Here is a 72,089-nt window from a genome sequence, read left to right as displayed (position 1 = left end):
AAACTTCATAAATCTCAAGGCTTTTAAGATAAAAAAAAAAAAACGCCCCTCCCCCCACTAAAGCGGCCCCTGGATGCTCATCTGACCGTAATTAAATACCAATAACCCCTGAGTTTCCGAGGGCTTTGCCCCCCCCCCCCTGGACCACACCTAGAGCCCGAAGGCGGGCACCTGGATGCTCATCTGACCGTAATTTAATGCCCTAAACCCTGAGCTTCCGGGGCAATGCCCCTGGGCCCCACGCCAATTACCTGATCGTTAATACTGCACTTTAAAAAACGTTTCGCGGGGCCTGCATGTAACATGTAAGAGTGGAGGTGATGCAGCTTTCCTTCTGCCAACCCCCCCCCCCCCAAAAAAAAAAAAAAAAAAAAAAAAAAGTTTTCGCTCATTACGTCACTGCCCCTGGTAGGTGAGCCCCCTGGAATTCCCCCCCCCCCCCCCATCTGAAACTGCTCCCGGTGCGCCTGGTTCAGACTCGCCCCCTTGGCTCAGCTCCAAAACGAATAAAATACATTTGTGAATCGTGATCGACGAGCTGCAGTAAGTTGCAGAATTACCCTGCGCGCTTACGACTAGCTTTTCATTTCAGTAATTACTGAAATCAACGCACGGCGTCGCGAGAGTTAACATGATTTTATATTGAGCTAGCTATCGCACTTGCTATCGTATATGCCCGGATCACGCTGTCCCAAAGTTCACGCCAGATCGATGGACACAAGAATATGTCATTTTGGATTTCGCACGAAGATGGCCCCGACATTGGTCAATAGCCAATCAACAGCGGAAGGAAGTACGATGCGTACAGAAGGTCACACGATGGCGCCCGAACCACACACGAATGCAGCACGAAGATGTGAATTTGTATTGAGGAGTTTACCCGCAGGTCACACGAAGGCCATACGATGGCTACACGACGTCGTATTGAGAGTACGATGCGTTCCAACTAGGTCATGAAGGCGTCACGTGACCTCCCGATGGTATAAGACATTCGACCAACGGTGGGAAATTCAATTGCTGATCGGCGATTAATGATGCTCAGAGCAGATGTAGGAGCGATTTCTAAAGTGGGGGACGGGACCAACAAAAAAAGGGCTCCTACAAAGGGAAATCTCAAAGCTAAAATATACAATTCGTTAGACTTTGGTATATACCCTTGTGGTTACATTAACTGGGATGCTTTCAATATATATTTCTGTATATACATCATGAAACAAATTGTTTAAGCATCATACTTTGCTGTTGGGTGTGATGGTCTGAATATTCATATGCAAGCGAGGACAATTTGTGAGGTCGCAGTGCCCAAAATTACATGATGGGGTTATACTCACATTCTCAAAACGGAAAACTAAAAAGTAACATAATTATATCATCTATGAATGCGAGCGAGTGTATCGAGCGAGCTTTGGGAGAAATTTCTCTTAGTCACTTTAAATTAGGGGCAAGTTTTAGAGAGAGAAAAAATGGGGACACTTATCGAAAAAGATAAAAACACCTATTTCTTATACCTGAAAAGAGGCACTCACCAGGGATTAAAAATGGCACTTATGAAAATGGTAAATGTGCATTTGTCGACGGAATCGGGGCACCCATCATATTTTCATAGAGGCATTCATAATAGTTGAAAATGGACATTCATGAAATGGGGATACATGTAGGTCCCTTATTAGAAAGGAAAAGGGGCAAGTATCGCTCCTGAAAAGAGGCAATAGCAGATATGAAAAGGGGTGCTTATGAGAATGAAAAGGAACACTTTTAATACGTGAAAAGGGGGCATTTATGAGAAGGGAAGGAGCTCTTTTGTGTTCATGGGGACACTTATCATAAGGGAAAGGGGCACTTATTAGATTGGAAAAGGGGCACACGTGAAAATAAAAGGTGCGCTTATCCGAGTTATTATGGGTAGATATTAAAAGGGGAAGAGGAACTTCCTACAAAGGAAAAGAGGCACTTGTCAAATTAAAAGGGACACTTCTCAAATTTGATTAGGGTAATTATCAGAGGTGAAGGGGGCACGTGTCAAAATTAAAGGGGCCCTTATCATTGGGAGAAAAGTAATAGGGGCACTTTTGAAGGTAAATGGGCCCTTCCCTATGTAAAAAAAGGCACTTCTTACGAAGTTATAGGCACACTATTTATATGTAAGAGGGGGCACTTTTGGGGTACTTGAAAAAGCCTCTGGCTATGAGGCTGGCTTTTTGTATGTCCACGTTTACCATGACACATGGAAAACGCTTGAGCTACTTAACTTCGGCTGTATTCGCCGACACCGTAGTCCCATCTGGATCTGGTCGTACTATAGTACGTTGGCTACACGATGGCTTTGCGAGGCCTCACGTAGCAATCAGGCAGCTTGTTGTTTCCTTTGCATTATCTTCGTAAGCCGATAAGGAAGGTGGCCACTCTGATCATATTATAATTCTATGTAACTCTAATGCAAGTATGTAATTGTAGTTGAATATGCTAACCCAGCACTCAGTTACCTCATACTTACGAAATTGAATGTATCTAGATTCTAGACACATATCCTAATGTAGCAAATGGAAAGTGAAAAAGGGATGATAATGAAACAACTACTCACAGTCTCGCACATTAACGGCCCCCGCATATGATCTTACTAATACTCATTATGACGAAATACTCACAGGGAGAGAAATTGTGATAGCAGCAATTCAGGCCTTTACAAAACTGTAAATTCTGTTGTCTGTTAGCATACTAAAACCTTCTAGATACCATAGTGCGAAATAGTTTTAGAGTACAATTTCATTGTATATTAAATAGAGCATCACCTTGTTCACCGAGAGCATCGTCTAGAGCCTCTTGGCCTGATATGAAGAAGCACATCTCCCTCGCCTGTTCCATGTTGGAGACACTACCGGTTGATTTTAACAGCTCAAATGCCACCAAGAGATGTTGTTGAATCAACTGGAAATTTATGTGATACACTTTAGGTCAGAGTAACGTACCGAAAGAGCATTTTCGATATCATATGTGTGTGCTGAATCAGAACCATCAAGGACGAGACACTTAAATCGGATCAAAAAAGGAAGTCACGTTCTTGAAGTGACACACGCGCACAACCACACATACTCAGGATTTTTTTCGAGGGGGGGGGGGGGGTTAAAATTTGAAAGTCCCGCCAAAAAAATGGTCCCAAAAATTTCGCAACGACTCAGCCAGCCGCTAAATAAGCGGGAGGGGGGGGGGGGGGTGGGGGGTTAGAGCACACTTTATTTTGTTTTTGTCCCAAAAATTGAAAATTAAGGTCAGCTTTTGGGAGTCACCCATTACCACAATTGTTTTATTTTTTTTAATTTTATTATTATTACTTTTTAATTTGAACAAAACTCAAAAGGGGAGGGGTTTCCTCCAAAACACACACATAACATAAATTAAAGGGGGGTTCAAGCCTTAACCCCCCCCCCCCTGCGTACGTGCTTGTACATACTCATTACTTGTTATGTATGTATGTGCAAAAAAAAAATGTTTTGAGTTTCATATTAACTTTATGTTTCTCTTTTTTGTCTTTTATCGAATCATTAAATTGATATCAAGAACTTTTTCAGTAATTCATTAATTCAAATATCAATTTACTGGTGCCAGTAACTTTCTTTTTCAATCGCTTCCATTAATTTTGTCTTTAATTATCGTTGTAATTATTAATATCGTTTTGTTTTTAATTATTATCGTTTTGTTTTTAATTATTATTATCAATATTGTTATTATTATTATTATCATTATCATCATAATTTTTCTCACTATTGTGGATAGTTTTATTTTGTAATGATTAACATTAAAGTAGACTTGTATTGTATATTTTGCAGTGTCAAATTGACAAATTCAAACTGATTGTAAAATTCTCCAGTACCCCAATGTGGTGACATGAGAATAAATTGTAATTGTCATTGTCATTGTATGTTCTCACTCATGTATGTATCCACTTACCCTTCCTAACACAAAAACACACACGCTTACACCCTCACGCACATCTTAACTGAGCCGTCTTTGTAACTTGTGAAAAAACAGATGCTACAAATAGATATTCATATCTTCACAGGATTATCTTAATTCCTTCTGAAAGTCGCCCAATCATTAGACGGTACTGCAACAATGTTATATACACAGTTTAATTAATGATAGTTTATTGTCTCACGTAATGCTACACAATAATCAAAGGGGATGTCCCATGGTAATAAATTGATTTTAAAAGCAGAAAAATTATAGAAATACAGCGGTGAAAGTTTAGGATATTCCGATTAACATCAGCTGTTTGCGAAATTTTGAAGTTGCAATCAAATACAAATTCTCAACTCTATTGGTCACAAAGTTACCAATTTCGGTTGCATTGATTACAACTTAAAAATTCATGACTTATTTATAATCATCTTTTGCCCAGACTTTCACTAATCCGTTTCTCTAATTGTTATGCTGTTATCAAAATCAACTATATCAGGATGGACTTCCCTTTTATTCTTATGTTATCATAATAATGCATTCCTAGTTGGTTACGAACCCTCTTATTCTGTTGTGGTTTCTGGTTTGCTGAACGGTCCCACTTCGTGAAACCTATGATGATGTCAGGATTTGGCAGACGCTCTTTAACTCTCAGGAAGTGCTCTTTGTCCTGTTTTAGAGTGGATACGAATAAAAACCAAACCGATTATCAGAAAATTGTCTCGGGCTCTCCAAAGATTTAAACAAATTAGGATTCTTAATGGATTTTAGGTAAAGGTTAGGTAAAGTTAATGTTGTATACCCAGTATAGTTCTGGTCTAAGGGTTAAAGTTGATTGTGGCTGGAGCATTTGTCGTAGAACCCATTGAAGAGGAGTTTTGACCGGAGAGCTATTTAAATTCAATCATACCTCTGTTGTTATGCCTGATTCTGAGTTGACAATCAGAACATGTACATCGGCATCGCCACAGAAGTACTTCACACGATCACCAAGATCTCGACAAGAGCCAACTCCAGGACTGTAAAGAATAAAATTGTAAAAATCGAAAGTTTTAAGACTTCTAACAGGATGAATTTGTACAATAATGCACTTATAAATTGGACATTAATGATCGCTCAAGAAGTGGTATAATGTTTGCGAATTAAAAGAAGGGTGGTGAGGAGGGGGTAACCTATCCTTTCTACTAAAAATATCAGTGGCGTAAACTTTACACCAAACAGGTGAACTTTACTGACTGTTTACACCATTATTAAAAAAGCTAGACGTCTCCTTCCGCAGCTGTGATCTGTGATCTATTAACTCAAACTCGTTTCTAAAGCGTCAAAATAACGTGCCCTCTAATAAGGCCATAACACCTTATAATATCGGACATTTCCTCATAAAGTCAATCATTTAAAAATCGAGATTTTGTATGAACACGTTGAACCTTCCTTTCCAAAAGTTGCATTCCATACGTACTTCTCATCCTTATATTCCATTTTACTATTTATTTTACATACATCACTACCGGTTTTTGTTCTTCAGCGATATATATGACAATATATATAACCCTACATGTTGTATTAACAGGACATCTATATAAAACCCTAAATGGTACATTAACCGGGCAGCATAAAAACTGGTATATTACCCTAACCCTAACCCTAAATTCAGAACCATATAACTAAACAAAATAATGACTAATGATTAAACCTATTGTTTCCTCTGCCTGCAAACGTACATAGAGGGGAGTAATTCTATTGTTCAATCTTTAACAGGACACGCAAATGTCCTGCTAATGACTTGACTCATTTCGTCACTACATATGTCCGGCTCTGTTAAAGGTATATAATATAAATATGTAGACGTACTGTATAAACTTATACATTTACATGTATGTAATATAGAGGCAAAGGGCTTAGTCAAATGAATTGTTGTAGGCTTTCATATGATCTCTGTTTAGTAACGTTTATTGTTCGCTCAAATTATTATGATAAAGTAAAAACAGAAATTCTAGTTGTCGATGGTCAACCATGCATGGCAAGATTTGTAACCTGATCACACTCCAGCAAAGAAAAAACCCAACAAAATACATACCAGTCCACAATTTGGAGATATTGGGAAAGCAACGGACATCTGTGATCATAACTTGCAAGAAAGACCTCAATATTAAAGGAGACATCGAGTGATGTATCCGACGCACTGGCATCCGACAGATTGTGAAGAATCTAAAAAATAATATCCAACAAGAAAGAAAACAAAAATCTGCCATATGCCTTTTTCTTATTCGTACAATGGAAAAACCCTGTCAACGTATGTTCGCGCTAATATGTAATTGGCTTCATAAATACTCAGGAGCGACGTCAACTTTCCGATCTAAATAATAACGTATAACTAATTGCTATTGTTTTGCTATTATTGTCGACAGGTGGTCCATTAGCAACTATATCCAACACGTCTAATGGCAATAGGGAAATTACATATTTATGGCGACAATTTAGCAATAAAACTACTTTACTGCTCTTTGTTAGATCAAGAAAGATTGCTGCAACATGTGGTAATATTTGAGGCGTTTGCATTCCTGTTGACAAAGATCATACAATAACGACTCACCGCTTTTTTAGTGCAATCTTTATCAATTCATTCTGGTTGTAAGCAAGATATGTTTGAAAAGATACACCGTAGTTTAAACTGTTTAAATTTGTTGTAATTTTCATTCTGTAAGATTGAAAGGCAGATAAACGTATTATTATAAAAGTAACAATGTAACTTACTTCTACGTCAAGAGGTATTGTGACATTTTTCTTTTGGGGAGCCACCCTTGCCTTGACATTGCTTGACCATTGACCACCCAAACTCCTGATTATAAAGTGCGACCCCAACTCGGAATCCAAATGCGAGCTGCGGCGACCATGTACCGGGCTGTCGTCTGTTTGCTCGATGGTGAGAAAACAGCTAGTGATTTGCCCCATGCCACACGCTAGTAAATCTTTCCCCAAGATGGCGTTGATGACCGTACTTTTCCCGCTGCTAGTTCTGTAAAATCCATTTCAAAATTAAATAGATCCACGTACTACTGTACATGTAAGTGAATACAACTTCAGTATCTTTGCACTCGTTAAAAAAAGTAAGGCTTTTGCCTTTTGGTTATATTGAACCAATTGATTTTGAGATAATTTATCATCGCCCATTCCGTAACAAATATGAGGGAATTCTATCGCGCCTCGGGGACGTTATTCCTTATCTGAACCGCATTATTAGTTGCTGCTATAATATTGCCTCAGGTAATTAGGCCAACACGCATATTGTTATGATTCGAGATAAGCATGTTAATTATAGGCAAAAGGTTTTTGTTTTCATTTTAAACATTTTAAATTTACTTTTTGTCAACAAATATGTAACATTTTAACATTTGACAATTTTAACAAAATTTATAACATTTAATTAATGTGGGTACTATTTTATTTACGACTTTGGGGGAGGGATAGTACTTTTTGCAAAAAACAATTGTTTACTTTTTATCATGTGACACACTTATAACCAATCAATGAACAAGCATATATGAATGACGAATACAGTGTATAATACATACACCTCATATCGAGGCATTTGGAAAGAAGAAATTGGACATTCATGCAATGGACCTCAATTCCCTATTGGCGTAAGTATGTGTGAGCTTCCATGTGTACCTGTTTTCCGTATAAGTACTAGGTTTCATGTACGTATTAACGATAAAAAATGACAATGTCTTACGGTCCAAAGAAGGTGACTTTCATCTTCTTCCTGGTCAAAGTGGTCTTTAGAGATTCGATTTTACCTTGGTTCGTTTGAAGACTCTCTTTTACAGATCTACCTAGTTCGCTTGGCAAACCTGTGCGGGGAATAGACAAATAGGACATACCCCTTTTTTCTCTGATGACGCAGTAGGAAAGAGCAAAGTGATAATCAAATGTGCATTATCATAGACAATGATCACATCACATCGTGTAAAAAGAATTACGAAACACACTTTACACCCAGTCACACTGTTTTTTATGGCTATTATTCATTAAGAACCTTACAAATCTAGACCAATCTGTATTTCCCACTTTCCTCTCAGGTGAGGCAAATAAGTACCCAGTAGGAAGAAAGTTTATTTATTTCATAAAAATCATAGGAGCTAAAGAGCAATCCAAATCTTGTAATAAGTTGATTTGTATGAAAGCAGAAAAAATAAAAGAAACAGAATGGAAAAGTTTGAAATGAATCGGACCGATAGTTAAGAAGTTATAAATGTTTGAAATAAAAGATAACTAAGTCTGTACGAATCTCAAATGGGTTGTTTAATCAGTGGATTATGACGTAAGACGAGGATAACTCTCCCATTTGCCGTGTACAAAAAATATCAGTTTATTTCTCGTAAGTTCCTTCTCCGCTGGAGCATTACTCAAAATATATTATAGATAGCATATTAGCATACAGCATATTAATATAGGTCTTCTAAAAGGAATAGATCCTGCTGAGCCATGAAGTTTATTTTTAGGACAACTACCCCCTAGGGCAACCACCCTCTAGGACGACTACCCCCGGACAACTACCCCCAGACTACTACCCCTAGTTACTCTTTCTCCCTTCTTGATGGGTTACTCCCAGACAACTACCCCCTAGAATAGTTTACGCGGTGTAGTTATCTTAGAGGATGGTTGTCGTAGGGGCTAGTTGTCTGAGGGTAGTGATCCGGGGGTTAGTTGTCCGGGGGTAGTTGTCCTAGGGGGTACTCGTCCTGGAGGGCGGTTGCCCAACGGGGTAGTTATCCTAGGGGGGGGGATGTTCTAGGGGGTTGACTGTGGGTGGATATCCGGGGTGGATGTCCAGGGGGTAGGTGACCAGGGGGTAGTTGTTCCTGGGGGTAGTCGTTCTAGAGGGTGATTGCCCTAGGGTAGTTGTCCTAGGGGGTAGTTGACTAGGTTGGTTATCCGAGGGTGGATGTCCAAGAACATGCATATTGAATAGGGCTTAGATAGAGTTGTATGGTTCCTGTTTAACACGCAGGACTACAGCAAAACAGAGCCTATTACATCGATATTAACTTACCAACTCTCTTCAGCGAAGGCATTACACCGCTCAAAATATTTCTGATGAGTAGGGCCATTTGGTCAAAAATCAGTCCCAGAATTTCCTTCTCCCGCATGAAAGCATTGGCATGGGTATTGCTTGCCATCTTCAAGTGAACCGGTGAACCGGTGAACGCTTCACGATAGTACAGTAATCGATTTGTCTTTGGTTTCCTTAAATCTGTACAATTAAAGAATGATAACATAGATACGACATAATGTAACTAAGTAACCAACGAGAAACAGAGTACTTTACTGGGTGTTTAGAATTTGTATCTTGTATTAAACATGTTGGCGGAATGGTTCCCGTAAGTCCAGTGGTTGTTCACTGGCAATAAAATACATATTAGGAAGTAATGACATTGTGATGGATGGTCTTACTTTGTGAAAATCTAGTTGTTTGAAGAAAAAAAATGAAGAAAAAGAAAGTTCAAGTTCACTTTTATTCAATCCATTTATACAAATTACATGAACACAACAACAGTGAGGAAACAGCTTATAAATGACAAGAACCTCATCAGTTCTGCCACTGGAAAAAAGGGGTTGTTACAACATAATTTATGAAGGAAAAATAAAATATATTAATACAGAGAAGCCCAGGCAATTCAAAATCCGAGAATACAAAAGTGGTGGGGAAAAACCTGATCATAATGTATTCAGTATTTGTTTTTAAAGACAAAAAGACTTGTGAAGACATTTATGGTAAGGCTGCATTTGATATGTAACTTTAAGTAATTACAACTTAAAAGCCCTTTGTATATGGGTAACTGCAAGTGGGAGGAACTATGTGTGTTATAATAAGAAAACTGGGCATTAAATATATATATCTATATAGCAAACCATCCCTAAGCGGTACCCGTTGATCCCCATAGTCCATTTTTCACCACTTGTCAGTGACCAAGCATGGAGGTCTAATCCCTCCTGATCAAACTAGTGCAGATAGGGTTTGATACAGCATTTGTCAGAGGAATGGAATGGAAGGAATTAAATAATTTCATGTATCTGACTTAAGTCAGGAACAGGCCTTCTAAACTATACTTGTCATGTATTGTTTTACTTAATATAAAAGATAAACTACCAATATTACCGAGAATGGAATCGATGCTGGCAATACAATTTATTATTACCTATACAAGGAATTTTAGCTGCTAAATAAAAATCGTATTTTGCACGCTGCTCCGAATATGAAACCGGAGCGGTGAATATTCGCCATATTGCCCTCTTTCGGGTTTGCCCCGTAGACCACTGTTCTAAATCAGAGGCCAATATTGAGCCATATTCCACTCTGTCTTGTCAGTGCACTTTACGCGCAGTATTGTGTAGGCGTTAAAGTGTACGCGCGGTAACAATCATTGTTACATCACAATTACACAAAGTAACAATCATTGTTACGTCACAATTACATACCTGCCTGAATAACCTGAAATCAGATGGACCGGCAAACAGACTGGAATAAAAATGAAGATTGATACCAAAGTTGTATAGGCCCCTATCAATAATTTGCTTAAAAATGCCTTGTTTAGGTAATAATAATTATATTGACAGGGCTTCTTTCAGGGTACATCAGAAATATTGACCGCGCTAAGACCATATTGCCCTCGTCTTCGACTTGGGGCAATATGATCTTAGCTTGGTCAATATATCTGATATACCCCTCAAGCCCAGTCAATATAATATAAATATTGCATTGATTTAAATATCTAATTCGATATTTAGATCGTTGGTAAAGACGAATCTTGTAAATCTACAACATATTAAAAGTTGTAGGAAATTTTCAAATGATCCACTTACTATGTAGGATAACAAATAACTCGTTAAATTACCGATACATCAATTTCATCGAAATTGGGATTACTTGGCAAGAAGAAGGCAGATTTATAATTCTCTTACGATATGCACCAAGGAAAAGCAAAAGTTCACAAAGAAAATGATCAAATTTATGAGCGATGTCAGTATGATTCGATAATAAACGATCATTTACAATAACTTTCCCAATATTCCTTTGAATCGGTATTTCACGATGGTGTTGATTAATTTCAATGTTTGACTCATATATGATTGTGCTCTTAGAAATTTTAAGATTTCTTTTACTTTATTATAACATATTTATTTCTTATTGATTCATAGGAGCGTTCGTTGCGAAAATAATTAAAAACTTCTTATAAACTTTTTTATAAAGAAACGGTATTTCCTTTTGCAAGTAAATATCAAACCACAGTTTATCTTATATAGGGTTATTTTTTATTCCTTGACACTAGGAAAACGTTTATCATGCGATTAATTAAATTTATCAAACAAGCAATAATACATTTCATTTACAGATTGGGTTAAACAATCAACGTGACACTATAGGCCGCAGAAAAATCTATAAATAATATAAATTTCGATTTATTTCCCCGACGTAGCCAAAACCGGTATTGCTGCAGGGTCTCCGGCGGTTTCTGCAATCATTATTATCCCAATATACTACGTACCCATTTAACATGCTTTGCCTGAGAGGATCAAATGTGGGCAAAATATCTAGGCCAAGGATCAGAAGGATTTAATGGCGAATATCAAACTCGGGAGCTCTTGTACAAGCGTCAACAATTGACACCAATACATGTTGCCACTGTCGGACTTTCTCATGTGCTGTACCCGGCGCGTACGCAGGGGGGTGGGGGGGGGGGAGTTTTGGGGTTAACCCCCCCCCCCCTTGAGTTTTTTTTATGTGTATGTTTTTTCGAGAACCCCCCCCCCCCCCCCCCCATTTGATTCGATTGATTGATTTTTTTTTTTTTTTGTGTAATAAAAATAATGAATAAAATTAAAAAATCCTAATGGATGACCTAAAAAAGATGACCATACCCCCCCCCCCTCCCCCCAACGGAACGGAATGTCAAATTTCAAATTTCGGGACCAAACAAAACAAATAAATATATGTCCTCTCACCCCCCCCCCCCCCCCCCCCGCTTATTCAGCGGTTGGCTGAGTCGTTACGAATTTTTTTGCCCGATTTCAAAATGTTACCCCCCCCCCCCCTTGAAAAAATCCTGCGTACGCCACTTTGCTGTACAATGAATGAAAGATAATCGGATTTTGACGCAAAGCTTTATTTATCAAGGTCACAACAATAACATTCCATGTTTCTTTGATAAGCTCACCCGATTTTCAGGTCAGTAGTTTTGATAGTTTCAATAGTTGTTCTCTTTTTATAATTTTGATATTTTGCGATTGTCAGATATTTCGCAACGGCTTTTTCAAAGGGAAATTTTAATTTTCCAACCCCTGTAGGCCCCTAGTTATAGAAGAAGAAAAATTTATTATTGGCAATAGGCAAAAATGTACGATTATGTATTCCGATGAAATTAATATTATGAGAAAGAATGAGTAAATATAATATTGTGTAACGTATATGAGTAGAAATAGGCATGATAGTCCTTCCATTTATACACATACACACACACCCACGCACATACGCATACACACACTCACACCACACCGAACCTTTACTTTCCTGAGCATCGAATCGCGAAAAGTTGTATATATATATATATGTTTATTAATTTAATCCACTGCAAGCTGATGATTTTACGTTGGGTGTTGGTGTTCAGAGACAAACATTCTACTAAAATCGAGCTCTTACACCGTCCTTCAGGATTTTATTTCTACAAGAATAATGATCATGATAACTTGAACTTTCATAATACGAAATCTCTCTCGGTATACTTTACAAAGTAATTGCACTCGTGACACTAAAGATATTTGTATATAAACGAAACCTGATAATGCCTATAAAGCTACGTGAATAATTTGAATGAAGAACATTTTAGTTTGAAAATACTCAATGTTTGCATACAGAATTGTCATCGTTAAATCTAAGAATGAGCAAGTCATCATCTAATGTTAAAAACTTCATACAAAAAGTAAGGAAACATTGTCCTGAATTATTATGATGAATTCATCGCTGACAAATTTATAATTAAAATACATTCATACAAACAACATATCATCACGTTGAAAGAGCACAGAACCGGGTTTACAGGTAGATTACCACAGTCACATTGATGAGACAGGCACAAGATAGAACCAAAATGATATATTGACCTGAATGGCCCAGAATCGGTTAGTTTGAAGTCGGTCTAGCAGTGTGACTGATGTTTAAAGACACACACCCCAGTCACACCGACATTAAGTCTAATAATGAGCAAGCCAGACCGAACCAAAAACTATTGAGCTGAACAGTACGTTTATATTTCACTTCGCTAGAGTTTATTTCACGCAGCATAAAATGTTGCAGTTGCTGCTGCTGCTAGACGGCGCATAGGTCCGCGCAGTGAGTGCGTCCACTGGAAAGGGCAAAATTTGCTCATCGGTTCAGAATAGCCGTGTAGTTTAATTCATGACTTCTGTTTTGTAGATGTTGATTTAAAGTTCATCATAAATAATGGTGTGCATTGCCTGGGTCTTATTCTACGACAAATCTAAATTCCTATTTCAAAAAAATCTGTAAATTATGAAAATTAGGATTTCCTAGGCTCTTTATGCATCCTTGAAAAGCCCAATGAAAGTAGATCCTAGGTAGATGTAGACCAAATGTTAGCAAAGTCGGTGTGGACAAACACAAAGATATTGGATTGTGTGAAAATGAATGTACTCTTCATTCAGTCTGATTTGCTTCAAGTACATCTGATTCAGTAGAGATTCGCAATTCCAATTATCTATTCAATTCAAATCATTAAATTAAATTAAATTGCTCGCGGCCGGGGGGGGGGGGCGAACAGCAGGTCATTGCAAGACACGTTGTAGTTAAACAATATTTCGCCCTTATGGCTCTTCAAATAATAAAGATACTACGAGAAAATATAATTAATATGAAAGATTAATGGTGCGTATATTATGTACATACAGTTCACATACGCCCACACATCCGTACCTTACTTCTTTATCATGTGGTCATAACAACAACTAAGAAATGATACTTACATCATTTCCAAGTCATGTTCATTTCCTCTCTCTCTCTCCCTCTTTCCTATATCACGCACTTTGCTTGTACATAAATATTGATAATCACGACAATATGATATCTCTGATCCAACCAAGACTTTCAAAGGATAATGATTTGCTATAACGCTCTGTTGAACAGAAAAGAGAGCACTACAATCAGCATACCATCCCGAAATCACCTTTTGCATATTTTGATCCCCAGCACAAAAGCCAGAACTAACGCATTATCGTGGGGGCGAGACAAACCACATACCAAGTGACGCAAAGTACGACATTCTCTTGTTGAAATGAAATGGAATTTCAATAAATACTAAATATAGATTTACAATGTCTATCTTTCACGTCCCTTTGTTATGAATCTGAATCTGAAATATGAATGTCAAAAGGCCGATAGGCATGGGGAAAAGGGCTGTCATGAAACCTTTCCTCTTTCATTCACATCTCTTAATCTGCCTCTATAACTTCCGTGCTTGCTTTCTTCGACCTCTCTCTTTCATATATCACGCATATTGCTTGTACATATTTATAATCATAAAAATAGGAAATCTCGGTTCCAGCTAGGACTTTTCTCTCAACTAGGGGCGTTTTCAGTGTGTGTGTGTGTGTGGGGGGGGGGGTGTTGAGCCCACCGATTACCGACAATTATATTAATGCCAATGTGCCAATGAATGTCTACAAATATAACTCTATAAATGCGGGGCCGGGGGCTACTTTTTTCCTATACCTGCGCATGTGCCCATGGTCATTTTTCTCGACTTCATAAATATACAGTGTATTTCATCAAGACTAGTCAGCATCGTAGCTATATCAAATAAATGTATTAAAGCATTCAAAACTGAAAAATATCAGCCCAAAGAAGGAGACACTTTGGGACAATGTGACACGGGCATTACAGGGCCCCGTTGCATAAAACTTTTAACGTAGCGTTAAGCCCCTAATTTAGCGGTAAGTCCAGAAACAGCGTTAACTTTCCATTGCATAAAGAGTTAACGTAGTTTTTTTTTAGCGGTAAGCACTTCAGAAACAGCGGTAACTTTACTACAGCTATGAAGGTAGCGTTAACTACCATCAATCAAATACGGTAAGCTTTCATTCCAAGATGGCAGCCATACTACATGCCATACAGCACGCCCTAGCTCTCAGGAGAGAGAGGGTATTTCGAGATCGGAGGCATCCCTTGGACCTATATGACGACAAACAAATGTTCAAGTTGTATAGGTTCAGTAGGCAGGGATGCCTCCACCTGATTAACAGACTATCCGGAAGGATCACACATAGTACCCGGAGAAACTACGCATTACCCCCAAGTTTGCAAGTTTTCGTCGCCCTTCGTTTTTTCGCCACCGGCTCTGTGATGGATTTCACTAGCTGCATCCATGGCATCCACATCTCCACTACATCCAGAACGGTACGGAGAGTCGCTCTAGCCCTCGGCGAGCTCCGGGACGACGTATTTATTCATTTTGTTAAAGTTTTTATGGCATGAATATGATCCATTCTTACACTTTAAATCCTGTATTAATTATGTGAATGTGATCATTTCACTTTTCATGGTTGAATTGGCAAGAAATCACACATTTTGCCAATATTCATTCCTTGAAATATATACCCAGTACAGTGTTTATGAGGCAAAACCCCATTACGGTAGATATATGCCTTAATTCGAGATCTTTCATCCATAAATGAACTTTTTAAATAAGTTCTTTCAAGTATAGATTTACAAACAAAAATAGCCCTGTCGTTGCTATGGAGTCCGTCTACCGTCTGCAGCTAGCCGACTGGCGTATCGGCTGCGATGGCACCGCAATTTCCCCCATTAACTCTTGGAAGAATCATAATTTTCTCATCCTTATACCAACAAATATTTTGATGACTAATCAAGATCAATTTAATGGCTTACGGATATATTTCAGGGTTACTGAAATCAAATTTACGTAACAGAGATTTTATACAATTGTTGTTAAAGTCACTGTAGTCTCCACTCAAATGCAACGAAACTATTTTTTGCGACCAGTCCCACATGTGGAAATTCATGTAAGGCACGAAGATTCTGTACTTACCCGAAGGTTTTGAGTGACCGAGTCACAAACTTCGAGTTGGTTTAACACTATAGCATAATAATTTGTCAACGTGGTACTGAAAAAGTACTCACAAAAGTGTTGAAACATACACGAACGGTTTTTTGTAAAAATTCTTCACCTCTGCTGATCGCAGGTAGATCTAGAGGCTTAGCTCTCTTTACATCTTCCGATCCTGCGCGCTGCATCGAATTAAACGTGTAGCGAGAATTATCTAAAGTTAGACACTCAAAATTTTGTTGAGAAAATGAAAGACGGCTGTAGCTATGGTGTTGACAATTTGTTTTCTTGATCGTGCATAATTTTTTTCATATGATCGTGTCTATACCAGTTGTTTTGAGACGTTTACCAAATAATGAATATAAACACTTTCATACTTCTTACTACCTAAAAAATCCATCTTCTAAAGAACAAATCCAGACGTTTTTTTTTTTAATTGATAAAGCAAAATTAAAGAAATGAAACGGCTGATTTTTAATAAAAAATGGGCCATTAAATATGATAAAGGATACATAATTAAAAAGTTATCTTGGATTAAAATATGTGATGGCATCATAGTGGGAGTTTTTTCTAATTTCATCAAATCACTGCTGTTTTATGTCTTATTCATGAACTATATCAATAATTGAACATGAAACACTTGACTTATTACCCCCCCCCCCTGAAAAAATTCCCTCATCATAACAATTCGTTATAGTGAATTGACTATGATGAGAAATAGTACTATACAATAAAACATCCATGGTATATCAAATTAGATGAAAAATCATTCACTTTTTTTGTTGTTGAATATTAACGCTATTTACAGTCTATGAATTTGAACATTGCCAAAAGTGTGACATACATGACAACAATTTAACACATATTTACTCTTTACCAACAGGTGATCAAGTTCCCGGAAACCATGGAAGAAGTCAGAACAGCACAGGTGGACTTTTTCAACCTCGCTGGCATGCCCAACGTTGTCGGGGCCGTCGACGGGACTCACGTTGAACTGCATGCGGCTCCCCTTCTCGACGACGAGTACATCTATACTAATCAAAAGGGCAAGCACTCCATAAACGTCCAGCTTATTTGTAATGCAAGGTACAAGATAACCAACGAGTGTGCAAGATGGCCTGGGAGCACTCATGACAGCCGAGTATTGAGGGTATGTGACGGTTTTATCGGCATCTCTGATCACTATTATCATCACTGCCAATATCATGATTATCATCCTACTCATCATTAAAATCATTATCACCATCATCATTATCATCATCAATCATCCATTTAGTCTATATTAATAATTTAAATTTTTAATTTAAACAAATAAATGTCACATTGATATTAAAGAAATATATTAAAGTACAATGTAATCTCTGACATCTTTCTCAATTTGTTTGCTATGGACTGAGAGAAGCCCAAACTGTATTTGTTTTGTTTTGTTAATCACATTTTGCAAAGATAATAATAATGATACATTTCTTCATAATTCAATACACAGAACAGTCGCATTGGAGAGCGTTTCGCAGACGGAGAGCTACCTGGCATCTTGGTTGGAGATTCCGGCTACCCCCTCCAGCCTTGGCTAATCACCCCACTACGGGACCCACAAGGCAATGCTGAAAGAAATTACAACAGGCAAGTACTCAATTCATCACGTTCACTCAAATCTTTAAAGTGTTACAAATAATCAGAGAGCCCTTCAATGATTATAAGTGATGGAATGTATCAGTTTAATAACATAATATCAACTATATTTGTACAAAGTACATCTCAAAATTTGCACATAGATCATAGTACCATACACTTTATATACATTTATAAATTATGTTCATTTGAATATAAATAATGTATAACTTAAAAAAGATAAATAAATATTTAGATCTTATAATAGTCTATAACTATATCGGTACAAAATGAATACAATTGTAGTTTGAGTCTTTGTTTATGATGTAATAAAGGAAGAAAAGGTCTTGGCAAGATAATAGCATATATTATATCGATATTTACAAATGCTTTTTCTTTCTTAAAGGGTAAGTTGGGTTTCAAAGATCCTGAGAGATGTAGCATGTACGATGGCTTGCAAAAAATGATTACTACAGTGTTGGATTATTTATTCATTATAATATGTTTGACTACTATGTATACAGGGCACACGTGTGACCATCGAACAATTGAATGGGCAGATGTCTGCACCAAGAGCATGCAACATCATAATTGCCTGTGCCGTGTTCTTTAACATCGCTAAAGATCTTTAAGAACCGGAACAAGTCATCGAGGTGGAACCGGATGAAATGCCACACCACCCCGCAGACCAGAACCAGCTGACTGTCATTGCTCTTCGAGCAGAACTCATCAATATTTACTTTTCATAAATGTCATAACTTGTTTGAAAGCACTATACAGTATATTTCAATGTGAATGTATAGATTTAATGCTGTATTTTATAACAACAAAATACAGTGATCATAGTTTTCTGACCTCCTAACTTTAATTAATTTTAGTTGGTTAAGAAACAAGGTTCTGTCAGGTTAAAGATTGACTTGTACCTAACTGGTCTATGGAACTTGCAAAACAGTCCAATTTACCATCTTCCCTTAAAGGTGGAGTATACATTTAAAGGCTGAAAATATAAACATGTGTAAATCTGAGCGTAATCAAATGATAAAACCATCTAAAAACTCCTCTTAAAAATATTGGAACTTGGAATTGTCTTTGTAGAAGTGTTTCTACTTAGGTTCTAATATTTCAGAAACTTGTACTACACAGTGGTATGTTTTGTGCCAAGTAAAGACTGATTCATTTTCAGTTTGGTTATTGCAAGAGGTGGAATTACGATGTGCACATATTCAAATGTACTCTTCACATCTATTGTTAACTTTGAGAAAGAATTGAATCATGCACTCAACAGAATCTGACAATAAAGTCTGAAAAATTACCAATATTCTTTGTTTCATTTGGATTCTAGGTCACTATCAACTTTAAACAGACGGGAAATATCTGACATAATTGTGATTCATGCCAAACTTGACAAAATTAGATGTTGTCTGCAAAATGTACAAATTACCTTCTGGTCAAAATCTAAAATACATTGTTTGCTGAGTGGTCCTCTGTAACATCAGCTTATCTGCTATATGGTAGAAGAAGAAATTCCTGAAAATAGCCTTTGAATTCAGCAGGGGAATTTGTGTATGCACTTATAAACTATCAAAGCAACCTTGTAAGAAATTCTCTTCTCAATATGCATCCAATGTAAAGGAGTTGCCCTATCCTGCTTCCTTGCTTTCAAAACAGTCATGGCGGTATGATGTTGGATGCCCTGCAACCTCTCAATATTTGTTTTATTCACATTAATAAATAGGGAGTTTGAGTAATCTAAATTACTAAGCACAAGCGATCGAATAGCATGGCTACAATTTTCTTTGGGGAGTATTTTTCTTACCCTACATATATTACACAGATGAGAGTTGAGCGATTTACAAAGTAAAGTTACTTGGTAAGACATTGATCATGAAACATCAATATAGGCACCAATAATGTTTGGAAGAAGAGAAGGAGATGGAGATAGTTTAGGAGAGAGAGAATAGAAAGGGGGAGGTGAAATTGTACATAGTTTGAAGAATACCAAAAGCGTCTTACCAAATATTGAGCAGGAGAATCTTGATATGTTTGAAGTCAATGGAATCAAATCAAATAACGGTAAATTTTCTAAAAGTGGAAAAAAAAAAATCATTTTCCACAATCATGATTTGTTTTCATCACTTCAAGCTTCTCCTGCTCAACTTGAAGGAGACGCTCTTGGTACTCTTCGTACGACACCCCCTTAGACTTTTTCACTGTTTTTTTCCACCAAATTTTGTCTTCATCTTCCCCCTTCTGGGCTCCCTCTCCACAACCATCTCTACCTCATCCCCCTCCACCTCCTCCTCCACCGCTCCTGCCTCCTCCCCCATTCTTTGGAGAAGCTCCACGGCCCCTGCATTTTGAGACAACTGTGAAGTAGAAATGAAAACAAAGCCAAAACTAAATTGTAAATACTATTCCTTTTTTGGGTCAAAAATTTGAAATGGAAATTGCATGGTTAGGTGTTTTGCTTATTCTCAAGAAATTCAGAGCAGTTGCTCTTTTTATATTAATTAACAAAAATATATATGACAATAATACTTGGAGTAAAATTGTGAAATAAACAATATAACAAATGCAGGAAATATTTGATCAAATTACCTTTTCAAAGAAAAAATAAAATTACATTGATAAATTGTAAATTCCAATACACCCTCAACATTTATGTGAGGGTTTTTATGACTCTCTTGTAATAATCAATATTTACCGGCAGTGTCGAAGCTCCAGTCTCGCTGGACTGAGGCAAGATCCCCTCCTTGACTTGTGTCGTCATGGCACTGAGCACCATCTCATGCCTTGCGTTTGAACTCAAACGCTCCTCCCCTGGAGATTGAGAAGACAAAACAAGAAAAGAAGAAGAAATAGATCATTATAGAACTTCCTAAAGATATTTAAACTTTTTTTTAAAGAATTAAATAAGAAAAATATTGAGAATCATTCAATGACTGTCAATACATTCTTACATATGTATTTAATTTAAACCAAAACAATAACACTGACCTTTAATTAGATTACAGTAGGCATCACAGTGATGATGGCAATTTTAGTGTGATATGTATATGACATGAAAGATTTGCAGAGTTGCGTTGTTGTCAAGATAGACATCTTACCCTGAGCAAAGAAAAGATTGCTTGATAAAAAGCACACATTTACTTGGCCTTTAAAAAAATTCTGTTTGAGCTGTGTGATAAATTTCAATGCACAACTCAAAGGCAGACAACAACAAAATAATTGTAAAGTGGCACAGATTTTATTTCACATCGTAATTTTGTTTTTAAGCAAAAAGACTCACCCGTCTTATTTCGGCTGTCTCTATATTTGTTGGCCTTTGACCTGAGGTCGTTCCACAACAACCTCAGGTCCTTGCCCGAGCGGTTGGGGCAACCTATGGCCGCCATGGTGATGGCTGCCTCCTCCCACGCCTTTTTCTTCCTCTCCTGCACTTACATAAAAATAAAGATTGGAGGTAATATTATAGTTTCAGGAACAAAAATGCAATAGCACTCATGCATATGCACATTTTAGATCATTAAAGTTCTAATCCTTGCAAAAATACATTTACTAAATGTGAAAAAGAATCATCCCGTAATACTACAAACATTACAAATATTAAATACTATTAAAAGCATCAGTTATATTTGTTTCAGTTTCAAAATGCCCCTTCTACATTTTGCAGTGATTGGTCTCTTCAGGCCCTAAATCTGAAGGGGAGGGTCTCACCTCAAAATAAAGTCATTTAGGAGGGAATGTAAGTACCATTATTAGCACGTAAATTTCCTAATTCCTAAAAACTTTAAAGTTTACTGTTCGTGAAATAAAAGTAATGTAATGGCTATAGTGAAGTCCATCCACAATGAGTGGAGTGTAACTCTAAGATAAAGTTAAAATGTTTTTTTCTTTTGTTTTTATTTTGAATACTGTTTGTATGTTTAACATCGGTGAAGCTTTAAAAGAGAAGATGAAGAAGAAAAAAAAAGACTCAACAAACAACTGCTGGGACCTCTATAAAAGATTGAAGAAAATGAAAAGCCTTACCTTGAAGTATCTGAAGGAACACAAGGCTGACTAAACATATTTTTACAGATGCCGTCATCAGTCCAGCCATCTCAGAGGCCATGGCTTCTTCTGGAAAACCCGAGAGACTTATGGCAACACGTATCCGACGTCGGCATTATATTTCGGGAAAGCCAGAAAGCGTTTATGTGGTCAGCTAACTTTGTGAGGAATGTGCGTGAATGGTCACGATGATTGGAGATAGCCAATGCTGGCACACTCAGTTATGGCCCCGTCACACAAAGTAAACCGATACCAGACTGACGACAGACGGAACAAAATAGTTTTAACAATTTTATCCTCGAAATGATATCTTTAATAAAAAAATGTGTATAGGATTACAAAGCCACAAGTACCCACCAAATGCATGCCATGAATTTAAATGGCTTATAACGTTCACACACGTAATGACGTTACCACTTTTTGAGTGCCTTCTTAGAAAAAATCTATTTAATCCATGAAGTGAAGGGTTGACACTTCGCTTTTTTTTCGACAGGGCCGTAGATCACGAATACTCACACGCTTGAGGGTACGCGACGAGACTTTTTTCGTACCTAAACCTGCATTGTACCACTTGAAAAAAAAATAAAAGTGCTTGCTATTGAAAGTACGTGTATTATATTTATTACACACACAAATATATTTATATGTAGTAGACAAATATCAATTCACAACGCTTTAAAGCTTTAACAATTGCAAAAGCGCTTTCGATTCATTCTGATCAGATGAAGTGTAAATATATCAATTCACAACGCTAGATAAAATACACGAGAGGCATGGATTGAACTTCACGAGCGCTTTCCATTTATTCTCATCAGATAAAGTGGAAAAATATCAATTCACAAAGCTAAATGGAAAACACGAGAGGCATGGGTTTATCCGCACAAGGGCTTCCGATCTATTATCGTCAGATGAAGTGTTCAAATCAATCATTATCTAGCATTGTGAATTCATATATTTTCTAAATCATTTAATATACTGGGGTAAAAAAAAAAAACCACCTTTATGACCAACCGTGTATATATATATATATATATATGCATAGATATTAAACTAAATAGTTTACATGTACTTTTGCTTATCATCAGTTCCTTTAGTGGGTAGGAAAGTACTGTGACCGGATTCCATCTTCCCCCTTTGGAGATGCAGGGGGACCGGCTACTTACTTTCAGATACAGTCGAACGTTGTGAAGGCTCCCGAAATCATTCCCGGAGAATCATGCATTATTCTTTGTGTTGGTCTCTTCACATTGACAATTTACATTTAATGTGTTAACATCTGCATTAATTACCATAACTGTTCCTATGTTTACAATGATTTTTCTACGAAATGTTGTAACACAAATTTAACAAATCTAAACATATCTTCTCTTAATTATTCCTCTTCTTCCTTGTTTTTAATCGAATCTGACGACTCGTACCTCATCTTTAAGAGAGATGTGTTAGCCTTTAGAATTTCTTCTGTATTTAGGTAGTTTATACGTACTTCTTTATAAAGAGATCAATAAAAACATTCCACCTCCTTAATCAGCACGACATTAGTCAAGCAAGACAACGAGCCCATAGTGTCTCCGATTTACGAATTAATCAAGAAAATGGACCTGTAAGAGAAGGTGTAGATGCTCGCAGGGTATTATTATTATAATGACTGTCGTCAATGGGTTCAATTTATCGTTAAAACTTATTTTTTTAATATCCCAGTAGTTTAAAGAAGTTCTCTTGACTGTCTGGACTTCCTGGTCCATTTGTGATCTTTGGATCAACTACAGGGCCCCTGATGGTCTTATGTGTGTCTGAACATGTATTGTTCATAGTCGGTTTTATTCACTAATCGAACAAAATTCAGCAAATTATATATATATTTGTTCTCAATGCATAAAAATAATGTTGGTCCCTAAATCATAAAATTGGGGCACTTTGGGCCGTTTTATGACACAAAATCAGTCGTTTTCAGCATCAAAATTGATTTAAGAATTGCATTTAAAAGGTGAACACCATTCTCTGATAATAAAGGTCTGTCTACCTAACTGTTAAATGAAATTGGCTTTGCCTTGGACAATTTGTCTTTTTCATAAAACTCGTTTATTGATAACAACATTATTGAATTTCTTTGACAATTTTGCTCTCAGCAACTCAAACTGCACGATTACCGTAGCTTAACGAGTTATTGTAACTTGTTATTGATAATAAGCTTTATGGAACAGGGTTCTGATATATTAACAACAATAGCATTTTATAACTTCAATAAAACATGGCACCCGATACACCAATTTTACACGGTAGTATACTTTACCATATGCAGAAAAAGTCACATTTTCAACTGTACCTAGATTATAATCCCTGACGCTCATGGCGCTTTACATATATTACCCTGGTTATATGCATGTATATTCATTTATTATATATTCATTCATTCATTCATCCATCCATTTCTGATTTTTATTGAGGGTAACACATTTTCAACAATAGTGATAACCTTACATGAGGCTCTGGTTGATGACAGCTATATTCAATAATATTTATGAAGGCAATTTCATGACAGCAGCCAAACAGAACAAAGCAGGAAGTAAATATAGACTTTACAAGCAAATTGTTTTGAATCCACGTCACATCTGTGGATTTGTTACCATTGTAAAGCATTTATATCTTAAAGATAAACGTGAGTTCTGTTCATCCGATTGCAATGTGAAAGAAAATGTGTGGAATGGATCAGAAAAAGTTGATCTTGTAGCATGTAAGTATTGGTGTGTAGTGCAAAGTTCTGGAGTCATCAAATTCATAATAAATGTGGCCCAGTCTTGGTAAAGTAACAAGCAATGTACACAGAAAGATGTATATGGGACTACACAAATGGTGTCGGGGCTACCAACCTTGATTGCCTAATCTTTCTATGCTCATTACTCAGCCATTTTACATTTTATACCGAAATTGTTTGGCAGATGATATTTATTTGTAATCTTAAACATTCAGTTTTTTTTTTTTATTGATTCTATGAGAATTCATTTTCTTCTTTTTTTTAAACCTGAACTCACCTTTATCTTTAATATCTCTAGCGACATTAAGACAATTATTAACCCACGATAAACTTGATTATAATATTCTAAGGGGGAAAATAAAATAGCCACAGAGAGTCTTGAAAGCTCATAAACATAGTAGTATCGTGCAAAGTAATCGAATGCTATCAGTTTTAATCAAGCTCCACTCTTATTTGTTTATTTTGTTTCTTTGTGTGTGTTTTTTTTTAATTTGCAAGAAACCTATATAATCTGTCTCTCGGATGCGGACAGGGGCTCCTTTTGGGATACCTCGATATCTTGAAACAAGACAGGAAAAAGATTGTAAGTTCTAACAAAATGAGAAAAAAATCACGATAGCAAATGTTTTACACATCTTGCATATTCAATATCTAAAGCCTTGAATAATATAATGATCTTGAATATTATAATATTGATAATAATTGCATGTATTTTTCTTGAGCACAATGAACAGGAAATGCGAAAAGAAGCAAATATCGCATATATATATAATATCGTTGCAAGAAATGATGATCAAAAAGACACATATTATAGCAAAAAACATACTGTATAGACATTTAGCTTAAAAACTAGGTGTTATTCACTAGCGTAAGATATAATTTAAAGATATTAACACTTTTCCTTTATTTCGTATATTAGATAGATAGATAGGAATTGACTCTTACTTTATTCCGCGTATTGGATAGATTTAACGGATAGTTGCATCAACTAACCATTATGATATAATGTTTTTGTCTATAACGATGCGCTGTATATTATATACTTAATGTTTCTTACAAAGAGATAGGATAACACTTGCAGCTCGGGTGTATTAGCGTTGAGACTAATTTTATTGGCCACAAGCTTTATTGATAATGGTGATTTGAAAGAGAGGAACAATTGGATATTTAGATTTATAAGGTGGTATAATTCCTTCAGGGTTCGTAATTAGTTTCAAAGAAATGCATGGCTCTTTTTATGAAATAAGGCATTTTGCTAAATAGTAGCAATGTAGCGTCACTCTCAAATGACGCATCAAAGACTACTCGATGATACATTCCCTACGTCAAGATGACGAACCTGCACACGACGGGTACTTGTGAGCATGAATACATACGATTATTGCTCAGTAACATCGAGCCCTTCGATCATACAACCTGTAAACCATAGCCAAACACGGTTTTGCATGGAAGACATTATCATACTAAAATTCCAGATGATATTAATTTGTGTCCACGTCTACTCAATTACGTCTAGGTAGTTAGGTTGGAGAGCTCCTTGTTGCTGTTTGAGTTCCTTAGCCTTGTGTCTAAAGAGAAATGAATAATTAAAATAGTTAACTCACCCATTGTAGATTTGCGGGGTTTCGGCATCCATAATTGGAGTGATGTATTCATTCCTCGTATAGACTAGGGATATTACGCTATGACATACATTATAAGTAATTTGTATATCTATCATGTCTATACCATCAACAAACATTATTAAAAATTATCCTATGTCAACAGCAAATAACATCATTATAGCCAAACGTCGTATAACGATACCTTGTACGCCTGTATACACAAGGTGTTTCGACCCTGAGGCTCTGGAATGATCGTTGATAGTTTAGATGATAATTCATCTCTCGACTATGAAGCATTATCATGACATAGAGAGTAAAACAACGTTCCATTTGATAAAGCATTGATGTAGGCCAAATAATAACGTCTTGCAAGTACAATAGGGAGACCCGACTTTGCAATATTTGTGACATCGTCTGCTGCCCAAGGAAGCTGCCATTTTGTCGAAATATCCCTTTAAAACCTCCGGGTTGTGACGTATCACACGGAGAACTGATTTAGCGTGGCGATATGCCTATAAGCGCGCGTTATATACAATTCAGGTCAAGTTGGTGTACTGCCAAATGTTTGATTGAAATAATTGTTCCTCGAAAACCAAGGGGAAATCGTTTCATCTGTTTCCAGACCCACATAATCGCAATGAAATAGTCAAGTTATGGGTATCAGCTTTAAAGGTGCAGAAATTTCTTGGCAAAAAGTACAAGTAGGACAGGAAAAAAAAATGTGATCTGCAGTGATCATTTTACAGAGGCAGATTGCCGAGTTGACATGATATAGCGGTCGACTCCACGCGATACGTCACAGAACCGGCCATGCGCAAACACAATGGCGACGCTCTGAAAATTATCAGAGCCGCGAAAGACGAAGGACTCTAAAGAAGAGCTGCCTCCTTCCTCTTGTCAAATGTACGGTGCTTTATATTTTCAGATAATGTTTTACATGGCCTACAAACTAAAATGAACATGTTGGTTGAGAATTATTCCCCTTTAAGGCTCATTCAGATATGATTGAAGCAGAAAACGGCCGCCAAAAAGAAATCGCGGCTATTGTTATGGGTATTTACTAAGATGATGAAAAGGATCCTAATCAAATGGTAGGTTGAGAGCGTACTCGTGACCAGTAATTTGTTTTGCCTAACACGTAATTTAACAATGACCGGTCATTAGTAAGGGCTAATGACTTAAAGATAAAGTTGAGTTCTGGTCATGCAATTGCATTGTGAAAGAAAAGGTGTGAAATGGATCAGAAAAGTTGATCATGTAGCATGTTAGTATTGGTGTGTACTGCAAGGTTCTTGAGTCATCAACATCATAATAAATGTGGCCCAGTATTGGTAAAGTAACAAGCACTGTTCACAGAAAGATGTATATGGGACTACACAAATGGTGTCGGGGCTAGCTTATCTTGATTTCCTTATATTTCTATGCTCATTACTCAGCCAGTATACATTTTTTACAAAAATTGTTTGGCAAATGAAATTTATTTGTAGTCTTGAACATTAAGTTTTTTTGTTTTTTTTACCCAGAACTCAAGTTTATCTTTAATTTGCATATCAACTGATTGCATTCACTGTAGGTCGTTTTGCCGAAGGTCCATAATTCCGAAAACTCATTTTTTCAAAAGGTTTTAAAATTGGAAGTTGCGTTTAGGTTCATCATTGCGAATGTATGTTGCCGAAATAAAATGGGGCTTGATGCAGTAATATCAAGGTTTGATTATCCAAAGGTTCATAATTCCAAAGGTAAAATAGGATACATTACTCCGAAAATGAAATAGGAGTTGGATAAATTCCGAAAGTTAGATCTTACTTCCGAAAATGACATTGAACCCTGTATCATTTTGAGGAATTTTGAGCCTTCGGCATAATGAACTTTATTTCATTTTTAGAATAATGGTCCCTATTTCACTTGAACATTTCATTATGAACCTTCGGATAATTAAACCTTGAGATTACTGCATCAACTGTTTGGTCATTAATATAAACCCTTTGCCAAGGGAAATTTGTGTTTCGCAATTATAAAACATCAGAATCATGAACCGTCTTCAAAATTTCAGGAGATTTCTGAGGGCAGGTATTAACGCGATAGGAATGACGTCTCGAGTGCAATGGGCACAAGGCAAGCCTGCATTTGCATCTACTTTTTGGAACTTGGCTAAACAAGTAATTAAGATTATCCCATTGGTCACAGGCGAGAAAATCCGACCGCATCAGCTCTTTGACTATGTTGTGTATCTTTACATGTAGTCTCATTTTTCAGATTCTTTTCAAAAAAAGAATTGGGGTAAATATTTTCATTCTTTCCCGAAAATAGCAAAGAAGAGAGGATGTAGTGAAATAAAAAATGAATCAATCATATTTTGATGTTGAAAAACACCAGGGGTGTTTCATAAAGATCCTAAGTCGAATTTAACTCTAAGTTGGACTTAAAATTCATGGAGAGCCATTTGTAGCCTTAAAATAAAATATATTCAAAGGCAAATATTCAAGTGTTTTAATCTTTTTATAAATTCCTGATCAAGAACATAAAATCTCCTTGATAATAGAATATATGAATTATTTGAATCAACATGTTATGCCTTTTAAAATAACTTTTTCTTAATATTTTCATAGATGCTAATGGCCCTCCATAATTTTTAAGTCCAACTTAAAGATAATATCAACTTAGATCTTTATGAAATTTGTATATTCCCCTCGAAAATTTCGTTATCTGTATATTCATGTTTTTATCCGGAGATCTGACACGGCTGAAAAGCTATTCTCGCCTATGACATCCACATCTGCATCTACCTTTGTTTTAAAGTAGGACTGTTTGGCAGGTAAGATGATAATAAAATAGGATATTGCACTTGTCAACTACCTGTAAACATTGAGGCGATCACTCAGCTGGAAGAGTTGGTCGAGCTTAGTTTTTCGGTCTATCCACTCTGACCGGTACTGCATCCTGAGGGCGTTCTCGATCTGGTTTTGGTAGTAAGCATCTGTGACGTCGCAGAATCTGTCGGTGAGAATATTTCAAGGATTTGTGACTGCGAAAATGTCATTAATTGATGTTATGTTTAATACAATATTTTGTCGTTTGTAGTCTCCACAAGATCCACGATTCTCACGACACCGAATGAATTTTAGATATCACGAAACATACTTCTGAGCTGTCACAATTCAATCAAAATGATTACAGAAGATAAGTGCTTGTCCTCTTGAAAATCAACAAAGATTTTTTGAATTTACGCTGTTGTACAGTTTCCGCATTAATATCCCTCCTTTAAAAACACGCATTGCGTTCGTTTGACTGTCCCAAGAAAATGTATGTCCAGATGAAAGTCTCGGGCGTACGATATTCAAAAGAATACTTCATTGTTGTTTTTCCAGATTCTCAGGAACCCGCGAGTCTTGGAACTTTAGAAAATAGAAATTTATGATAAACAGTCACGACAGAAGGTCCAATTGATTAAATATGCTTTGCTGTGGTGATTATAGAATGGTTTAAAGTATTTATTTGTGCAAAAGATTAATCTATTTGATACGTAGGACTCCCAACTTACGCTTCCACAGATTGTCTGCATGAATTCTTGATTTCACTGAGACCATGTTTACTCTCAGTCTCAAATTTCCTCAGAAGTTTGTCCTCAATTGCCCCCCATAGCCATCGTCGTACTTGAAGAAACATAACGCTGGCTCCTGCTGCCATTCGCTGTCTTTCCGCACGATTATTTGGGTCCTGAGCGCCAACTATGATATGAAGTGAAAATGTCGTTAAAGATATAGACCAGTTTTTGAAACGCTCCCCCCCCCCCCTCCCTCTCAAAAAATGAATTGGAAGCTCTTATCACCAATCATATGAAAGAAAATGTTTTGACTAATACGTGATGATTCGAATTTTGCCGGGAAACCGCCTACTAATTGATATATTTGGTAAATTATTATATCTATCCGGACCGGGTAGATGACGTACACGTGTCGCGTAGTCCCATATACATCTTTATGTGTACAGTGCCTGTAACGTTACCAAGACTGGGCCAAATTTCTTATCATTTTGATGATTCCAGAACCTTGCAGTAGACACCAATACTTATACGCTAGGTGATCAACCTTTTCTGATCGATTCCACAACGTTTTTTTCACAATGCAATCGCATGACCAGAACTTGTCTTTACCTTTAACTTGCTAACTAGTTGTTTTCCCTGCAGATTGTATTATCAACTGCCATCCATCATACAAATGAAATAGTAAATAATATTATAGGCTTTGGTCCGTAAACACACGCACCAGTGCCCACACACATATACACATGCAAACACGAAGGAGTAAAGAGCAAACTTGGGCGCATTGCCACAATGGAAAGAATCCATATTTGTGTTGCTTGTTTTTAGTTAAATTTTGTTTCAGTTTTTATTTGTTTTTGTTTGTCCAACGGATTTTGACAACCTTAGTGGCATCTTTTCACCTCTTTTGAGGCCATGACTATAAGTAAAACTGCACCTAGAAAAACATGATGACCTCCATCACACCCACTTGTTTTTTCCTGCTTTTTAAAAATAAATTCTAGGAATGTTTTTTTAAACAAAATCTTGGATGTGCTCCTGACTTCCCCTTCATGGTGTACTTGAAAGACATTTCCTACCGGTGGCAACGCGTTTCCTCGACGTCGCGAACACTGCAACAAGCCCTTTATCGGTGACCCCTTTTAGTAAGGATTCGACAGCGCTTCCCTCCATCTCCGTGCTGACTGTGACCTGTGGAAGGATCTCTTCATGTAGAGCTTGGATGAAGGCCTTCGGGTGCTCATGAGGAAACTCCTGGAAGCATTTCTTGTACTCACCTATTATTTGATTTGCGAAATGATCAATGAAAAGACATCAAAGGGCTACTGCTATAAATATATAACTCATCTCTACTACAAATCTTTCACAAGCTGTTGGCAGAACTCTTTTTACCAATGGCACTGGTGTTGGCCACATTCAGAAACAATTATGTTAGTTTAAGATATTGGTTACGAATTACTTTGAGTCTTCGGTTGTTTTTAATGTGCTTAGAAATCGAATGCTAAAGCTTCTTACGAAGGAGGTCGTGGGAATAGTCTTCGCATGCCATTCGGGTGGTACGGTTAGTTGCCTTGGTGATCTTTCTGTACCAGTCATGAACGATGGCCTGCATAAAGGGAGAGATGTTGAGATAAAATATTAACCAACAGATGACTTGATTAATAAGCATTTAAACATCCACTTGATGTACACTTCATACATATCAATTGACTGAAGGCATTGAGTTTTGTTGTTAATTCTTTGTCCCTAACGTCCAAATCTTTTCTACTTTTTCCCCCAAAGAATTACAAACGTATAAACAAAGAAAATTGAAAATGACATGTATGCTTTGATATTGATGAGTTGGACCAGTTTTTACAAATACTCGGAAGGAGATCTGGCATCCTACCCCTCCCCCACCCCCCCCCCCCCCAATAAAAAGACATGCTTGGAAATCTCACCGCTCCATGTTCATGGAAAAACGCGTCTAGCGCCCTTTCATTCCTCTCGTTGGCTAGTTTTGTCTCCATCCGTCTAATGACGTCATCCATGCATTCCATTATCTGGTAGCAAGAAATTAGGAAACAAATGATAAAATCGAGCCAATTTAATATTCACGGTAAAGGTAAAAGGAAAGGAGGCAAATAAGAACAGAAGAAACGGAAGGTCATCAAGCCAGTTCACGGTTGCAGTCTGAGCATGAGCAGATAAAGGTAATTGCAGACCAAATTGTGAAAAACACGGAGACAAAATATTGGATACGTGCTCATGAAAGTTATGTAATCATTATTCATTCATGCACTCCGTGATACACATGTGGAAGTATTCTTTGAAAAGGAAAACAAAGGCTATTTATATAACACCTCTATCGCTGTAGGAGTAATTATTTCAAAATGTACAAAGTGGACCTCTTCGTGTTTTGAAGATCTGTGGATATTCTGGGTCATTGCAATAATGTGGTAATCGTGAACTGGTCTATTGTTTGGAATTTTGAGAAACATCGCCCCCCCCCTCCCTTTCTTTTTTTTCTCTCTCTCTCATTCTCTCTTTCTTCCCCTCTTTCTCTCCCTCGTCACAGGTAAGTCTTAAAAATAATGAAGCATTTGTAAAGAAAACATGAATTTTCATATCTCACTCACGCCGACAAACCGACCGACGCTTGATCATTTGCCGTATTAAACCTTAAAGGTTATACAAAGTTTTGGGAAATTTTGAAATTGGGTGGATAGTAATTCTTTACAATTTTGATATATTTGGATGCCCCTGTGGATGTATTATAAGCGCTAGAAAATTTTGCCCCTAAAACACTTCTGCTTTCGAGAAAAATTGAAAATAAAAATTTACCGGTGCTCCCGGTAAATTTTGATAAATTTCAAATAGCGCCTACGGCCGTATAATGTTAGCTGCGGCCATAAACATCTCAGAATATGTAGTTGTGACATATAATTTCCGAACGGTAATAGCTGATCGGTCGATTTTAGTCAAGAAACATTGTTTTATAGCTTAATTAAAATCTTGACCTTGAGAGGGAGTTATACAACATAAAGAGTTTATTATTTACAATTCATAACAGTTGACTCGATTTCAACCTCGACAACGATCACTGAATATTGTAGGATCGCATATGCTTCCAATATGTTCATTTGAACCAAATTCATGATCCAATACCAAAACTTTGTAATACCTTTAATCTCTATACGGTGTGTTGTCGGTCTGATGTCGGTCCATCGGCTTGATTAAGGTATTGATCTAATTCTAGACCATATATATATATATTTACCTCTTCATCAACGCTGATGAGAGCCTTTTCTCTCTGCGTTTTGCTTTCTATCATGTACTTTTTGGTCTGTTCGAGGAGTAGGCTAGTGTTTTGCTTAAGCGTGTTTAACTCCAGTTTCAGTTCATTCCTATAAAAGAAAAACAACTATCTCAGTGAAATATAATATTCTTTCACAACTGAGGTGTAACAGTCCAACAATTTCTGCAAAATGTCTCCCTCTGTCCCCCCCCCCCCCTCTCTCTCTCTCTGTCAGGTATACGCATGTTTTCACTATCTCACACCCCCTCTTCAACTTGTTTCACCTCAGGAATTAGTAAGATTGCAATATAAAGATTTACATAATGTACATGTATCTCTCTGTTATTGTATCAGTTGTGACGACCGTATATCTTTACAGATGGGGTTTATTTCATATGATTAATTCACTAAATTATTGACAAGCTAGCTACGAAACGTGGTCTCCTAGGGACTATTCAGAGCTCAGATATTTTGACACGTGATATTGGATATATCTGATTCCATCCTTTTCAATAAGTTTATTTTAATTTTCGTCGGATTCACAAATTTGACAATTCTCTGATTTTTTTTTTTTTTGCCTTTTTTTTTTAAAACAGCAATTTTGTGTTCAGGTTGAATTTCTCTTTAAAAATGATCGTTTAAAGTTGAAACATAGTGGAATGCCACGATTAGCAGGCCTCTACAAACACCCACATTTTGTGTTCGATCGACGACCTCAAGGTATCAATAATTGTCATGCACGAAGTCAAGATATCCTGGCATACTAGACGGTTACTGTCTAGTTTGTCTTTCTTCCCAGCGATAGTTGCTCGCTCCTGGGATAATAAGAATAAAAATAGAAAAAGAATAACAAACACAGAAAATGTTTAAGTTTTCTGACATTAAACACGATTTCTACCATTATCATTGAGGTCTTGAGGAGCGATGGTTAAGAGGTAGAGCAGTGAACTAGGAGGACCCGGGTTCGAAAGCAAGTAGATGCGCTAGTGCCCTTTGGTAAGGCATTTACTCCTCTTTTAACAAATCCCCTCGAAGAAGACTTAACGATGTCAATCAAGTGGTTACTAACAATCATATATAAATAGATGGAACAACGGCCACGACAGTGGTATAATATAAATGTTATTTTCATCATATAACTCATGACCCATGTATGGTCTCTACATGGAAATAAGCCTTAATTGACAAAATGATTACTCTTAGTCTTACCTCTATCTTTTTCAAGAAGTCTTGAAATGATTGCCGCCTCTCCTTTCGCGGCTCTTCCACGTTCTTCGCTGTTAGAGATTAATAAACAACATAGTATAGTGTATTCGAATAAATGAACCTTAAAACAGCCACTAGCAGAAGTTTGGTGATTCTTTACGATGATATTGTTTACGATCATCATTCCTTATTGCTAACGATTATTACTTATAAATCACGTAATTATTGCAAGTATAACTGTGGAAGGTTCCACATGAAGATGGCAAAGATAGTTAAATCATCGTGCAAACGCCGCCGAACCCGAATGTCTTAACTTTTTACTGATACAAACCGGGTTAAAAAGCAGAAGGCAGAAAAAGAGTAATCATATATGAACAATATTGAACATAAAATATACAATTTATGGTCAGACATACTTGTGGAGTGGTTATCATGATGGCTTATGAGTACGTTATCTATTTCAAGGTTTTTGATATGTTATTACCCTTTGTGAGTGTGAATTTTGCGTTCATAATAAAAGAGTAACCTTTCAACAGCAACATTCATGAAAGTAGCATCCTTACTGATAGGTGACATTATTTTCTAACCAAAATTTCGCTTGCAGGGCCTCTTCCTTTTCATACGTGATACTTCGATTTTTATAAAAGTGACATGGAATATATACTTTGTTCTCCAAGGGCATCACTGAGTGCCTCTCTTCCAGATATAAAGAAACACCTCTCCTTTGCTTCTTCCATTGTAGAGACTGTACCAGTCGATTTTAGAAGCCCAAAGGCATCTGTGAGGTGTCCCCGCTTCACCTGCAAGATAATCGATGCCGATTAGTTGCCAATTATGTGTTGTTCTCCTATCTAAATGTAGCATTTATTTTAATATAAACGTACTGAGTATCATGAGTATCATGAGCTAACTTCAAAAGCATAATAACAGAGGACGAATATTTCAAAGCAAGATCGTTACGGATTTGAAGTTAAATAATAATAATTAATAACTTGTACTTAGTAGCGCTTTTATAAAAAATATATATATATATATCAAAGCGCTTTACAATATTGATGGAAGTAAAACGAACAGAGAAAATGACAAGAGAACAAGAGTGAAATTATCAAACATAAGATAACAAGGTAAGGTAACAATTTAAGAACTAGGTTGAATATACCTTTTCCATTAGATTTTTTTTTTCATTTTGATCGGAGATGCAACGAATGGAGGCTGGAAGAGAATTTCATAAACGTGGAGCAGAGCATGAAAAGGACCTATCACCAAAATATTTTGTTTTGCTTTGTTAACGGTCAAGAGAGTTTGATTTGCAGAACATAGGAGCCTATTGGGCGTGTATAACTGAATCATTTCAATAAGATAATTTGGGGCATGACCATTGACCATGTATAGACTTGAAAGTTAAATTAGAAATTGAACTGGACACGAAATCTAATGGGGAGCCAATACAATTGTTTAAGGGTTGGTGTAATATGGTCATGTTTTTTTGGTAAGAGAAACTAGACGTGCTGCAGAGTTTTTGATTCTCTGCAGCTTGGTCATATCTTGTTCCGGTATTCCATGCCAAGGATTTCAGTGGAAGACTTGCAGAGGAATTTATGAATTGATAAGGATGCCTGAATGCACTTTTAAAGCATGTACAGTATTGTCTTAGTCAGTGACGAGTGATTTTACAGCTACTCAGTTTCTCCATTGTTTTCCGCTATTCTCCACCATTGAGAAACTATTTAAATAATATATTTAGAAATTGTGTAATATGGTACTAGATTTGACTGAAATTTATTTCTTGATTATAAGTTTATCACCGGGGAAGCTAGCTCCAATAATTTCTGCACTTTAATTTTTGTTTTGGTTTTATCATTATAATGCATTTTACACGTGAAGAAAGTGCATATGAGTGTGAACTTCAAGTTTTAAAATACTTGTTTTGTGCTTTTCAATTTTGTGCAGATCAACAGTGGAAAAAGAGCTTTTCTCACTACGCACATACACAAGCACGTACATATGCAACTTCAAATCTTCGCTAAACGTGGACTTTCCCCAGCCCGTCCGTATTTTTAACAACATAGGGTGTACCAGAACATTTTGGTACATTTACCACGCAGCCCCCCCCCCCCGTCCCTACTGTGACCGAAGAATCGTTACGAATATCAAAGAGAAAAACTGTTTTGATGTCATACGTACTTTTTCTTTTCTTTCTGGCCGTTCATTGTCTACCATGTCCCACACCGTGAAGCCGATGATGATATCAGGGTTTGGCAGACGCTCTTTTACTTTCAAGAAGTGTTCCTTTGTCTGTTTGTAAGATAATTAAAAAGCGTAATAATTGAATATACTAAAACCTAGAGCACAGAGCACAATTTCCACATTTTTGAGCGATGTAGTACCATAATCCGTTGATAAGAAAACAAATCTAAAGACACTTTCGTTTGGCTTCGAGAAGGGCGAAAGCGTTTTGAGCTATTCTGCTAAAGACTGACGCGCACTAATGCTTTTGATTAGCAGAAGGTCTTTCAATACCCATAACTTCAGAAAGTATGTTCTTATTTTGATACCAAAGTACTAGAATGAGGTAGTCCCCATCCTCGTTAATGTGTATTGGTCGATAGAGAAAGGAAAGTAGAGTGGGGAGAAGGAAGAGGTCAAAACAGCCAGGACATTAGAGTGACTTCTTACTGCTGACAAGAGGCGGATAAACACGACTTGCCTCTAAGATGTGGTGCTAGGAGATGGGGATAATAATTATGATTATCAAATGGAAATGTTGTGAATGTTATTACTAAATTATCGAATACTCAACCACTTTAGGAGATGAACATATTACATAATAGTAATGTAAGAGTTACTGGTATTACAATTATCTAGCGTTAGCATTGCCATTAAAGAATCTATTTCCAAGTAAGATTGGTTTTCCTTACCAAAATAATTAGTGACATATCGCTACCTTTTGTGATAGTGAAAAATCACAACTTGCAGCTGCAAAAGGTGATTTCTTCACAAAAGCAGATTCTGATTAACATCTTACCTCGGCTGATATGCCAGACATAGTGTTGACTATCAAGACATGTACGTCAGCATCTTCACAGAAAGCTTTTACCTTATCTCCCATCTCGCGACACATGCTTATCCCGGGACTGTTTAGATATTCAAGATGATAATTTAATGTTTATGCGATACGAATATTTCAAAGCAATTTTGTGCGTATATTAATTGTCTATTCAGCGCCATAAGGACGTTAAGTCACATTTTCTTGCATAGCGTTAACTCCCTTCTGGATTTAAACAAACTCCCAAAACAAATTCGTCAGTTCTCTAAGTGAGCACGTCTAACGTAGTGTATGTGTGCTGACTTGTGAATAACGACCCAAATTATGATATAAAATCTAATGTACACCGTTGTTTGAGAAATACATGTGAGATAACATTAATTATTTATTCATAGATAATACTTCACTGCATGTCACTAATTCCAATATATTATAGTTATTTAAAATTTGATTAATATTTCTCATAATACCTGCCTTCAACTACAAAACTACGAGAGGTAAAAGTAGCAAAACCCAGATTGTTAGCCGAGTTGAAATTGTTTTTTATAAAATGTTATATCATTCGATATCCATGTAATATATTAGTACAGCGGATTAGCTCCCCATATAACGAGAATTGTGCACTTTTTGATAAAAGCATGAAACTTCTAGCATAGTTAGTTTAGACCATAAGATTCATTTTCAGATGTGGAGGGAAGTCAGATTTGACCTCTGATGACCCTGAGAGGTCAAATTCAAAATGGCCGCCAGTCCGCATGGTCTAATGTACAAACACGCTAATTAACTTTTGAACAAAATAGTCCAGAAAAACATTTAAGGTGTCGTTTCCAACTAAATTGAGGATGCCAATGCATTTGGTTATACTTTTGAGATCGCCAGATTTCGGGGTTTGGCATTTAGGTCAAGGTTAAGGTCAAAATTGACTAAAAATAGCAAGTTTTCAATGTTTACAACAAAACAAATCCCATTTATTTGTCATTTGTTCGCTCCTATGTTCTCAAATTTCTTTAAGAGTGGTTCCCCTGCAGACCATGAGATTCATTTTCAGATGTAGAGCGAAATCAGATTTGACCTCTGATGACCCTGAGAGGTCAAATAAAAAATGGCTGCCAGTCCGCCGCATAGTCTAATAATTGTCCAAACACGCTTAACTCTTGAACTAAATAGTCCAGAAAAACGTTTAAGGTGTCATTTCCAACTAAGTTGGGGATGCCAATTCATTTAGTAATACTTTAGGGTACGCCAGAACTCTGGGCTTTGCATGAAGTCAAGGTCAAGGTCAAAATTGACTAAAAAAATAGCAAGTTTTGAATGTCTACAAAAAGTTTTCCCATTTATTTGTCCCCCTATGTTCTCACATTTCTTTAGGAGTGGTTCCCCTGCATAGTCTCCATCGTAATCCCTGTCAGTTAGTTTATTTCACTAATTATAGCACCAAACCAGTAGTTGTCTTGTAACTGACCATATGCATATAGCATTGTCAGTGGGCAGCTAGGCAGTATACGGTACAAACCTCAATTCAAGTCAGAGAAACTGCTCCTTTCCGTTACTGCTCAATAATACTGGTAAGATGTTCTTTAAGTTACTTTGTGTTTTATTTGGTTTAAGTAATTTAAATAATCGCTACAGAGTTTGAGGAACATGCCATAAAGCAAACTAACGTTTCTGCTAACACTATACAAACATCACCTTGACCAGCAACCTGGAGTGCAGGCAGCATTCTTGAGGGATGGGAACTTCTGACAGTACTGAAAGAGATGGGGAATCCATCTCTAGAACAAAGTCAAGACATACTAGTCATTGGCACAAGCGACATATCATGGACATCCAATTGGCTGAAACGGGGAGAAGGATTGAGACCCTAGGTGAGCAGTACACAAAGTTTGTGACAGAAAGGCTAGAGCAGTGTACGACACCTAGCTGTCACACAAACACTTCATACGAACAAGTTGCCATTTTTCAGTCGGCAGCCGGCGAAGGTTATATATATGTTAAAACAGAAGGCACAGCTTGCAGCACTTAAGAGTGACTGTGGTCTCTTTTTGAGGATTTACATCTCGTGTCAGACAAGGGATGGAGATATGGACAATTTCTTCTCTCATGAAAACCAGGCAGTCCCGCCAGCTTTGTTAACTGGAGGTAAATGCGGTTTGGAGTTAAAGCAGATCTACTTCGCTGCCTGGAATCAAATCTGCTCGAAAACAATAGTGCACCTGTGGCCCAAGCAATAATTATTGATGGTGAAGCTGTGGTTCAATTAAATGCTCAACCCTGGAACATCAAGAACATTTCAAGAGTATGGAGAAAAAGTGTTTGCCCCATACATCTTTGCTCAACTCGAGAAAAGCATCCACATCGACCTTGGCTATGGTGTATACTTACCTGCTAGCCTGAAAGCCTCAATAGGGCAGGAAAAGGGAAAGGGCACCAGGAAAAGGGTGGCTCCTTCCATTTTGCTGCCAGAAAGCTGGAAGGACTTCCTTCGATTCAATGAGAACAAAACCGAATTGTTTGATTTCATGTCATGCGAAGCCGTTTACCTTCCTCTACCACAGGGCAAGGAACTGTATAATATGCAACAGATGGAAGTGGAGTACTCTGCTCTCCTGCTGAGTCACACTTGGTAGGCCTTGTCCCATGGATGTAAAAGGGTATCCATACGTATTGTTGGTACTGATGCGGTTGAACTGGCCCTGGCTTCATTCAGCAAGACAGCTCCTGATGCTAGCTGGGGATCGCTTTTGGTGTCAGATCAAGCTTTCGGTACAAGGCTTTTCATAAAATCATGATAGTTGCCACCATGAGTCTGACACAATGTATGACTCTTCCAATCTTTCATGCGTTCACCGGGTGTCACACTGTTTCTACATTCACAGGAAAAACTTAGAAGTCTTTCCCAGAGGTGAATGATTCCTTCAATGAACTCCTGTGCATGCCTAGGATCGATCGAGGTCAGTGAAGGATCAATGTTACTGCCAGAGCGATTTGTGGTGCTAATACGACCGAACCAGTGAGAGCATGATAGTGAATGATGCCAGGAAACAGCTCTTCGCACAGAAGTCTAGAAACCTGGAGAACTTTCCTCCATCCCAGGCAGCACTCAAGCAGCACCTCAAGCGCACTTGCTACCAGGCCAACTGTTGAAACCAGATATTGGCCAAGAATCCAGAGATGCAGAGCCATCTGACTTGGGCTGGACAAACGAAACAACTGGGTGGCAGCCTCTTTGGACCACTCTCCCGGAAGCATAAAAGTTGTGGCATGAATAATCCACTGTCGCTGCAAGAAAAGATGCACTGGAATGTGATCTTGTTCTGGAGACTGTTAGATTTTGATCGTTACCATCATTAGGATATGCATAAGTTGTGGACAGTGCTAAATTCATGTAAATATCTATAGCTGTGGTTATGAACAGGTTTTAGGTCGTATTTGGAATAGCTTTTTTTGTCTTCTGGGCCCAATTTCATAAAGCTGCTAACCGGTAAGCAAATTTTCGTGCTATAACTGTAGCAGACAACTTTGGTTAGCAAGAAAACAAGGCGTCCACCTTGTACGTTCACAATGGATTGCATTGTTACAAAATTCATTTTCGTCCAGTAAGCAGCGTAAGGTTAATGCATTTTCGTGTGCTTACGGTTAGCAGTGCTTTGAAGTAGAAACTAATACGTAAGCACAGAACCAGCCGATAAGCAGCTCTATGAAATTTGGCCCTGGATAGTCAAAGTGGTGGTACACGGGTCTTTTTATTAATTTTTAAAATAATGAAACCTTAAGTGTCAAAATAGAGGCAATGTTTATTTTAAAAAAGAAAACAGCACTTTTTTGGCCTAATATGACCTTTAACTTGACCTCATTGCAAATCCCTGAGTTCTGGCGATCTCAATGTATTACGTAATGAATTGGCATCCCCAAGTTAGTTGGAAATGACACCTCAAACGTTTTTCTACACTTTTTGGTTCAAAAGTTACCACGTTTGTACATTAGACCATGCGGACTGGCGGCTATTTTGGATTTGACCTCTTAGGGTCATCAGAGGTCACATATCAAACTGTTAGATAAACTAACTGAAAAGGATTAAGGTGGAGAACTCTGCAGGGGAACTATTCCTTAATAAATTTGAGAACATAGCTAGGGAGAACAAATGACAAATAATGGGGATTTAACCTTCTGTAACCATTCAAAACTTGCTATTTTTAGTCAATTTTGACCTCGACCTTGACATAAATGCCACACCCTGAGTTCTGGTGATCTCAAATGTACTACCACATGAACTGGCATCCCCAATTTAGTTGGAAATGACACCTTAAATGTTTTTCTGGATTATTTGGTTCAAAAGTTACTGCGTTTATACATTAGCCCTTGCGGACTGGCAGCCATTTTGGATTTGACCTCTCAGGGTCATCAGAGGTCAAATCAAACTGAAATAGACTACCTGAAAAGGATTAAGGTGGAGGACTATGCAGGGGAACCATTCCTAAAGAAATTTGAGAACAAATGACAAATAAATGAGATTTATAACCATTTGTAACCTTTCAAAACATGCTATTTTTAGTCAATTTAGACCTTGACCTTCATCTAAATGCAAAACCCTGAGTTCAGGCGATCTCAGAAGTATTACCAAATGAATTGGCATCCCCAAGTTAGTTGGAAATGACACCTTAAACGTTTCTCTGGACTATTTGGTTCAAAAGTTAAGCATGTTTGTACATTAGACCATGCGGCCTGGCGGCCATTTTGGATTTGACCTCTCAGGGTCATCAGAGGTCAAATCTGACTTCCCTCCACATCTGAAAATAAATCTTATGGTGAAAGCAAACTATGCTAGAAGTTTCATGCTTTTATCAAAAAGTGCACAATTTTCTTGCTAAGCCGCTGCACTAATATAGGTTTTGCATATTTCATTAATATTTTGTATTTCGTTGTTACTTTGTATTTTACCATGTATGTATATACAGGACAAATATGAAAAACAGCTTTGGCTGATATTGTCATCCTGAATAGATATTTTTAAATAAATAAATAAATTAATTAAAAGATTTTTAGAAAAACTGTAACTTTCATGCTCATAGGTTAAGCTTTGAATAAAATATTTGACTATTCCACTATTCCACTAGGAACCGGTATAGTTGATAGCATTTACCAATCGAGAATCTGAAGAAAGTGTGTAAGCAAAGGACACTTGTGGTCGTCCTTCGCCAAGAAAATCTCTACGTAGCGGCATATGTCAAGGGGTTGATCCGCTTTTGCGTCCGATAAGTCATGTAGAAGCTGAAGATTTAATGATAAAACCATGATATAATTATATAATCAAAGTGAAACATAATCAAAGAAATACAAATAATAATAATCATGATTATCATGATTATTAATATATTCATTATTATTGTTATTGCTATTATGATTTGTATGATAATTATTTGTATTGTTATCATTATCATCATTATCTTTATTATTTTAATCATGATCATTATCACCATCATCATCATTATTTGGTCTTAACTAGCCAGCTTGTCCTTTTGGCATTGATACCGCTTTCCTGTGGGTCCTGCACATGTCACTACCCCAGTATTACCAGGTACTTATTTTAGTACACCTGGATCGAAAGGTATATAATATGTGGGTAAACACAATGTCCAAGTACCTATGCATTGAACAGAGATCAAACCCGGGACCTCTCGTAGGCTTTCACTATGAACAAAGCTATTAAGAGCCAGCGTAAGGATAGAGAGTGGGTAGTACGACAACAAATTTAAAGAGAAAGAAAAGACATAAATACTACAATGAGATGAGGAAAACTAAAATGCACGAATAGTAATGAGGACGTCTGAGTAAGTCGGTTTACCTACCGGAATGTCAAGGGGTATTATAGAATTCTCCTCGTAAGACATCGCAGCATTGGTTGTTGACTCTGTAGCGAACTGACTCCTCCTGATGATGAAGTGTGACCCAACCTCAGAAAAGCTTGGCAGCCGAGCCCCCTCACGAGGGACGTTTGGATCACATGCAGCGTCATCATCGCGGGCCTCCTCGATCTGAAGGAAGCAATTGGTGGTATGTCCCATACTACTGGGCAGCAACTCCTTTCCTACCATGGCGTTGATAACCATACTTTTACCACCGCTTGTCCTTTAAGATGCCGAATTCAAAATTCGTGAACAAACGAAGGAAAGAATATTGAAGGATATTGTAAAATGAATATAATGTAATTCAATTTTTTTTCAAAGACCGTGATATTGTATATCTCTGTATGTAGCAATCACTGCACTACTGTCCAATTGTGCCAATCATCTTTGCCAAACCTGTCCCGATATCGTTTAGTGTTCCTATTGCTTGATATGACTAATGTCAAGATAAAATGTTCAGATGAAGCACCTGCTAAAATATGATAAATTCAAGCACACAGTATAGATGCCCAAACATTAAAATAATGTATGTATTAACGTAATTATGCAAATAATTATGCACCTTTTGTCTACTATGCTTCTTGTTAAAAATAGAAATCTACAAAACCATTGTAGTAATTAAATATTGTGTTATTCAGAATTTTTGTCTGCACAAAATGTGTTATTCACACGACTTGAATCTGCTCTTTCACAGATGTTCGCCCATTTTGAATGGCCCTACAAATATGACAAAATATGTTTATTAAATTTATCGTACATATTACTGTTAGCCATATTTATTGAGTATGAGGTTCAGGATAACTATACATGTACAGAGGGAAGTACTCCTGTAGAATGGAATGGTACTCCTTTATCATTACACGGAGTAAACCTTTACAGTTGAGTTAGTACCCACAACGTTGCCAAAGATAGACCAACTTCTTCAGCTGCATCTTCAGAAAAGATAACATTAATAAATGGGGAAGAAAAAAATACCGTGTAGGTATGTGGCAACCATAGCCAAATACACATAAAAGAAAAGGAATTTAATTGCTTACAATTTATCAAAATATTAAGGTTTCAAGAATGTAATGAAGATGTAGACTTACGGACCAAAGATGGGAACTTTCATCCTCTTTCTGATGAGAGTAGTTTTCAAGGATTCGATTTTTACCTGTTCCATGTTAAGACTGTCGATCATAGCGTGGACCATCTCGGGAATCATACCTAAACCATTACGGATCAAAAGTTGTAACAGTTCAATTAAAATCGCTGATAAAATTATGATTGTGGATACTGGTGAATGTTACGGTTACGAATTAAATGTGCACGAAAAGAAAAGAGTATGTACTGGTAGGGGGATTGGAGCTACACAAATACATGATTCACCAGGGGCGTCCTAGATCTCACAGTTTTCATACTTTTAAAATTTAAAATTAGGTAGCTTATACGTACTTCTTTATGATCAATATAACAAACAATATTGTTAATAATCACAACATTATTAAAATAAGACAATGAGCCCTTTGTTCAGCCCATATTTACGATTCAATCAAGAAAATTGACCTTAAGCATTGTGATAAAAGGTGTAGGTGCCCGCGATGTATAATTTTGTTATTAACACCTATCATCGATAGGTTCAACACATATTATTATTATATTATACTGTAGCATATGTTTCAATGTTTTAGTCAGTAAAATGAACGTTTTTCACGCATTACCTATTGGGTTGCGATGAATAGTCTTAGGGTTTCTGGGGCCCCCTCTAGTGCCCGGAATATTAGTTTAATTAATACTTTGGCCCTTGAAATTAGATTACTGGTACCTGAAACATATTAAGTTATCAAAGCCTTATACCAACAATATATCATTGAAGGTTGATACCTAAATAGAAATTTTGGAAAAAATGCAGAAATAAAATCAAAATAAAATCATAAATACACATTTTATTTTATTTGATCTTATTACCCCAGAAAATAGTTTAAATCGAAAAGCTCCAGGGTCCATGTGGTATTTGGTGGGGCTTAACCTGTACCATATTAATAATGTATTGTTCAAAGTGGGTATTCTACCCTAAACGAACAATTCATCCTTAACCTTTGTTCTCAAGTGCATAATAACACTGGTGAGCCCCAAAACATAAAATGTTGGCCCTTTAGGCACCAATTTAAAAAAAAAAAATCAGTCGGTGGAATCGTTTTTAGCATACAATTTTACTTAGGAATCCACAATAAAATTTAGGAAAACACTATTTCCCTGTTGGAGCCGCAACGTTGGATTGATATATTGATTTACCTCTTTTAATGACATGATTGTGACCATATGATTTATCCTTGATAGATAGAGATTATATCTTCTCAGAACTTTATTTATCAATATCTACATGTATATAAACTAGATTTATCATTTTAGTTCTTAAAAGATATAAACTCTATGTATCAAGATTAAACCGTTTTGTCATAGCCATTTGATTAAAAAAGGGAAGAACAATTATTCCAACTTCATGGGCAACAGCATAATAAGTAGCAATCCACATTTTTTTCCTCGCATGATATTACTGGATGTTCCTTTTTTATGAAAAAATTCTCAGTAGAATTTCTTGGATTAAAAATCCGAAATGTTATAAAGGTGAGACCCCGCCCCCCCCCCACTCAGTGTTATTTAGGGTACGCATATGCGTGTTCCAAGCGACCCTCCCCCCCCCTTTCAGCAAAAGTCCGGTTTGTAAAGTCAATACGGGTCGACCTTTTTCTTTTGTTATACGAGCCTTTTTCAGTACCCCCCCCCCCCCCCTTCAGCAAAAGTCCGGTGTGTAAAGTCAATACGGGTCGACCTTTTTCTTTTATTACGAAAAGGACATTTTGGTAACACGCATGGGGTCCGTCCGTTCTCAGAGTGGGGGGGGGGTGAGACTTATGAGATCATCTTCTACAAGTTTAAAACAAATTAAAAGAACAAACCATGTGAAAAGAGAATACACTCAGATCGCTCTGTGGTAAATGAAGGTAGTGAAAAAGGAGGAACATGAAATAAAATTCAAATGACAATATAAAACATGAAACCGAATAATTTGTTTTACCTGCATTTGTAAGCGATGACCCTACCGTCGATAAGATTTTGGTCATAAGGCCATTTATGACGTCATAACTACGCTGTTGGTTTTCTTTCTCCAGCATGAATATGTTGACCTTTGGTTGATCGGAGGCCATTTTTAATGACGTCATAAGTTGCTCGTTCCTCGGTCTTTGATTCTGTCCCTTCTTTAGCTGATTTATGTCATGTATTCCACTATTGCTTTAAGCTTGTAAATTGTCTGTTGAAACAGAATATACATAGTAACCAGAATAATCTAGGGGTTTTATCATATTTCTTTTCGGTAATGTCGTTTGAGTATAATCTAAACTTCAGTTTAGAAGTGAAGTACACGTTCACTTCACGTTTTAAAGTTTCGTCTATGGCTATAAAACATTGCATTTGTCAAACGTAGGACAGAGTGTACAAGGATTAGCAATAGTACACGCTAGGGGTTACCTCATTGAATTCCATAGAGACACTGAAAGTTATTCAACATTATGAAATTTCATGAAAGATTGTGGATTGCTTTTGAATGTTAATTGAATTTCAATTTATTAATAACAATACATCACAATAATGACAGTACATATGAACAATCATACAATGCAAAGATGATACTGATACATGTATACAAAACATAAGAGTAATGTCGATTGAACAGTAGTGGTTTTTAAAACGATATTTAGACTTACATCTTCATACTATTAAATGTACAAAAGGCATATACGTAAATATGTGTATTACTATATGTAGGTGAAGTTGTTAATGAGAACTAGAAGTTAGCACAAGTGCTAGTCGAGCCTAGTTCCATACTTTGGCCAAAAAAAAATTTCTTTAAATTTGTTTATACATATGAATGTAAAACTTGTTTGTTTTGTATTTACATATATATAATAAAATAATACAGTATCATGTAACTTTTTTTACATACTCTTACATTAAAAATATTGCCGATCACATTTTTGTTCCATCTGGGGGGACACCCCTCGTGATAAATAAATATTTACAGAAGTACTATTTAACACCGATACAGTCACAGCTATCTTGTATATTCTGAACACTCAAAATTTACGAGAATTACTGTTTAAAGGTGGGGTGACATCCAAATGTAAGTTGATTCCTGTTGATGTGAAAGGCTGCATACAACTCATATTATGTTATTCAAATATCTAAATATATTTCATAGATTTTTCATAGATCCTAAACAAATGCGCCAGAGGTCATTCAACTTGTGACATCAACTGTCAATCATTAGTGAGCTAACAAGAGACAGTGGTATGTAACTTCCCCCAGCTCAGCACATGCTCACAAAGAAATTACATTGTTCCATGCAATACCTCCACATTACCATACTTTTCCTGGTGATGCTACAGCACGTCTGGCATAGCAACTCCTATGTTGGTATTGTATGGTCTATTGTAAACAAGTGGTCAGTTCTGGTGAAGCTACATACCACTATCTATTGTTAGTCCACTAATGACTGACATATGCTGTCACAAGATGAATGAGATCTGGATCATTTTTTTAGGGTTGAGCTTAGCAGGTCTTAGAAAAAAATTAAAAATCATTACAAAATCTGTAAAACATATTTAGATTTTTGAATAACAAAATATGAGTTGCGGTATGCAGCCTTGATTATCAACAGGAATCACCTTATATTTGGATGTCATCTGACCTTTAAAGGCATGGCGGTGGTTGTATAGTTTACAATTGATTACAAAGTTGAACTACAACAACGAAAAGATATGTATTATATATTTTTCGGCACCTTCTTAATAAAAAACGACCATATTTCGACATCAGTATTTCGACATATTGTTTGATGGCACACAAGGACGAGGGAATTCGCAGGGGGTTCCCCGATTTGAATATATACATATTTTGCATGACCTGATGACACGTTTGTTTTGTCGACATGTGTACACTGAACTTATAGGCTATTGTCATGAATTCTGTAGTCCATGACCGCTGTTTCGAACAAACACGATACTCAGATTGAACCCTTTGAACCAACTAAAAGTACAAGGGATGTTTGCGCATAGCTGAGGATCAGTATTTTGGTTATATTTATCATGGATCATCTAATCAAAAGTTGTGGTAAATGTCATATGATGAATGGTAGATCTTCGTAAGCTTGAAATTTAATCACAGTATCTTATTCTTACGTTAAATTCTCTTTTTTACAAACACAAATGTTTTGTTTTTAAACTAGTGCACTGAAATCATGTGTTGCTTGTAAGATTTGTCTTACCGTATTGGTTATGATCTATTTTTGACTCCTCGAAAAAAAGGACTTTTCAATCTGTAAAATCTACATATTTTATAAGCATAACGCGTTGTAGTGTTAACTATATGTATGGTGTAATGTGTAGTGCGGAAAGGGGGCTTTTTCTAATTGTATTTTGTATTTCATCGTTGAAAGAGTAATGAAAAGGAAGCCATGATCCACGTTTCGCTAAAAACCAGTTAGAGGCGATCGAGCCCCCCCCCCCCCCCCCCCACAACAAGAAATGAATATATAATATATTTTTGATGACATATGCGCCTGCTGCTAATAAATTTAAACCTATCGTTGAGTCTGACTCGTCCCACTGAAAGTCTGACTCTGTTGAGTCTGACTCTGGACACGTCCCACTAGAAACTGGAGGTCTGCAGGAATGTTTATAGTTTAGGACATGTTGCCATCTTGATGTATGGACCGATGAACACGTCCTACTGGAAACTGGTAAGAAACAGCCTCGGGTACAAGTTTTAGTAGAATACTAGCCTAAAAGTGTTTTTCACATCATTTTTATTACAACATGTTTATCGCAGTAATGCGATTATGTAACAAAAACATGAAGGCAGTTTGAATACTTGACATTTCCGATCTAACAGACTCTCCCGGGGTTTCGAAATATACAAAATACTTAAACTTCAAAACTGCCTGCTAGACATTTGTATGCATATTGCGGGATAAAATGTACTCTGTTAGTTAAATGTGAATACAAATTGATCGTATGCTGATACACTCATGTGACATTTGAGTACACCAGAAGAAAATCACAGTACTCCACTTTACACTTCGTAAAACTCATACGTCTTTACAATGTCACAATGAGAACTATTGGGTAAATAGTTCTTTGTATTTTAAAGTAAAAAACAACAAAATTAATTAGGTCTATTGTGAAATATATCAGCAATTGTAATCTTATACCCCACTTTGAGTTAAGATTTGATAACACAAGTGGAGAATCAAAAGCCTAGGGGAGTATTACTCATTAATAGTATGAACCAGATCTGACTCAGGAAAGGGAGAAGATAGTGAGAAGAAGGCAGACTGAAAGCATCTATCGGAACAGTGTTCTCAACCAGGATACTGCGAGACATCTCTAGTTGCGTATCCGGACACCTACAACCTAGACATCCTACCCCCGGATAACCTCCCCCAGTCAACTACCCCCTAGGGCAACTACCCCCTAGGCCAACTACCCCTTAGGTCAATTACCCCCTAGGACAACTGCCCCCGGACAACTACCCCCTGACAACTTCCACCTAGGACACCTACCCCCAAGACAACTACTGCCGGAAAACTACCCCCAGAAAACTACCCCGTACGATAGTTGTCCGGGGGTAGTTGTCCCGGGTGTAGTCGTCCTAGAGGGTGGTTGCCCTAGGGGTTAGTTATCCTAGGGAGTATTTGACTTGGGGTGGCCACCGGGGTGGATGTCCAGGGGGTTGCATGTCGTAGAACCCTCTAGTGGGGTCGCGAGAGAAATTTAGTTCTATTCCAAAAATATATATTTTGAAATAGCGTTAATTTCGTGAGCACAATATTAGAAACCTCCATGTATTTTCATGAGGAGATATCATTTTCTCACTCGCTCGTAATATTTAGAAACGGGATGCCTGAACACCCTCATGCTTTTAAGGTACCCAAATTTTCTTTTATTTGAGCATCAAGGTGCCCGAATATACCTCATATTTTTATATCGAAATAGCTGTATTACCACTCTCGCTCGTTTCACTCCCTCCCGAAAGTTAGACACGAGACAAGATGCCCGAATATCCTGATATTCGTGAATCGAGGTGAATGAATATATGACTTTTGTATTCTTGTATTCAGCAGCAAGATGCCCGCATAAATAGTTTTGTGTTATATCTTACATGTATTTACTTTATTTCGATGACCATTCTACCTCGCAAAATTTAGAAAAAATTTGCCTTGAGGAGTGTTGGAGTGATGCAAAACATATCTTCTATGATGAATTTAGGATCGGATTGACGATAACTTTTTATTTCTTCAAAGGGTGCTGTGACTATTATAAAGGTTAAAAAACGACACTGTATTGAAATGTGAATAAAAGGGACAAAGAAAGAAAGAGTTATGATAATGTTAATGTTTATTAAAACAGTGTCTTACCTTCAAACAGCTTCTATTTCACCCAGACTTCATCTGAAATGACAGAATATGACAATGCGCTTCACATTCATTCCTGTTCCTGATCGATAAAGTGGGGTTCTTCACACTGCGGATTTTGAAATGCAGGATGAAATCAAAGCTCCACAATCAAATTGTATAAAGGCACTCAACCTTTGATGTATGTGGCAATGGAAATACCTTAGAGCCTGCAAGGTCATGTCTACTTCCTTACTTCACACTTGGACCTCATACACACATACACACACTGTCTCTCTCTCTCTCTCCCTACATATCCCTACATCTCGTGGATTTGTTCTTTCTCTCTCTCTCTCTCTATTTCTCTTTCACTCTTTGTATCATTCTCTCTCACTCTTTGTATCTTTATTCCCAACGTAATTTTTATGGGCTCTTTATCTGAATTATTTTTTTCTAAACGAGAGAGAGAGAGAGAGAAAGAAGATAACAAGGGGGGATTGAACGGGACGGGAGGCTAGTGAGGCAGGCGACAGAAAATTGGTGAGGACAGAGAGAAGTTTGATTTTAATAATCCTATAAAGCAACAACAAAATTATTAAATAAAATGATAGAATAAAAGTCATGCTAAAAAATTGTGGGATTGAAAAAATTCTGAAAAAAGGTATTTGTCTATAACTTACATACAACTTACAGTCTGTAGTTCAGTTATAGGTAGTATGAGCCTTCAGTTCTTTTACTCAGACAGGGAGGCTGTTCACACCGCAATGAGATAGCGCGGTCTATCGTAGCACCCCCTTTTTTCTAGCGCGTGCTAGCCCGCGCTATCTCTCGTGGACCACCCCCAAGAGGTGCTCGAGTGGCACGCCGTTTTGGCTCGCCGTGGCTCGCTGTTGGGCGGACCGAAAAGACGTTGTACCTCCCACACCGCAGAGATAGCGCGGTCTAGCGCGCGCTATCTCTGCCGGTGTGAACAGCCTCAGGGAGAGATTCCCCGAATCAGGGGGAGCCTATAAAGATTGCATCATCGCCCAAAATATCAATATAGCCACGATACAAAGAAAGACAAACATTTCCCTTCGTACATTCCCATGTCAAGTCTTCTCTTTCCAAACAGAATTCCTATCTTTACTGATCAATGACAGACGAATATTTCAAAACAATTTATGTCTTTGTTCCTTGGGCATTGCGTGGTCTTTGTACTTTTGTTTTGTTTTGGATGGGGGGGGGGGGGGGTGGGTCCTCATATTCACTTCTTACTTTTGTTGACTTATTTGTTCTTTGTCCATACACACGTCATAATATTTGATCACAAAGGGTACTGCACAGGTGCGTTGACGCGGAATGTTTCATCCTTTTAGTTTACATATATGCCGTATTCAATTTTCTGCCATTGGACGTATTGGCACCTAGATGTGTTGGTCAAAGGATGCCTTTTCCCATAATGAAATGGCGAATGTTTCAAATGTCATCATTTTCTTTTAATGGGGGAGGGGGGTCTAGACTGATACCCTTTGGCAAGACATAAATCAAAAAAAAATAAGGGCACAGTTTGCAAATTGTGGTCCCTGATAATAAGAAATTCACTGAATAGTTTAATGGCTCGTTTTGACAGCTCAGCTATAGCTGGGGTAATAACGCAGGGGCGTAGACAACGGGGGGGATGAGGGGGATGCATCCCCCCCACCTCACAAGGTGGGGGGGATGGCATGTACAATCATCCCCCCCAGGTTTTGGGGAATGATATTTGCTTACTTAATAAGTCATAATGATGATAATAATAGTAATAATAATAATGATAACAATTATAATATTAATAATAATAATTATAATGATGATGATAATAATAATCCTCATCATTATTGTAATTGTGTTTATTGTTATTAGCCGCATTCACACGGTTAAAGCCAATTCAGACGGTAAAAAAAAGAAAATCTTACAAGTATTTTGTGGTTATCTTGTGGTTTGGAAACCACAAGATAACCACAAAATTAAACAGGCGCGGATCTACGGGGGGGGGGTTTAGGGGGTTTAAACCCCCCCCCCTTGGGCGGCCCAAAAAACAAACAAACAAAAAAAAAGGGAAAAAAAGAAGGAAAAAAAAAGAAAAAAAGAAAGAAAAAAAGAACGCACGCTGGAGAGAAACCCTTTCAAGTATTGTGAGAAGATATTCAACTCATCTGGTAACTTAACCAAACACATGATAACTCTGGATATAACTGTGTATTTAACAGTTACTTGATTTAGAAAGACGTTATCATGCACTGCTTTTTATAGTCTCCATTGTGTTAATAGATGCCAGGAAAATATCACTTACGGGGTTCAAATAAACACCCCCCAAAAAATCGGCTCGCGGACGATGCTCCGCATCGTCATTATTTTGGTCAACCCCACCCCCTTAGCAAAAAGCTAGATTCGCCCCTGAGTCATCCCCCCCAGGTGTACGAACCTGTCTACGCCACTGTAATAACGTGATACTCTGTGCGAGTATTAAGCGCAGTATAGTTGCGCTAATATAAATGAATACCTAAATGTTTTCATTGCAATAAATCATTATCACCCCCTGCCTGCCAATCAACGTTTCGGAGTCTCTAATGATGAGCTGGTAAGATAACAAAAATATATGTGCGGGCATCTTGCTGCCGAATAAATGAATACAAAAGTCATATATTAAATAACCTCAATTCACGAATAATTTCCTTCCACCTTCAAATTTCGCTGCAGTGAGTGATTTGATCTTATTGTTGTTAAATGTTCACTGTATTGTACATGTGCACCCGTTTTACAAATCGTTACACGGTAGTATATTGTACCGTATTATGAAAAAGTCACAGATTTAACTGTACTTTGATTATCATCCCTTGGCATAAGCCAGCTTTGATATAAATATGACAGTTTGACCAGACTGTGTGCCTGCTTATTCTGAGATGGATTATACAGGCAGCAGTGAAGATCACATCACATCACATTATATCATATATATTTTTTTTTAAAGAAAGCTGCATGAATAATCATGAATGCACATGTAATAAGGAAGAGGAGATTTCGATTATAATTATGCTGGACTGAGGTCTATACTATACGTAAATTAACATGAACATTATTTTGCTGGCGATTCTTGTCAATATTGATTTATCGATTTCCATTATCATGCTTTCCAGGAAAAGCTGGAAGCATGTGATAGAATGCTTGGCTTTTCGATTAACTCATTTTATTGTTAAAGTAACATCCATCTATATTCGCATTTGATATGTTGTGTTATCAATTAATTGATTGTGTTCAAAATAACAATATATGACAGTACTACCATTTTATGTCTTTACTTCAAATTTTAACTAGCAGATCTGATTGTTATCATGCAACTGTATGTAATACTGTGCTAGATGACTTTTTTAATGTTCTTTAGACTACCATGTTTCGTGTAACAGGATTACATAGATGCAGGTGAGAGAGAGTTTGATCTTTAGTTCTAAAATTGTGTGTCTTAACATTTAAAGTCAACAATGTTCCCATTTTATAATTTAAGAAAGAAAATCAAAAGATGGCTGGTCATTAAGCCTTAGTTGGCAATTTTACATATTTTTTTACACAATATAACTTTCGATACTGTATACAGCTGTATCAAAGTATTAATTGACAATCAGTGTTCCGACTTAAAGTATATAAACCAGTTTTTTTGCAGTACTAACGCACATTATCATATTCGGTTCTTATGGCAAATTGTATATACTTAATTAACAATAATAATAATAATACTCAGTTTTTTTTTATAGCGCATAACACATTACAGGATAGCATGTCCCTGTCGTGTTTCATTAAAAACACTCGACGCTGGTAATTCACGAATATGAGAATAGTCGGGTCTGAGTATTTCTCCAAATAAATTTATCCGTGGTAGCAAATCTAATATCAGCTCGTCTTATCATTTCAGTCTTATTTGATTCTAATATGCTAAACAACATATCTTTCTTAAAGTTGCAAGAATACTAGGACATAAACCGAGTTAAAGAACTGATTTATATAACCCAAACCTAAGTTATAAACCATATAGTAGCTATATTCAATGTAATCTATTGAAAATTATGCACTAACGTATAACGATTACTTAAGCAATATCTTCTAACGTATCAATCATGCTAGTATTTGCTTTTTGATTATTAAGATATATTTGAATACGAAATACATTTTCATAATCAGAGATATATTGGTTTTATTAACTAGATATAAAGTATATAATAAAACTATCAATGTCAATGCATTCCGAATTACCCCATGAATAATAATCATATACATTTTATTTTGCTACAATTGGGTAAACTGTACATTAATTCAACGATTCAACGAAACTCTATGGGAAGATAAAACAGTTTGCACATATCTTTTTTCTAAATGTTGGCTACTAAAATCATAAATCAATGATAGTGTAATGAGTTATGCAACCCTCGGTCAAAATAAGTAGATTTATTACACGCTCATTTTTTATCGTACAGGACACAGTTATGAATAAAAATTGTTGAACCCATTACCGACGTTTTTTTACAAAAATGTAAGACGTCTTTCCGTTCATATACAATAGAATACACCACTAAATAGCAATGGTTTCTGTAACTTTCTCTTACATGACATAGATATAGATATGTAGTTCTTAAAGATATATATTTACATACTTAGATATGTAGTGTATGATATTTGTAATTGAAAATAACAGTAATGGAAAAGAAGTTACCGAAAAAGATAAGTTTACCTATATAAAAATACAAATATGTAATGTAAACATTGTGAAATTAAAAAAAAAAAAAAAAAAATCACTTCCATTTATTTAGTTTGTCTGCCATAAAGACAACAATAGTGTAAATGATATGAAATTAGTATAGCACTCAATGTATTATATTCTTTCAAATGAAAAGAACAAAAATGCACTGTAAGCGCTGTACCGTATATGTACATGTGGTTCTTCAAAACTGTGGCCCAACATATAACTATTACATATTTACAATCATTTTCAAATATGCTTTCTTTAAATAAAGGTTCAATGCAAGTACTGAAAATTGTCTTTAACATGATCTGCTCATTTGTTAAATGTAAAGTAGAGCAAATCCAAATTTGCTAGTATAGAAATCAAGATATTACTTGGGTTTATCCATTAGTGATACATGTGTATATAGTACAGAGTCGCATTTTAGTTTATTCATGTACATTGGTAAATCTCAAAATAAAAGTTATTGTTAATTCCCAAACAATAATGTTGTTTAAAAGGGGAACAAATACTTGGACTACCGGATGAAATCCATGGACTTTTGTTGTCCTCCAAGCGCTCAAATGCATATGGAATTTTTAAAATGCGATGGATTTACAAAGCCTACCTGACATGCGTCAGGAAAATAAGGCAAATGATACAACATTCACGAACTTAAAGATAAGATAAAATTCTGGTACTGATGAAAATGAAATTGTGATGTTTTCATTCTCTCTATATCCTTTGAAATGACTACCAGATCATAAAATTCCCTTGAAAAAAAAAATTACTCTTCAGATTCCCTCATATTCGATATATAATGAGAAATAGCTAAACAAATTAACACCAAACTGTTGTGCTACTTAAGAAAACCTCACAGTGTACATGTCAATCAACCTTTAATAGACATCTACTTTAAAAGAAAGCTAGGAATCCGAGATGCAGAATGGGGAAAGTTTGAACTATATCTGACACAAAATAATACAGTCATGAATATGAAAGTTATAATTACTATACCTATGGGCACTTAAATTAGGATAAATAAATGGAAATCATTAAAATGTTAATTTGTTAAAATGTATGATTCAAGATGTTATTTTCTTTTTAGAGAACCTATATTAATATACAATTCGTAATACATTTTGAGTAGTGCCTAAAGGGAAAAGGCACTTTTACATTTGTGTAACGTCACAATTCCTTGACCACAACATGTTTAGAACTTTTTACATGTTATAAGGTGCATATACAAATTTAAACAGTTTAAATTGTTGCAATTGGTGGGAGGTTCATGGCTATTTTGTTTTCTAAATGACTGTAACATATCCCACGGAGTGCTCCAGCCCACATTTCCTCATGATTTCTTCTGCCTCTTGCCTGAAAAGAAAGAGAGAGATAAGTATTGAATTGAAAGTCATCGTCGATCAAACAGCGGCCCACGAGATGATCTAAGTAAATATCAAGTAAAATCAAATCAAAACCACTGTTTCCACCATTAAGAATACATAATTCATCACCATTGGCTACTAGTAATTCTCCTATAGCTACATAAAAGTACATTAATCAATAGCAATGGTGATTGCATCCATACACGACTATTCATGATGATAATATCAAATGGGAGCAGAGGCGGTTCTCCCGGGGGGGCAGGGGGGGCACAGTGCCCCCCCCCCCACTTTTTCAGATACCCCAAAAGTGCCCCTTTTTACATAGGAAAAGTGCCCCTTTTATTTTGTAAGAAGTGCCCCTTTTACATAGGAAAAGTGCCCCTTTTACTTTGACAAGTGCCCCTATTACTAAATAAAAGTGCCCCTTCCCCCCTTTTCACCTCTGACGAGTGCCCTTTTTATTTTTGACACGTGCCCCTTTTCCTTCGACATGTTCCCATTTTCCTTTGCAATAAGTGTCCATTTTCCATTCTCATAAATCTTGAAATTATCTTTAATAAGTGCCCTTTTTAATCTCTAGTAAGTGCCTCTTTTTAGGTACGAGAAGTGCCCCTTTTCACTTTTGATAAGTGCCCCCTTCACCTCTGATAATTGCCCTATTCAAAACTGAGAGGTGCTCCTTTTACTTTGACAACTGCCCCTTTTTTCCTTTGTAAGAAGTGCCCCTTCTCCTTTTAATAACTACCCCTTTTTTAAACTCGGATGAGCACACCTTTAATTTTAACATGTGCCCCTTTTATTTTCTAATAATTGCCCCTTTTCCTTATGATAAGTGCCCCCATTAAAAAGAGAGAGCTCCTTCCCCTTCTCATAACTACCGCTTTCCTTTTCTAATAAGTGCCCCTTTTTCTTATGATAAGTGCCCCCATTAAAAAGAGAGAGCTCCTTCCCCTTCTCATAACTACCGCTTTCCCTTTCTAATAAGTGCCCCTTTTCCTTATGATAAGTGCCCCCATTAAAAAGAAAAAGCTCCCTCCCCTTCTCATAACGGCCCTTTTTTTAAATTTGAACGGTGCCCCCTTTTCATTCAACAAATGCACATTTTCCTTTATTATAAGTGCCCCTTTTACATTTTCATAAGTGCCCCTTTTCATATCTGGTCAGTGCCTCTTTTCACCTCTGATAATTCCCTTTTTAATAATGATACGTGCCCCTTTTCCTTTCTAATAAGGGACCTGTCCCCTTTTCACCTCTTATAAATGCCCCTATCAAAATCTGATGGGTGCCCTTTTTCCGTCAACAAATGCCTATTTCCCATTTTCGTAAACGCCTCTTTTTCATCAGGTGAGTGCCTCTTTTCAGGTGAAAAAAATGCCTCATGTTCACCTCTTATAATTATCCTTTGTACTGTGACACGTGCTCCTTTTCTTTTCTAATGTGTGTCTTATCCCTTTCGATAATTGTCCCCTTTTCATGAAATCATTAAACATGCCCCTTATTTAAAGCGACTAAGAGCAATTTCCCCCAAAGTTCGCTCGCTGCGCTCGCTCGCATTTAAAGATGATATAATTATGTTAGTTATCAAAGGTCTTTTCAGTCTTCCGTTATGAGAATGTGCTTATAACCCCATCACGATTGGCTTTTTTCCTCTTTATAAGATGTAATTTTTCGCACTGCGACCTCGCAGATCTTTAAAATTTTTCTCGCTCGCTTCGCTCGCTCGTAAATGCATATTCAGACATCCCACCCAACTGTAAAGTATGATGCTTAAGCGATATCTTGTATGATGTATGAAGAGAAACAAATATTGAAATCATCCCTGATAATGTAATCACAATGCAGGGGTATGTACCAATGTCTAAAAATTTGTATATTTTCGCTTTGAGATTTCCCACTGTAGGTGCCCTTTTTTCTTCAGAAAGTGCCCTTTTTTGTTGGTGCCCCCCCACTTTGGAAGTCGCTCGACCGCCCCTGAATGGGAGGGGAGTGGTATTTTGAAAAGATTGGCCGCTGCTATGTAAATGTATTTGTAAGCCCGCAACGTAATTTCAGAAACATTTCCGGCCCGCCTGAAAAATTCATTTAGAACCCATAGTCTCATCTATGATGACACCAAATAATTGTCCTTCGCGTCACTTATCCTACACACCGTTGGTCTTATAATCACTTCAATACCATCCGATGGAGGACCCTTGGGGCATCACACGAGTTTACAGCCTATTGGCGTTTCGCAATACTGATACTCCGCCATTACAATAATTACAATGATATATGTTGACCTCTACCAGGCGCGTACGCAGGATTTTTTCAAGGGGGGGGGGGGGGTTAACATTTATAAATCGGGCCGAAAATTTCGCAACGACTTAGCCAGCCGCTGAATAAGCGGGGGGGGGGGGAAGAGGTCACTTTTTTGTTGTTGAAAATTTGACATTTTGCTCTGTTGGGGGGGGGGGGGGGTAAGGTCATCCTTTTGAGGTCAGCCATGGGATCCAAAAAGGGGGGGGGGGTTAGGGAAATTTAGGGGGGGGGTTACACACAAAAAATATTAAAGGGGGGGGGTTAACCCCCCCAAACCCTCCCCCTGTGTACGCGCCTGCCCTCTACAATCGTGCATCTTCTGTAAGAAGCTAGTATATCACGCAAGACACAAGCTACAGTTTTAAGACAGACCGACCAATGATACAGAGCAGTTATTAATCATGGCGTCGTCGCTGAGAATCAGTAGAAAGAGCGAAGGTCATTTCTTGGTAGGGGGTACCGACCGGTTCTGATATTTTGACGAACTATCACACAGATGTAAGACCTTCAATCTCACACGTACTCTTCGTGCATGGTGTAGTTATTTGAGCTTGGGATGATCATATGCTGGAGTTTTAAGGTTATCATGTATTTTTAAAAAAATGGCTCACTGGTAGAGCAGAGTTCGAACCAAGTCTATGCGCTAGTACCATTTGATAAGGCAGTAATCTTCATTACCAAGTCCCTCGGAGAGAATTTATGCCTCAGTCACACCTTTGCCGCATTTGACATGCGTATTGCTGGGTAATTATGGCAAGCCGTTTCAACATTTGTTCCTATTTATTGATATCAAAAATTACCATTGCTTTACAACAGAAAATTATTTCTTGATATCAAGAAATAGGAATAAATGTTAAAACTGCTTGCCATGAATACGCAGCAATACGCAAGCCAAATACGCAAGGTGTGACCAGGGGCGTCGCTAGACCTTTTTCAGTGGGGGGGGGGGGGGGTGTAGAGGCCAACGATTACCGACAAAAGTAGCCACCAATTACCGACAAAATTAAATTTCCAATATCTACAAAGTCAACCCTATAGACCTGGGGCCGAAGGCTAAATTTTTTTTCCTATGGACCATCTATAGTACTTGCATATGCGCAAAATGGTCATTTTCCTCGACGACATTAATATACGAATTATTTCTTAAATTTAGTCAGCATCATAGCTATATATTTTAATGCAGGCGCGGAGCTAGGATCTTTTTTTAGGGAGGGGCGGTAGTGAGCAAGAGAATCACTTAAAAGCGCGCTCATAAGGGGGTGTGGGTGATGAGCATCCCGCGCAAAGCGCGGAAGCTTAGACGTTTCCTTAAGTTATTAGGAAAAGAAGACGATTAATTGTACCGTTTTCGACTGGTATCCTAGGCTGAATGAAGTTCCCCCCCCCCCCCCTCCCGCGCGAAGCGCGAAAGCTTTGACGTTTCATCAAATTATTATAAAAAAAAAGAAGACGATTTGCTGTACCATTCTCGACTGTTTATCCTTTTCGGAATTCAGTGTTCCCCCCCCCCCGCGCAAAGCGTGGAAGCTTTGACGTTTCATTAAATAATGAGAAAAAGCAGACGATTCGGTGTACTGTTCTCGACTCGTAATAAGCCCTATTCATCTGAATTCAGTTTCCCCCTCTCGCGCGAAGCGCGAAAGCTTTTACGTTTCCTCATATCATTAGAGAAAGAACACAATTCGTTGTACCGTTTTCGACTTTTAATAAACCCTATTAATTTTGTCTGAATTCAGTTTACCCCTCTCGCGCGAAGCGCGAAAGCTTTGACGTTTCCTCAAATTATTAGAGAAAGAACACGATTCGTTGTACCGTTTTCGACTCTAAATGAGCCCTATTAATTTTGTCTGAATTCAGTTTCCCCCTCTCGCGCGAAGCGCGGAAGCTTTGACGTTTCCTTAAATTATAAGAGAAAGAAGACGATTCGTCGTACTGTTCTCGATTCGTCTAAATGAAGTTTTCCCCTTCCGCGCGAAGCGCGGAATTTTTGGCGTTTCATCACAATATAAAGAAAAGAAAATGATTCGTCGTACCGTTGTTGACTCTTAAACCTTGTTTGAATTTAGTTTCCCCGAAAATTTTAAACCTCTGATTTCTTTAGCTGATATTATAGGAAAGTGAAACTTCGAGAAAATACAAGTATTGTACTTGTAGTCACTCTCGAAGTCGTCACAGCGGATAAGAAGTCGCAGTTCGTAGGGAAAAAAAACTTGTCGGCCGACCGACAATATACATCTCACCGACTTCAAACTTATGCATTGATGAGGATCGAGCAAGAATACCGACACAGCAACATATTTACCCGTGTCTTTCTTGCTCCCTCGACGAGACGACTTCACACAACAACCCCCTTTTCTCATTTACTCCCACTCCTCCTCTCTCAGACTCTTACCTCCCCCTCTCTCCTCTCTTTCACCCCCCGTTTCTTTTGTTTCCCTTTCACTCTTTTTTCTTCTTTTTTTCCTTACTTTCCTCTCCCCCCTCTTTTTCTTTTTTCTCTTTCTTTCTTCTCTTTTCTTTCCTTTCTTTTCCTTTCTTTCTTTTCTTTTCCTTTTCTTTTTTCTTTTCTCTTCCTTCCCCTCTCTTTTTTTTCCTTTTTTTTTTCCCTCCCCCTTTTCTCTTTTTCCCGACAGCAGCGCAATTTTACCGACAATATCCTGACAGGTGGGGGGGTGTCGCACCCCCCCCCCACACCCCCCTTTGGCGACGCCCCTGGGTGTGACTGAGGCATAAATTAAAGCCGTTTGTCTCCTGGCTGCTTACTAACCATTATACGTATGCTTTCTTAGCAGTCAGGTAAAATAAACTATGAAACCAAGTTTACAAAAGATTCACGTGCAGAAGTATGTGGAGGAATAATAAAACAATTAATCATGATTAATCATGTCGTCTATTTTCCTTCTTGAAGAACACGGATAATCTATCTAGGTCAAATCTAGTCGACGGCTGTTTTAAATTTATGATAACGACTAACGCCCCCCCCCCCCCCCTCACACACAAGATGAACATAAACATGCATGTAAATTATATTTAAACGTCTTTGGTATAATTAGGGGGAGTGGTGAATACGTAGGACCAGCGGGCGCGCACTGACCAAGAAGTTACTAGCCAGTGACTTCTTGCACTGACTCATAAAGTTTGCAAAGGGCAAACACATAACACGAATCTGGTCTAGGGCGAGTCATCTTGTGAAAGAAAGTTGTGTTTACTTGTAGTCAATGACGAGATGTCCAAGGTTGTGCAAATCCTGAAGTCCTTGCTTCCGTTCGTCTGACTCATTTCGGTATGGCAGTCTAAGGGCATTGGTAATGTGGTTGTCGTAGTAAACGTCCGTCATATCACAGAATCTGACAATGATTTAAATTTGAATAATTCACTACAAACCTACTTGTTCTAATGTGTAATGTTTATATACCCCTCCAAAATTGTCAAACATTGTGAATTATCTTTAGCCGAATCAAGCAGTAATTACAATGCTATTCCTGCTCTCAATGGCCTTTAATATGAAAGGAATACAGATTTTCGCAATATTGTTCGAAAGTTTATCCCAGGGTCTCTTACGGATATGGAATTGATCTTGGAAACTGTACAACATGGACTACTGTTAGTTGTTTTATATAAAATTCTCCCCCCATATCACTTGGATTGAAAATATAATATCTAAACTTATTTCAACTAAATTGACGAGTCTAATTGTTTTAGAATTTTCTCGAATAAAGTGATTTTTTTTTAAATCGTTGTATGGTTTACTTTTAACGAACAATGCACATTCAAACCATAAGGCATGACCGTTTTTGTGAATTTGGACTTCGTTTCATGCTTGTTACAAAGGATATGTACGTGTTAATATGACGGAGATCTTAATTCTGATATATTTATCTTTTAAGTCCGAAGCATGTACTATTGTACAAATCTTGTAGGGACGTAGAAATATCAAATTTAATTGATTCTTCGCCAGTAATTTTGAATTTTTGTTACCATCTTTAATTGTAAGCCTTATTTTGTACAGCATTAATTAATCAAGAACCAGTAGCTCACTGTCCGACATCAGTTTTGCAGGACTGTTTGATTTCATCGAGACCTTCCATTCTCTCAACCTGAAACTTTTGCAGAAGCTGGCTATCCACTGCTGCCATTAGCCATCGGCGAATTCGAAGGAACAGAATGCTTGCTCCTGCCGCCATTCGCTGAGACTCCTTTCGACTGGATGAATTCTGAACATCGACTATGAGAAGAAAAAAAGATGGCTACAGTTTGAAAGCTTGGAGATTAGAAATCGCCGCGTTATGACAGGCTGACATCATTTTTTTTAAATATTCGATATTGCATGTTGTGCGTTTTATTCTCATGCATGCTAACTTTCTATAACTAATAACATTCCTAACATCAACTCTTGACTTAACACATGACTCAATACCCTCACGCTAAATCGAACTCAATTACCGATACCAACCCATGCCCTAACCCTGTACTTTTGAAGAAATAAAGCCCGGAGCCACTGCCGCCGTGACACTGAACTGTCGAAATACCAATGGAATATTCCGTATACCATTACCGAAAGCTTTCTCAGGCTTCTATAGATTACTAAAATTCATTATGTAATCACGTTTAATCATTGTCATATGGCAAATATGAGACCTAAAATGACATGATCACGACAACTTTTGACTAAACCTTTAAATTCAATATTCTACCAAAACACACTCACACACGCGCACGCGCACACACACTCTCGCCCACATATGAATGCACACGTAATATATACACAAATATAAGGAGAGAGAGAGAGAGAGAGAGAGAGAGAAAAAAAAAAGTGATGTTCTGCAACGGAGTTATTCAAAACAACAAAAATAACAACTACTATAAAATATATATTTATATATATATATATAAAATGATGATAAAAATAATTTTGTCTCATTAAACCAGGGTAGCCACATCAATATAAATATTGCTCTTACTATGGGGAGAGCAGTTAGATTAAAAAGACTCAAAATGCTAGAATGTTCATAGAAAAACAATGTTGACATGTGTATAGGTGAAGCGATACAATATATTGTATCGCTTCACCTATACCTATACAACATTGTTTTTCTATGAACATTCTAGCATATATATATATATTCAGTCCATGTTTATTCATTACCATCCTTAGCACGCTTTCTTGTAGTTGCAAACATTGCAATTAGCCCTTTGTCGGTGACCCCCCGAAGCAGGTGATCTACTCTTTCCTGTGATGGTACTTTGTTCTCGTTGCTGTCTTGGTCCAGTGGAAATATTTCTTCATGCAACGCCTCAATGAAAGCCGTCGGGTGTATGTGAGGAAACTCCTGGAAGCATTTCTTGTATGTGGCTTTTTTGAATTCGATATAAGCCGAAAGGAAAGAAAATAAGAAGGTTCTCAATTACTTTTATGAAAATGAATGTGGCAATATGATTATCTTTTTTTTTATAAAGTATATCTTTTGAGAAGTTTAGTGTTCATTATAAAGGGTCTTAAAGTTGATCAATAATTACGACCCAATTACACCGTTACCTCTGATTCCGCGATGGGTTAATACTCTAGTTAATCAATTTGATACAAGTCTTCAGTGTATTCTAGACAAACATGTTCCTCTGACAAAGGGTATGGTAACCATACGCCCTCGAAACGCGTACGTAAACGCCTTGAGCGTCGATGGCGAGCTAAAAAATGATATTATTCGTGCTGTTGATAACAAGAAGGCTGTTTACGTATTGCTTGATCTTTTATCAGCCTTTGGCACTGTTGACCATGAATTGTTACTGAATCGTTTCAAGTCTTTTGGCATAGGAGGGGTTGTGCTCGACTGGATAGCATCATATCTTGATAAAAGATCACAAGTTGTTAAAATCGGTGAAACTTTGTCATCTCCCGTTAAGATTCCTTTTGGTGTGCCGCAAGGGTCAGTCGTCAGGCCATTGTTTTTTAGTAGTTATTCTAGTCCTCTTGCAAAAAATGCTCATAAAAATGGCGTAAGCATTCATTTGTATGCAGATGATACACAACTGTACGTTTCATTCGACCCATCCGACCCTGCAAGTGAAATTTCTGCCAGGCATCGTCTACAGGCTACTGTAGAAGATATGAGGTCATGGAAGTTCAAATTAAATGACTAAACAGAGTTGCTTATAGTTACTTATAAGTCGCAACATCATTTAAACAAGGACCGTAATATACAGATTGGTAACTCCCCCATTCGGGCTGCTCCGTCAATTCGAAATCTCGATGTTATATTTGACGAGAACATGTGCATGGATGCCCACGTAAAGAAGATCTGTCAATTATAGCATCCATAATGTTAATAGCATTCGAAAAGTCCTTGACCATAAGTCGGCTGCTATGCTCATACATGCATTTTTTTTTTTTAAAATCTCGATTAGATATTGGGAATGCTCTTCTTTTCAATATTACTTCACGCAATCTTGACAAACTTCAACAGAATGCAGCTGCCAGGGTTTTATCAGGGAAATCTAAATATGATCTAATTTCTGCTGTTTTCAAAAAGTTGCACTGGTTGCCAATCCGCAAGCACATATGGGGCCTGTCATCACGAAATGAGTCCAGTTGGTCAAAAAATTTATTCCTGTTTTTAAGTATTATATGAATCTACATTAAGTAAGCTTTAAATTAAGGGGTCACACATTAAAATTGATAAATTATATCCAGAAATATGAACAAAAACCTAATTGGACTTTATAACAATGGGATTACCCAGTTTTTAGATAATTAGGTGTAAAGTTAATGATGCGTAACATATTATAGTCTGGTCAACAACAACATAGCAACAACACACTTCCCATCATTCGATTTCAATGAAACTTTCAACAAAGAAATAATAAGTCGATTTTTGGGAAAATCTTAAATGTGGTAGTTGGGTCAATTTTCAGTACATACACACTATACATCGCTATTACTACGATTGAGCCTAATGCGACACTGGACTCATTTCGTGGTGACTGGCCCCATATAATTAAAAATCCTTCTCCTCACATGGAAGGCTGTAAACGGATTAGCACCAAACTATTTACAAAACCTTGTTATGCCTTAAACACCATCTCGTAGTCTAAGATCATCACACCAGCATCTCCTTAAGATCACAAAGACACGAGTAGCCTGTGGTGAAAGCTTTTTCATCTGCAGCACCTTGTCTTTGAAACAATTTACCATTTAATGTGAGAATCATAACTTCCTTAGAGACCTTTAAATCCAATCTGAAATCTTGTCTTTTTTAACAATACCTGTACTTGGCACTATGACACTCATCCGAACTTTCTCACTTTTTCTATTTTTCTTATGCGCCTTGGAATAGCATTGTTTAGATAGACGGCGTTATACAAATACCTATTATTATTAATATTATTATTATTATTATTATTATTATTATTATTATGGGTTATTATTCTTACCGAGGAGATCTCGAGAGTATTCTTCACAGACCATTCTCGTGGTGCGTTGACAAGACTTGATGATATTTGCGTACCAGTCATGCACAACGGTCTAAACCCAAAATAGAATAAATTAAAACAGACATTGCATTGATTGACATAAAATGAACCGATTAATATACATGTACATGTACGCCTACGAATACATTCCCGTGCCTACGCACACACACAAGAGCACATCTCTAAGATGTGCTTTTTTTTAAAATAATCTTGACCCGTCCTATTTGTACGGCTCTGTCCATGTGACGAAGAATTTGTTGAAACAAAAATGATATCAATAGTAATGATAACAAAATAATCAATAATAATAATGATAATCATAGTAAATATATTAATGTTTATATACACTTTTCAGGTATGCTAACTGTTTACTTACCACTCCGTGTTCGTGGAAATCGCTGTTAAAAGCCTTCATGCTTTTCGTATTGTTGGCTAGAGCTATCCTCATCCTTCCAATGACATTACCCATGCAATCCATCAACTGATGAAACATTTGAAAGAAAAAAATACAAACAGGTTCCAGAATAAAGGAAATCAAACTCTTGCAAGCTTAGACTCTAATTTTACACTTTAACACGATACCGAAAGCCTTGAGCGGAGCCTTAACTTCTTATGTTCTGCTTGCTTCAAATCCTTGTCCAGAGCAGCTTACGTTGATATGCTGTTTGAATTTAAAACAATTTAATGCTGTGGATAATATATTTATTTCAGATGTTTACCATTTGGAAAATATCTTTAGGTGAATACATCTTTAAAGCCCAAGTCCACTCCAAAAATAACTTACTTTAAATAGAAGCAGACAAATCAGACTAACCAATCAAAAAAAAGTCTGAGCAAAATCGGATAACTAATAAGAAAGTTATGAATTTTTAATGACATTAAAAACTTTGAAAATCACTAGACAAGATGGCAGCTCACTTATGAGTCTGTGACGTCATGTCCTCACTATCCACTAATTCTTTGTTTATATTAATGATATAAATTTCCTATTTTCTCCTTAAGAATCTTATTTCTTCACACCAGCATCCAAGTTATATTAAAGGGATCATTTAACAATGTTAAATCTAAGATACACGGCCCTACATGTTATCAGTGTCTGTGATACGGTGTAATATTGAAGCCCTAAAAAAAATCGCGCTTCAAAATGATCAAGAAGTGCCTCAAAAAAGTAAAAATCTTTGAGTAACCGGTTTTACCATACTCGTTTCCCCCAATAGCCTGTAATGTTCTGAAAACCGTTTGGCAAACGGTTTTCAAAATGTGTAATTCCAATCATAAATAGCTTGATAATCAAACCGGCGATCGGCTTGTAAAAGTCATGGGGTTTATAATTATCATTGCAGGATGAGCTAAATCCAGAATTTTGTTTCAGAATCTGATACAAAGTTACCGGATCCCTTCAATAATAATATGTTTTTGTTTGGATGCACTAATATAGAATAATTTTTCCCGGTTAAATCATGAAAAAGTGACTTTTGATAAACTATTTATATAAAAATCAATAATTATGAATATACAATATTCAGAAAAAGGTATAAATTCTTCAAAGTTCATAAAAGATTTTGTGAAATGTCATGCACGAAATATGATCCAAATCATATAACCTGGGCAAAGGCATGGGGAAATCAAGTTTTGGGAAATAAAAAGGGAAATTAATGGGATTAAACCATATAGAGCAATTGATAAATAGTGAGGACATAACGTCACAAACTGATAACCATCTTGGCAATTTGTGTTGTGATTCTTATTGTTCCATAGTTTTACATACTAAGTTTTTTTTCAAAAATTCATAACTTTCTTATTAGTTATCCGATTTTGCTCAAACTTTTGTTGATTGGTTTGTCTGATTTTTGTGCTTATTTTGAAAATAAGTTATTTTTCGAGTGGACTTGTCCTTTAAGGGTTTTGACGACATTGACCCACAACATTAATTTACAGGAAGTTTAGTTTGCATGATTTTCCTCGTGCCTTTTGTACATACTGCCTCGCCTTACACGTTGAGGGCTTTATATTCACTGTGCGTTTTTCACTTTTTTTCCCAAGTATTTGCTTGTACTATGTTCTAGGAAGCTGGGTTGAGGCAAAATATTACCTCTTCTTCAACTTCAGTGAGAGCCTTTTCTCTTTGTTTCTTGCTTTCCCTCCAGTACTCTTCAAGTTTAATGTCCATTCTTCGCAAAGATTCTTTGATCGTCTCTGACTCAACAACCAGGTCGTTGCTTTAATAAATAAATTTAGAAAAAGAAGGGAATTCGAAGTCTTAGTAGTACAAATATGTCACATCAGAAAATATATAGCAGAGTAGCAGATATGGCCCAGGACGATGAACTTATACAGAAGCAGGGCCTAACATATCAAAGCTCCTTAAAATGTTGGGAGCCCTAAATTCGATAACAACTCGATGGCAAAATTTCACTAAAAAAGTATCATAATGTGGAAAAAGATGTCATTCTTAACACCCTTCTGCAAAGATTTTTGATTTTTTTTCCCCCAAAAAAATGTGTTTAAAGTGACTTGGTGACATTGTTGAAGGTTGATGACAAAAATTGCTTAATTTTTGTAAAATGTTACTTACTATATTCTTTTTACTGTACTAACCCTCTGACATGCACAACATCCTGAAAAAATACTCAAACCACGAAGATTTCTATGGTTTTCTTTGAAAGAGTCGATGTATGACACCCTCTAACAGTGATTAACAGTAAATTCTCCAAACAATTTTTGAATTTTTCCAACCGTTTTTCCATTAAAAAAAAGACATAAAACAGGCTATAAAAAATCTGTCAACACTTAAATGTCTGGAATGGAATGTAGAGCCATTTTAATGCTTTGTGACGATTTCCATTCACCTAAAATGTAATTAAATTGTAATAAAGTCGGCCTTATGCCAAAAGGGCCTTAACTGCTTTTGGCCATTCCGAGATAATCGCGTTTGAAATGTTGGCCTCTCTAAGTAATAATCAAAAGTTTGTGGTCGTTTTTTTTTGTTTCTGAAGTCAATTTCCATAAATATGTTAATTTATTAAGTTTTACATGAAATGTGTTAAATTTGTTTTAAAATATACAGAAGTTTTCATGCTATGTGCAAAAAAAATGTTAGGGGCTTTTTTGGCATAATGCTTGAGAGTAGCGTATTTATGCCAGAAGGGCCGTAACCTACGCTGCATTATGCCAAAAAGGCCGTAACCTCCCGCGTTACCCACGCGGCGTTCTGCCAAAAGGGCATTAACCTGCGGTTATCGTACGCGCGTGTAGTTAGCGCCCTTCTGGCATAAAAGACATTTTCTTGTTTTGCAACACCTTTGGTTTGCCAGAAAGCCCCTGCTATGGCTACTGGATCACGAAAACTGATGAAACTGATTAATTACAATTTTAGAAAAGGTATTTTTGATATCTGAATATTTTTATTAATATAATGCAGCTTTCGGTAAAGTTATTTTTAAGAGATCGTACATTTAAGACACCTTTTTCGTTGTTTATTTTCATTACAGTCCCATCCGTTGACATCTGCGTATTTCATGAGTCAGTTGCATTTCATGCATCCACATCTAACTTAAATCTCCCTCAGAAATTCATGACATATACTTCAGTGATTATTCTAAGTACATTGTGTCTATTATAGACTAATTATGTTTTTTATGGTGTTTCGACTGATATTTTTTGAATTAAATGGAAATTACGAAACAATCTGTCATTTATTTAAAAAAAATAAAAAATTTAAAAAAAATTGCCGTGTAGGTTAAGGCCCTTTTGGCTTAAGGAAAGAGATGAGAAATTCATAAATCATAATTATCTTCATAAATTAATCGAATTTCAACGAGTGAAGCACATCATTTTAAAGATAATAATGAAATCTACGAGGTGATGTTAATAACTCAATAACCCCCGATATCGGGTTGAGGCCCTTTTGGGAATAAGGCCGACGATAATATAGTTGGGAGAATTAAGGAATCGATCAGATAAGTTTTTCTCAATTTGTACCATGAATAATGGTCCGTTTTCATTCAAATTTTCAGATTATCTTTAATTGTACATGTAGCATTGAAGCTATTACCTTAGCACCACTATCTCTCATCTGAACAATGTTACCAAGTCTCTTTAAAGACAAATATTGATGAGAGAATACACAATATCGATTTTCTGTTGTCGCACATTTGTTTTGAAAATCCTTGCAGAAATGTGTCATCTTTCACATTTTAATACAATTTAAGTGAAATTTTGGGCGAATTTAGGGCTCCCAACACTTAAGAGGAGCTTTAACAAACGGTTATATAGATAGCATGCATAGGATGTAGAACTTAAATAAAAAATCATTTTGATTAAGATTTTATGAAATGATTCAAGAGTATAATCGTTTTTAATTCTTACTTGTCCTTTTTCTGGAGCCTTTTTTATGGTTCTTTCGTAAGTTTCCGTAATTGTCTAAAAATAAGAAACTCGGAGGGCAATCCTATTGCCCGTTTTAAGGAAAAAGTGTTATATAATTTTCTTCTAAACTAATCATCTTGGCCAGAAATCAACCTTCCAATTTAAGCTTTCTGTTCCTACCTTCTGTGACAGATCCATTCCTCGAGTGAGCAAATGTTGTGCAAACAAGATCTCAAGATATTCTGGCAGGCCTGGCGGTTGCCCTCCAACTTGGCTTTCTTACCTGCTATAGAGGCTTGCTCCTAAGGATATTGAGCAGGGGAAGAGTCATAATACCATACTCACATGTGACGTAATCGAAATCAACCAAGAGCTAATAAATCAATAACATTTATTTTAAAAAGGAGACTTGTAATGAGAAGTTTCTCGAAATCTGGAACAACCAATATCTAAATATTAAGCAGTCTTCTAAATAGCAGGTAGCCGGTTTCACAACCTTGCTGCAACTGATAGAAAACATATTTTGCCGGCACGCTTCTTAAAAAAACGACATTCAATTTGCCAGACAGACGAAGCCGAGCGTGTGTATGACGGACCAGGCAATCGCTTATGTATTCTGGATCAGGGCTCAAATTAGTTTTTTGTCCGCGGGGGCTCTTTTAGTGCTGACGGGGCTATTTTTTTTAATACAAATTTCCATTGAATTGGTACCCATGATACTTCTCAACTATTTGCTAACAGCATTTTCCCTCTTACAAATTTACAAGTAACATAGCTGTTACTGACTTTCATCTCGTGATGACATTCTCTCGATTTCTTCCCGTTCTGCACATTATTTTCTCCTCATTATTTGGAGCAACCTTCACATTCTTTCTTTACTTTAGGCCTTTACCTAGGGGCGGATCTAGCTGTTTGCTAAGGGGGGGGGGAGGATTTTACCCAATACAGAGCATCATCCACGATCATCCATATAAGACCACCCCTAGTGGTGTAAACGAGTCGGAACCATTGTGTAAATGAAATAACGAAATATCATTGATTTACCGTGGTCTCCAACTTGGGGAAAGTGTTAAATAAGTATACAACGTTTACCAACTTTTAATTCAATGATCAACATGCAAATGTAGAATCACAATTGATTATTAAACCTTTATGTTTATGTTATGAGTGTAGTCTTGATCAAAACTGTCTTCGTTAGATGTCTCGAAATCATAGATAATTGCGTTGATAATAGAGGAATATATATTTTGTTTAATGTATGTACTTGATTGAACGATTTGACTTTTCATACCTTGATCTTTCTCACGAAGTCGTGAAACGCTT

General features: G+C 36.9%; 4 protein-coding genes across 4 annotated transcripts in view; all 4 read right to left on the bottom strand.

Annotated features, from left to right (window-relative positions):
• Nucleotides 1–2,918, bottom strand: part of LOC105441497 — an 18,609-nt gene extending 15,691 nt beyond the window's left edge. The window contains exon 1 of the mRNA XM_030973739.1: nt 2,790–2,918. Within this exon, the coding sequence (XP_030829599.1) occupies nt 2,790–2,862 (73 nt within the window). The 5' untranslated portion in view covers nt 2,863–2,918. The remainder of the gene's footprint in view (nt 1–2,789) is intronic.
• A 22,690-nt stretch (nt 2,919–25,608) lies between these two features.
• Nucleotides 25,609–29,828, bottom strand: LOC105439944. The gene is made up of 3 exons (XM_030974791.1): nt 29,653–29,828; nt 28,968–29,105; nt 25,609–26,075 (listed from the first exon to the last, which is right to left on the bottom strand). The coding sequence occupies exons 1-3, from the start codon at nt 29,796–29,798 to the stop codon at nt 26,006–26,008; spliced, it is 354 nt and encodes a 117-aa protein (XP_030830651.1). The 5' UTR covers nt 29,799–29,828; the 3' UTR covers nt 25,609–26,005.
• An 874-nt stretch (nt 29,829–30,702) lies between these two features.
• Nucleotides 30,703–31,691, bottom strand: LOC105442436. The gene is made up of 3 exons (XM_030974495.1): nt 31,593–31,691; nt 31,168–31,258; nt 30,703–30,929 (listed from the first exon to the last, which is right to left on the bottom strand). Exons 1-3 carry the CDS (start codon nt 31,689–31,691, stop codon nt 30,703–30,705), a joined length of 417 nt encoding a protein of 138 aa, XP_030830355.1.
• Nucleotides 31,692–34,773: 3,082 nt separating this feature from the next.
• On the bottom strand, nt 34,774–44,283 carry LOC105442437 (transmembrane GTPase fzo-like). Its single transcript, XM_030974494.1, has 6 exons — nt 44,173–44,283; nt 43,028–43,307; nt 42,322–42,449; nt 37,161–37,269; nt 36,320–36,430; nt 34,774–34,935 (listed from the first exon to the last, which is right to left on the bottom strand). Exons 1-6 carry the CDS (start codon nt 44,274–44,276, stop codon nt 34,774–34,776), a joined length of 894 nt encoding a protein of 297 aa, XP_030830354.1. The 5' UTR covers nt 44,277–44,283.
• Between the last annotated feature and the right edge of the window lie 27,806 nt (nt 44,284–72,089).

The sequence above is a fragment of the Strongylocentrotus purpuratus genome, unplaced genomic scaffold (assembly GCF_000002235.5).
Source record: "Strongylocentrotus purpuratus isolate Spur 01 unplaced genomic scaffold, Spur_5.0 spur5_scaffold_7, whole genome shotgun sequence".
NCBI lineage: Eukaryota > Metazoa > Echinodermata > Echinoidea > Camarodonta > Strongylocentrotidae > Strongylocentrotus > Strongylocentrotus purpuratus.
The sequence above is the reverse complement of the archived record's forward strand: the minus strand, read 5'-3'. Positions and strand labels throughout refer to the sequence as shown.

What these genes read in the sequence shown, in the direction of transcription:
- LOC105439944 (XM_030974791.1), bottom strand. Translation starts at nt 29,798, where the DNA reads ATGGCAGCAGGAGCCAGCGTTATGTTTCTTCAAGTACGACGATGGCTA. An exon ending in TGCAGACAATCTGTGGAAGC is followed by an intron (nt 29,106 to 29,652) that starts GTAAGTTGGGAG and finishes TCTCACCGACAG; the next exon opens with ATTCTGCGACGTCACAGATG. An exon ending in GATCGCCTCAATGTTTACAG is followed by an intron (nt 26,076 to 28,967) that starts GTAGTTGACAAG and finishes ATTTCTCTTTAG; the next exon opens with ACACAAGGCTAAGGAACTCA.
- LOC105442436 (XM_030974495.1), bottom strand. Translation starts at nt 31,691, where the DNA reads ATGGAATGCATGGATGACGTCATTAGACGGATGGAGACAAAACTAGCC. An exon ending in TTTTCCATGAACATGGAGCG is followed by an intron (nt 31,259 to 31,592) that starts GTGAGATTTCCA and finishes CCCTTTATGCAG; the next exon opens with GCCATCGTTCATGACTGGTA. An exon ending in CTATTCCCACGACCTCCTTC is followed by an intron (nt 30,930 to 31,167) that starts GTAAGAAGCTTT and finishes ATCAAATAATAG; the next exon opens with GTGAGTACAAGAAATGCTTC.
- LOC105442437 (XM_030974494.1), bottom strand. Translation starts at nt 44,276, where the DNA reads ATGGTCCACGCTATGATCGACAGTCTTAACATGGAACAGGTAAAAATC. An exon ending in TAATACCCCTTGACATTCCG is followed by an intron (nt 42,450 to 43,027) that starts GTAGGTAAACCG and finishes TTAAATCTTCAG; the next exon opens with CTTCTACATGACTTATCGGA. An exon ending in GGCCAGAAAGAAAAGAAAAA is followed by an intron (nt 34,936 to 36,319) that starts GTACGTATGACA and finishes ATTATCTTGCAG; the next exon opens with GTGAAGCGGGGACACCTCAC.